The 67,033-nt window shown below is 34.3% G+C and overlaps 2 protein-coding genes across 2 annotated transcripts in view; both read right to left on the bottom strand.

Annotated features, from left to right (window-relative positions):
• LOC148942927 (protein argonaute-2-like) overlaps positions 1-20,882 on the bottom strand; it is a 205,234-nt gene extending 184,352 nt beyond the window's left edge. The window contains exons 1-3 of the mRNA XM_089102272.1: positions 20,746-20,882; positions 12,429-12,796; positions 3,513-3,734 (exon numbers count right to left, since the gene is read on the bottom strand). Of these exons, the coding sequence (XP_088958398.1) occupies positions 3,513-3,734; positions 12,429-12,752 (546 nt within the window). The 5' untranslated portion in view covers positions 12,753-12,796; positions 20,746-20,882. The remainder of the gene's footprint in view (positions 1-3,512; positions 3,735-12,428; positions 12,797-20,745) is intronic.
• Positions 20,883-40,434: 19,552 nt separating this feature from the next.
• Positions 40,435-60,002, bottom strand: LOC148942928 (uncharacterized). Its single transcript, XM_089102273.1, has 2 exons — positions 59,961-60,002; positions 40,435-41,234 (listed from the first exon to the last, which is right to left on the bottom strand). Exons 1-2 carry the CDS (start codon positions 59,995-59,997, stop codon positions 40,714-40,716), a joined length of 558 nt encoding a protein of 185 aa, XP_088958399.1. The 5' UTR covers positions 59,998-60,002; the 3' UTR covers positions 40,435-40,713.
• Between the last annotated feature and the right edge of the window lie 7,031 nt (positions 60,003-67,033).

Raw genomic sequence — 67,033 nt, forward strand, 5'->3', positions numbered from 1 at the left:
AACTTAAAACGAACAGAAATTAAATAACAATCAATGCAAACAAAAATACAATACATATTAATGTAAATGAATAAATAAATCTTAAAACGAGTGAAACTTAAATTGAATATGCAAATCAAGTTTGAATCGAATAAAAATAACTACAAACAAGAGTTTGGGTATCGTCTCACTGCAGAAGCCTAAATTCTACTGCGTCATTGGCGCTTTACTGTAAACGAATTACATTACAAATGTTTTATTTTCTACTTACTATTGAAAATAAATATAAAAATTACAGTAAAATTTTGAACTGATGAGCTTTTAGCAGTTAATATCATTATGCATCAAATATTCAGTTTAATTTATTAGTTCTTTTCAAGATTGGTCAAGACAAATATAGTTTCACTACAAGCAAAGTTTGCATACTGCCCCCTTCTTTAACTGTAAAAACCTAAAGCCTTCTGCGTCATTGGTGCTTCACTGAAAACGAATTTCTCGTATATTACAAATTTATTATTTTCCAGCTCTTACAGCATTGAAAAAGAAAATAAAAATTACAGTGAAAAAAAATCTTGAACTGATGGATCTGTCAACAATTAATATCATTATATATGTAATATTCAATTTGATTTTATTTATACTTTCCAAGACTGTTCAAGACTCATATGGTTTTGCCATTCTTTTTAACTCTGCCATTTTTTGTAACTAATCGTGTTAGTTTGTTATGAAAACATTCTATGGCTTCTAGGCATTTCAATTTGAGCGGAAAATTGCACCTCAAACTTTGTAGAACATGCATTTTCTTGCATGTAACACCAAAATATAATAAAATGTCAAGTTTCGGAGTGTTCCACAACTCGCAAGCAAGTGCCATTGGTATTTTTGAATCCGCATGGTCAATTTAGGGGGTGGAGGGTAGGCTAATTCTCGTAGCAGCCCCATTCCGTCGTGGTATGGTTCACATTTTCAACACCTGGCGTCCGGACTATCATATAATCTACCAAGCATATAACTACCCCAAATCAGTATCAATAAATAAAAACCTAAAACGAACAAAAATTAAAATAAATATTAGAGTCAAACTCGAAACGAGCATAAATTAATGTGAGTAGGGTTCAAAACCCCTATGCTTTCTAAAATTCAGAATACAATTTGTACTTTACTGAAAAAAAATTCAAATGAGTTTAATGAAAAAAAATGTGTATTGTCAATTTGATATACATATGCTGATATCTATTCCCTAAAATATTAATTAATTTTTGATTTCTTGAAGTTATAAAAGTGAAAATATTCCAAAGAATTGTTTTCAGTAAAGCGCCAATGACGCAGTAGGTTTTAGGCTTCCGCAGTGAGACGATACCCAAACTCTTGTTTGTAGTTATTTTTATTCGATTCAAACTTGATTTGCATATTTGTTGGAACCCTTGGTCCCAGTTTTTTTCAGATAAATGTCCCTCCCAGATTCATTTCTTTTGGCCCCTTAATTATTTTCCTTCCCCGAGTAATAAGTATTAACTTTCCTTTTAATTTTGTGACGCCATTTTGGGTTTTCTTAATTGCGTACGTGTTTAATAGACCACGAGGTAAGAAATTGCGCAGTTAAGGAGGTTGGTCAGGAAATTGGTAAGTCCTAGGATTGGCTGGAAAGATTCATTTACCACCCTCGTAACCCCTGTCGCAGCACGCGGCTAGCGGGCTGGGAGAAAGAGTCCTTTTTTAGTTCAGTTCTTTTGTACAACGTGTTGTGAATACAGTAAGGTTTTTTTATGTACTATTTTAACTGTTCAGCTTAGGTCGGAACTAAAGAGATAGTTAGAAAACCTTATCGGTAAACTTTGGCTTTAAATGCGGCCATAGACCATCCGATCACGTTAGTATACGGAACCGTTGGAGTAACCACGGAAATCCCACTAATTTGGAGCCGACGAGGGAACTCCCCCTCCAGTAAATGGCATAGCAACTCTTTGCGCCATTTTTGCCTTTAAAAGTGGTGACCCCCACACGTTAAACGTCCAATAAGTGGAGGCAAAAACCACGAACAAGAAAATTAATATTTATTACTCGGGGAAGGAAAATAATAAAGGGGCCAAAAGAAATGAATCTGGGAGGGACATTTATCTGAAAAACTGGGACCAAGGGTTCCAACACCTCCCTCCTAAGATAAATGGCCCGCATCTCCGGTGGATTGGCTGGAAATGCAGACATAAAATAAATAACATCAAACTCAAAATCACTAAATTTGTATCTTCTCTCTTTTCACCGCTTGGCTCAGGATTCCTCGCCATCCCCACGTCTCCATTGTAGGACCACCATGATCTAGATCGTCTAACATCCACATTTGGTTTTAAAAGTTGACGTCCCTAAGATTCGTAGAAATTCATTGTGCACAGCACAATCAAAAACAAAAATTTTCATGCTCTCACGAATTTACATTTGAGAGGAGCAGAGAATCAGTTCCTGGCACTTAATTTAAGTTTCACTCGTTTTAAGATTTATTTATTCATTTACATTAATAGGTATAGCATGTTTGTTCGCATTGATTGTTTATTTAATTTCTGTTCGTTTTAAGTTTCATTTATACTTTAATATCAAACTATTTTTTTTCGTTTTAAGCTTGATATCTATATTCAATCTAAGCCTTACTTACATTGAAATCTATTTATTCATTTACATTTTTACTTGCTTAACGTTTTGTTCTATGACTATTTATTTAATTTACGCTTGTTTTGGGTTTTATTTATCATTCAGTAGTAATTTCTTATGTTTAGTTTGACTTTTAACAGGTATTTGTATCTCCTGAGCTTAAGTTTAAAATAGCCTTGACTTTTCTTTGAAAACCTTATTTTGTGGAAAGTTTTTTTTAATTAATAATAATAAAACATTGGAGGCGTATGGTCTTTACTATAGGCAACGCTACAGCGTTGCCGCTGATAAAGAAAACCGAATCTGGGAGTCTTAAAACAAAGACAAACTTTAAAATTTTCAAACTTTTTAATAATTATTAATTTTGGAATTTTATATTTTCAACAAGAAAATGCGAAAAGAAAACGGAGCCAAACATCTTGCAAGAAATTCAAGTGCCTAGTTGACTAATAAATGGACACTGAGTTGCCATTGTTGTCTTGTTGTGCTACTTGCAGCAAAGATGTTGTAATTAGTTGCTGTTGTTTTTTTTTGGGGGGGGGGGCAAGATTTCCCACATTGCCAACAAAATCTTGCCTACAAATATTTTGTGCGCAAAAATGACCGAAAACTGTCATGGTTTACTACTGGTCCTTTTTTTAATACAAAAAAAAAGACACCAGCGTATCTTATTACATATACTATTATACTTATATTATTATATCTTTATATTATTATATCTTATTGCATATACTATTATTCTTATATCATTATATTTTGTTGCATATAATATTATTCTTATATTATTATATCTTATTACATATACTATTATTCTTAAATTATATCTTTATATTATTATATCTTACTGCATATACTACTTGTTCGCCTGTGTACCAAATAAAACAACTTACTCTTCCACCATACTGGAACTTTGGAGGGGATATCATGCCATTACTATTATTGGGTTCATACTCTTGAACAGAAGGAGCATTATTGAAATCAGTTTTCCGAATCAAATCATCTATCTTTTGCTCATTATCTGGCGCCGATTGAACTGTAACTTTGATCATGGATGAATTCTGCAAATTTGTCAGCATTTTGATACCACGTTGGCTAGCAACAATGATGCATACCTGGAAGACAATTCGTAAACAATGTTTACAAACGCTAAAATAACCAATTCACAAACAATGAATGTTAAGAAGAATTCACCGACAAAAATTTTCATTTTCACCTGGGTTCTAAAAATAAGTCTTGGGTTCAAAAATTTGTCAGCATTTTGATACCACGTTGGCTAGCAACAATGATGCATACCTGGAAGACAATTCGTAAACAATATTTACAAACGCTAAAATAACGAATTCACAAACAATGAATGTTAAGAAGAATTCACAGACAAAAATTTTCATTTTCACCTGGGTTCTAAAAATAGGTATTGGGTTCAAAAATTTGTCAGAATTTTGATACCACGATGGATAGAAACAATGATACCTGGAAGACAATTCGTAAACAATATTTACAAACGCTAAAATAAAGAATTCAAAAACAATGAATGTTAAGAAGAATTCACCGACAAAAATTTTCATTTTCACCTGGGTTCTAAAAATAAGTCTTGGGTTCAAAAATTTTCTAATATTAAGACACCCACCATCTTCTAATTAAATATTGAAACATTGAATATGGGGTCAAAGGTAGCTAAATACGAAGTTTTAGCTTGTAAAAAAAAAGAAAAAAAAGGCCTACCTATCAGAGATTTTAACCAATCAAAAAGATTAAAATTAGTCATACTTAGGCAATAACTTCAGCTAAACATGTGCTAGGATTGGTCTTTGGCAATGAAGGTAGGACGAATAAGAGTCATGGGAATGGAGGTTTTTCGAAAATGGGAACTAAAAAATACTATTTATAGCTGAATAATGCAGCTAAACTGCATTTAAACCTACACTGTAATTAGTAGGAAAATAAATACTTCAGCCAAATATTTTTATCACAAATCATCTCATTCACCACTTTTATACAGTTCACTGCACTTCCTGGGCGAAGGGCCATGAAATAGAGATCAGGGCATTTGAGACTTTAGATTCTAGTGCAATTCCTTTACCTTTTATACAGTTAAAGCAAAAGATTAAATATAAAATTTATGAAGTATGGAAATTTCCAATATCGTCTCGGTCGCAAAATGCAATATAAAGAGGGCTTAAACCTAATAAAATACAAGAAAATAGACATATATCGCGTTCTGTGATCGTGGTGATATCATTTTTATTCTTAGAATCGAGAATGTGTGTGAATAAAAGCAAAAATTTGTCCCAAGAGCCAAAACTTTCCCAATATGTCTACTTTAAGCTCACAAAAATCATTAGAAAAAGGGGCATGGAATAACTTTTAACTGTGGCTTGGATGGCAAAAAAATCACATGAACAAACAACTGATTGTAACTAGCTTTCAGCAAAACATATATAACATATTTTAACAAGTATATATAACATAACAAAACAAATAGGAAAGCATATATAGCAATTAGCAAAACATACATAAACAGAACATATTTTTCAATTTTCCACCCTCGTATAAAATCGTTCTTTTTTGTCAGAAGTCTTGGAATACAAGCCGATTTCTGCTTCCATGATATAGATGGATGTAATTTGCGAAATCACCACAATGCTTTCCATTGAGGATAAACTTCTTCTGTTGCATCTTCGTCATCAGTCTTACTAGGATATTAGAGAGCAACACCAGTTTTGGAGTCTATCATTTTTATGACAATTTTCAGCTAGTTCAGCAAGACGAAATTAAGGAGTAACAACAGTTTTGAAGTATATAATATTTATGACAATTTTAAGCTAGTTCAGCTATCGCAGTTTAACGAGCAAAACCAATTTTGAAGTATATCATTTTATGATAATTTTCAGCTAGTTCAGCACGAGGAGATTAAGGAGCCAACAGTTTTGAAGTCTATCCTTTTTATGACAATTTTCAGCTAGTTCAGCAAGAGGAGATTAAGGATAAACACCAGTTTTGAAGTATATCATTTTTATGATAATTTTAATCTAGTTCAGCAAGAGGAGATTAATGAGTAACATCAGTTTTGAATTATATCATTATTATGATAATTTTCAGCTAGTTCAGCACGAGGAGATTAAGGAGCAACAACAGTTTTGAAGTATATTATTTTTATGATAATTTTCAGCTAGTTCATCAAGAGGAGAGTAAGGAGAAACAACAAATTTGAAGTATATCATTTTTATGACAATTTTCAGCTAGTTCAGCAAGCGGAGATTAAGGAGCAACAACAGTTTTTGAAGTATATCATTTTTTTTGATAATTTTCAGCTAGTTAAGCAAGAGGAGATTAAGGAGCAACACCAATTTTGAAGCATATCATTTTTATGATCATTTTCAGCTAGTTCAGCAAGAGGAGATTAATGAGCAACACCAGTTTTGAAGTATATCATTTTTATGATCTTTTTCAGCTAGTTCAGCAATAGGAGATTAACGAGCAGCCCCAGTTTTGAAGAACATCATTTTTATGACAATTTTAATCTAGGTCAGCTAGAGGAGATTCTCGAGCAAACACAGCTTTGAAGTATATCCTTTTCAAGACAATTTTCAGCTCGGTCAGCAAAAGCAGATTATAGAGCAACACCAGTTTTGGAGTCTATAATTTTCATTAGAGTTTTAATCTAGTTCAGCTAGAGGAGATAAAAGACAAACAAAATATGTATAGTATATAATTTTTATGATAATTTACAGAGAGTTCCTAACAAGTATATTAATGAGAAACATCACTATAGAAGTATATCATTATTATGATAATTTTCAGCTAGTTCAGCAAGAGGAGATTAACGAGCAACACCAGTTTTGAAGTATATCATTTTTATGATAATTTTCAGCTAGTTCAGCAAGAGGAGATTAACGAGCAACACCAATTTTGGAGTATATCATTTTTATGATAATATTCAGCTAGTTCAGCAAGAGGAGATTAAGGAGCAACACCAGTTTTGAAGTATATCATTTTTATGACAATTTTCAGCTAGTTCAGCAAGAGGAGATTAAGTAGCAACAACAGTTTTGAAGTATATCATTTTTATGACAATTTTCCTATAGTTCAGCAAGAGGAGATTAAGGAGCAACACCAGTTTTGAAGTATATCATTTTTATGATAATTTTCAGATAGTTCAGCTAGTTATTTAATCTAGGTCAGCAAAAGGAGTTTAATTAGCAACCACAGTTTTGAAGTAAATCATTATTATGATAATTTTAAGCTAGTTCAGCAAGAGCAGATAAAGGAGCAACAACAGTTTTGGAGTATATACTTTTTATTATAATTTTCAGCTAGTTCAGCAAGAGGAGATTAAGGAGCAACACCAGTTTTGAAGTATATCATTTTTATGACAATTTTCAGCTAGTTCAGCAAGAGGAGTTTAAGGAGCAACACCAGTTTTGAAGTATATCATTTTTATGAAAATTTTCAGCTAGTTCAGCTCTATGATTAGAACTAGCAAAACCAGTTTGTAAGTCTATCATTTTCATGTTAAATTAAATAGAGTACCGCTATAGGATTTTCTCGCGTGGCAAAAATTTTGATGACCATAATATTTATGACCTTAAAATTAACGTAATGATCGCTGATTTAATGTACCAAACCAAGTTTTGGTTACTATCATTTTTATGACCGTTTACATATATATAAGCACGAGAATATTAAGGAGAAACACCAGTTTTGAAGTATATCATATTTATTAAAATTTTAATCTGGTTCCGCAAGAGGAGATTTATGAGCAACATCAGTTTTGAAGTATATTATTTTTATGATAATTTCAGCTAGTTCAGCAAGAGGAGATTAACGAGCAACAACAGGTTTGTAGAATATCATGTTTATGATAATTTTCAGCTAGTTCAGGAAGAGCAGTTTAACGAGCAACTACAGCTTTTCAGTATATCATATTTATGATAATTTTCAGATACTTAAGCAAGAGCAGTTTAAATATAACCCCGATTATTTTATGCTATAAAATTTATGATAAGTTTAAGAACTAACAGAACGAGGAGTTTAAGTATCCAACAGTTTTGTATTCTTTACTGGTTAGTACACGTTAACTAGAGATCATCTCTAGAATTGTAAGTATCTACCAAATTTTTTTATTATACATAATGAATTTCTAATTTCATATATTTAATCACGATGAGATTAATTATAACATACTGTTTTTAAGAATTTAATTTTAAATTCTCATATTTGAAAGTTCAGAACGTTCAGTAAATGTAGCGAAACCAGATTTGTTGAAACTCAAAGATAGGTCTATTTTATTAGGTTTCAGATAGATTATTGTTAGGATCACAAAAACTTTGGGATTATATCATTTTATGACAAGTTTCAGCAAGTTAAACCCGTGGATAGTAAGGAGCAGCAACAGGTTTGAAGTAAATCATTTTATGACACTTTTAATCTAGTTCAACATGTGTAGAGTAATTAGCAGCAACATTTTTGAAGAATCTAAATTGAATGAAATTTTTAATCTATTTCAGCTAGAGGATATTAGTGAGTAACACCAGTTTTGTATTATATAATAATTATGAAAATTTTAAGATAGGTAAGCAAAATGAGACTAACGAGCAACACCTGTTTTGGAGTCTATCCTTTTTATGATAATTTTCAGCTAGTTCAGCAAGAGGAGATTAAGGAGTAACACCAGTTTTAAAGTATATAATTTTTATGATAATTTTAATCTAGTTCAGCAAGAGGAGATTAATGAGTAACCCCAGTTTTGAAGTATATCATTTTTATTAAAATTTCAGCTAGTTCAGCAAGAGGAGATTAAGGAGCAATAACAGTTTTGAAGTATATCATTTTTATGATCTTTTTAAGATAGTTCATCAAGAGGAGATAAACGAGAAACAACAGTTTTGGAGTATATAATTTTTATGATCATTTTCAGAAAGTTCAGCAAGAGGAGATTAAGGAGTAACACCAGTTTTGAAGTATATCATTTTTATGACAATTTTCAGCTAGTTCAGCAAGATGAGATTAAGGAGCCAACACCAGTTTTGGATTCTATCCTTTTTATGATAATTTTCAGCTAGTTCAGCAAGAGAAGATTAAGGAGTAACACCAGTTTTGAAGTATATCATATTTATGATAATTTTAAGCTAATTCAGCAAGAGGAGATTAAGGAGTAACAACAGTTTTGTAGTTTATCATTTTTATGATTATTTTCATAGATTTCAGCTCTTTGAGCTGAATTATCAACAACAGATTTTTTTTCTATACAATTTAGTATCATATTAAGATAGTTAAGCAATAGGATATTAAGGAGTACTAAAAGTATTGGAGTATATAATTTTTATGATAATTTTAATATAGATAAGAAATAGCAGATTATGGAGCAACACCAGTTTTGGAGTACATCATTTTTATGATATTTTTCATCTAGTTCAGCAATAGGAGATTAAGGAGCAACACCAGTTTTGAAGTATACAGTTTTCAGCTAGTTCAGCAAGAGGAGATAAAAGACCAACACAAGATTTAAAGTATATAATTATAATGATAATTTTAAGATAGTTCAGCAAGAGGAGATTAAGGAGTAACCCCAGTTTTGTAGTATATCATTTTTATGATAATTTTCAGCTAGTTCAGCAAGAGGAGATTAACGAGTAACACCAGTTTTGGAGTATATAATTTTTATGATAATTTTCAGCTAGTTCAGCAAGAGGAGATTAACGAGCAACACCAGTTTATGATTATATAACTTTTATGACAAATTTAAGATAGTTCATCACGAGGATTTTAAGTATTGTAACCAGTGTTGAATGTCCTAATATTTATGACCAATTTAAGCTATAAAATCTATATGTTTGGTTCTAGCGCCACATGTATGTAAGAACATCATTTTATGACAATATAAAGATAGTTATGAACTAGGATTGTAAGGAGCGACCCAAGTGTTGAAGTACATCACTTTTATGACCTTTTTCAGCTAGTTCAGCAAGAGTAGATTAAGGAGAAACAACAGTTTTGGATTATATCATATTTAGTATCATTTTCTGATAGTACAACAATATGAGATGATGGATAAACAACAGATTTGAAGTATATAATTTTCATGAACATTTTCAGATAGTTAAGCACGAGGAGATTAAGGAGCAATAACAGTTTTGAAGTACATAATATTTATGATCATTTTAATATAGTTCAGCAAAAGGAGATTAAGGAGTAACCCCAGTTTTGAAGTATATCATTTTTATGATAATTTTCAGCTAGTTCAGCAAGAGGAGATTAAGGAGTAACACCAGTTTTGAAGTATATCATTTTTGATTATTGTATTCAGCTAGTTTCAGTCCTGCAGCTTAAGAGACGAATGATGACATCAAAAGGGCCTGACCTTTGATGAACTTTGATCAACAGGAGGGACTGCATCTTACAGTGTCTTTAACACCCAACAGTCCTATTGTGTCTCTAAAAGAGGACAGGAAAACTTAAGAACTAAATACATTTTTTCTGGGTTTTAATCAACAAACAATGGAGTAATACCAATATCAATTAAAATTAATTTCTAGTATTAATAAAATCTATTAAGTAGAATTACTACTGACGACGACGTATACCAACTTAGTGATTTCACAGAAAAAAATTAGTTGTATTAAATTTTGAAATGGGTAAAATGGCAGCTCATATGAGAAGCAAACTAAGAGCAAAACAAATAGTTACTATAAAACTCAATACACATTTTGGCCTTTTGGCCAAGAAACTACATTAAAACTTATTTTAAATACACAATTTTAAAGGCCTTTTTGGCCTTTACACTTTGGTCTTCAAGATTAAATGACTTAATTTAGGTTTACTCTAAACCTTGACCTTACTCTTAGGTATAATATCTGCTTGCTTTAAGCTACATTTCTTCATTCAAACTGTGTTGTATACTGATCATAGATTGCGTAGCGCAGTATCGATCTTTCGATTCTCTGCCTTAGGCCGGGAGGGAATACATGGTTGGGGGGCAAATCATACGTGTCTTCCCGACTCGAGGTAATTTCTTCATGCAAGGTAATTTTTATTCCCTATAACTTTTGCTTTTTAAGTGAGTCAGTTCTCAAGTTTAGATCTACTACTACTACTACTACTACTAGCAGCTCACCGCAGCACCAAGCCGCCTGAGGCCAACACAGCTACGCACACTCCTCCTCCACCCCGATCTATTCAAAGCCTCCCTTTTTACACCCACCCACGAAGTTCCCATTTGCTATAAATTTTTCTTTATGACGTCCTTCCACACCAGACGAGGACGACCTGCTTTCCGTTTAGCCCTAGACGGTTGGCCGAAAAGAACAATCTTTGGCAATCTGTCATCCCTCATCCGCACAACGTGCCCTAGCCATCTCAATCTTTCTTTCATTATAGCCCTAGAGAGCGGTATTGAACCCCATTTTTCGTATAGCCTATTGTTTGAAATACCGTCAGTCAGCCGGGTACCCAGAACAATTCTTAAGCAATTTCTCTGGAAAACATCGAGCAAATCTTCATCCGCTTGTCCGAGCGTCCATGCTTCAGAGCCATATTTGACCACTGCCATCCCTGTAGCTTCTAATATTCTAATCTTGGTTTGCAGACTTATCTTCCTATTTTTCAAACTTTTTTTAACTGTGAAAAAACACGCTGAGCCTTGGCTGTTCTACTTTTAACAGCTTCACTGCTCCCACCCTCTTTACCAATAATACTACCAAGATGAGTGAAGCTGCCCACCTGATCAATCTTTCCGTTACCCAACGTCACATTTTCATCTTCGCTTATTCCTAGCCTTAGTGACTTGGTCTTTTTAACATTAATTTTTAAACCTATTCTAGCACCCTGAACTCGCAAAACCTCGAAAACTTCATTCATTTTGCTCACACTTTCATCTAGGATGCTTAAATCATCAGCATAATCTAAGTCTAGGAGACTTTTTCCTCCCCATTTGATTCCCTGGTCTCCCATTGCCTTTCCTGTGCTCCTTAATACAAAGTCCATCAAAATAATCCATATAAAGGGGGAAAGAACACAACCCTGCTTAACTCCTGATTTAATACAAAACCAGCTGTTAACCTCATTTCCTACCTTAACCGCAGCAGTGTTATTCTCGCACATAGCACTAATCACTTTAATGTATTTATCTGGTATACCATACAAGGATAAAACCTTTACTAAAGCTCTTCTATCAACAGAATTGAACGCTTGCTCATAATCTATAAAACTGAGGACCAAAGGTGTTTGAAAAATCAGGCAATTCTCAATTATTAGCCTAAGAGTGAAAAATTGATCGACGCATCCTCTACCTTTTCTAAAACCGCACTGTTCTTCTCTTAAAACTTTGTCTACGGCATCTCAGAGTTTAAAAAGTATCATATTACTAAATAATTTACTACCTACAGAGACCAGACTAATGCCTCGATAAGTTTAGATCTGCTTTTCACTTATTTTAAACTTATTTTTTGTTTTTGTTTGTTTTAACTGAATGACACTCGAGGAACACAAACAAGTTCAATTTCTTTTAGAATTTAATAACTGAAGAAAGATAGTACATCGGTTCAGCACGTTGGTCCAGTCAATCCAATTGATCTGGCACGAAAATCAGACAGAAAAAAACGTTCAACTTTTACCATTTTTAGTCACTTGTCCCCTAATCCTATGGACGGAATAGGATCCAATATTTATCAAATGTTGAGCTATAATAACACTGTTTTTACTTTCTACTTCTGTTTTTATTTTTATTTTCCACTTTTTCTGATCTTTTCCCACACTTCTCACTTACATTTGAAAAATTGATTAAGCAAAAAGGAAAAAAAGGACATTACCTCAAGGGGCAAATAAGTGTAGTTTTGCTCCTGTACAACTTTCAAACAAGGAAGGTGAGGATATCTCAGTTTCATATTGTGTTTGTCTAAAAAATATTTGACAACAGTGCATTCAACTATTTGCCCATCTTCAAGTTGCAACGCGAAACACTGCATCCGAGCTGGCCTCCTAGTAACATTACAAACGCGGTAGTTCCGCCTTTGTCCACAGTGGATACTTTCAATTTTTAATCCTTTGATTTCATTTGCGAATTTGACACGTTGAGAATCAGGTAGCCGTTCACGTTGTTCGTTAATATCACGAATGTCCAAAACTTCGCACATAAATTCAATGACGGGTTATGATTTGCACAAAGCACTGGCTTGTACTGAAAGATGGGAATAAAGTATAATACAAAACGAGGGTGGATATCCATTAAAATAATGAGAATAATGTTAAATATTTAGCATTAACCTCTACGAAAAATAATAAGAAAGAAAAAGCTGGTTTTAATTTTAATAAAGCAGTGAAACAAAATTAAATAAAAACAAATCAACATTTTAACAAGAAAATATTCCGAATATTTCGGCCCTACGTCTGGGAGCCTTTCTCAACGGGAAAAAAACGAAAAAAAATGTTTTTAAAAAATAGCACACATAAATAAACGACAACTAAATACACGAAGATAAATAGAATATATAAGAAACAACTCACATCATAAACAAACTTAGTTGTCGTTTTTTTATGTGTGTTATTTTTCAAAAACATGTCTTTTTTTATTTTTTAATATGCAAACAAAATTTGCACAATAATTTTACTTTTATTTGGTTAAATGGTTTCCTCGAAAGTTGTTTAATTTTATTTACGAACGTTTTTATTAGTAATAAATATACGTAACTTACGAATTAACTTACGTAACGAACTTCTATATTAATATATTTTAAATACGTATATTAGTGGGTTCACCCCTTAGTCAATAGCTCTCTCTTTACGCTGAAGTTCAAATTTTTTTTCGATTCTTTAAAAATGACCCCTTAATCACAAAGGCCGTTAATTATAATAAATAGCTCTTATGAAAGTACTAAAAAATCTTTGGCATAAATAGTAAGGTATTGACTAGGGGGCGAACCCAGATCATGGACGTAATAATTTCTGTTCGTTTTAAGTTTTGATGTTGCTCCTTACTTTCAGTATAAGAACTTCTTGTTTTTTTATATTTAATTTCTGATCGTTTTTTCCTTTCCATGGAGGAAGTTTTCATGGGGGAAGGGACATTGCTATGAAGGGGGCGCCAGATTTTCTAGTATTATTTAATCCTCCCACGTAACCCCCAACCCACCCCCACTACCAGAAAAAATCCCTCCTGGAAACGTCTGTATGCTTCCCAATAACCAATACTATATGTAAACACTGGGTAAAGTTCATAACTTTAAGCCCTTCCCCTGGGGACTGTGGGGGATTAAGCCATCCTAAAAGACATAGCTGTTATATTTTCGACCATGCTGAACTAAATGGCTATCTCAAAATTTTGGTTGGATGACTTTGGGAAAAAATGAGCGTGGGAGGGGGCCTAGTTGCCCTCCCTTTTTTGGTCACTTAAAAAGGGCACTGGAACTTTTAATTTCCGTTCGAATGAGCCCTCGTGCGATATTCCAGGACCACTGGGTCGATACGATCTCCCCTGGAAAAAAAATCAAATAAACAAGCATCCGTGATCTTTCCCCTGGCAAAAAATACAAAATTCCACATTTTTGCAGATAGGACTAGAAAAATTCACGGTAGGATTCTTTGTGATGTCGAAGTTGTGGTGAAATTTTCATTAAGCTTCGATATCTTTTAGGGGGTGTGCCCCCTTTTTTGAAAATCAGGCAAATTTTCTCAGAAGCTTAACTTTTGATGGGTAGAACAAAACTTGATGAAACTTATATATTTGAAATCAGCATAAAAATCTGATTCTTTTGATGTATCTATTGGCTTCAAAATTTCGTTTTTTAGAGTTTCGGTTACTACTGAGCCGGATCGCTCCTTACTTACAGTTCGTTACCACGAACTGTTTGAAAGATAAGTATTTTTTTTTGTATGTCTTTTTACTCTTTTTCATCTCCTATCAATTCCAGTCAATTTCCTTTACTTCACTGATTTTTTTACAACTAATCTGTTCTAATTTATCTATTACTGTTGTTAGCAAAATCCTAACGAGTCTGATCTTTTACAACTCCTTGATGATAAAAAACATTTAATATTATTCCCATACACCCCCACAACTTTACGATTTAACATCCCTTATAATTATATTAATCTGTCAAGCCAATAGCAATTCCTTAATATTTTATCCTATACATGTCAAGCGAATGATAAGAAGGGAATTTAATCAAAATGCATGGAACCCCTCACCTCTAAAAAGAACTCTAAAAAGAACTAGTCACTAGTAACGAACAATGAGGACTTTTTGCAATACGATCAATTATTGTATGTTTTTACATGCGAATTACTAGGTCCTAAAATATTTAACGCTGGACTGACCGTATATTAAACAGTAAGCTTCAGAACAAATGATTCGATGTCATTCGAATAAAGCCATCTTTACCCTCGAAATATAATATAGCCATCTTTTCGAGAGATAAAAGAAGCTAAAGACGGCTAGGCCAAATTTTACAGATGGTAGTTTGTACTTTATGGCTAGTCCCCGCCATAAGTGCCATCAAGTGCAGGCTGTCCCCGAATGGTGTGAGAGGAGGCACCATTCGGGGACAGGCTGCACCTAGATTAAACTATTTTGAAAGAGGATTTATAGGAAACTAGGACTTCGCGACAGGGGTAAAGAATGAAGCTAAGGATTGATTGAGATGGAGGAAGAGCGAGTGCAGCTGTGTTGGTCTGAGGGGGCAGTGGTATTGCAGAGCTGATAGTGGTAGCAGTAAAATATTTGAAGCTTTAGATATGTATTCAAACCATCTTAGAAATACTCCGTTAAATTTAATAGAAACAAATAATTTTCTTATTCTAAAAGAGCTATTGCCAAAAATTAGTACAAAACACTCAAATATTCTTTTATGGCTTAAAACCTCACAAACTTGATGCATCGTCAGGCTCTTTTATTCTCTCAAATTCCACTAGCCTACTGCTCTGGTGGCTTAACAGCTCTTCATTTTATAATTGATTTGTTTTACAAGAATCTATTTTATTTGTTTTATTTTATCTATACATTTCATTTTACTGCAACGAGGCCTTTATTATCAAGTATCAACACACACATAAACACAAAAAAAAATGCTTTAATGATCTTAGTTACATTTTGCAAAGCCAATCAGGTTAATCTATTATCTGTCTCATTTCAGAGGACACTTATTTGAACTTTAAGAATATTCAAATAGCTCTTCATTTCTTAAGTTTCAGGGGAAACACTTGGGGGACAGTTTAATGCAGTTCTCTTTTTTTCCCAAAGAATACGGTCTCGGCAGTTGGGTGACCATCAAGTATCTATGTCGATATAAGACTCATTACCAATTAAATTACTTACAAATTACTCAACTAAATCAACTTCCTATTCAGAAACAGTAAATAAGAATTGAATGAAATGTACATAAGAACGTTATTTAAGTAGTACCAAAAAAAAGGAAAAAAAAGGTTTCCCTTGGATCAATCTTAAACCTATTCATACTTGAAAACTGATATTCATACTTTTAATATTTTGTTTTGGTCCTTTCAAAACAAAGACAGCCTAATGTTTTTTGGCAGCCTAACGTTTTCGTCAGTGTTACCACGTCGAACCATGAAAATAAATTAGCAATGCTTTCCATCCATAGAAATTAAAACAGTAAAAGTTTGTTGATTCTTAAAGTTAAGCATAGTTTTTCGGTTCTTAAGCTGTTTCTGTCATATGTTTTTAGTTTATTTTTTCTGATCTTTTTTTACCAACGTTTCATTTTTTAAATTTGACACCCGCTATTACCAAAAACCCATAACAATACATTTTTCATCAAAAAACAAAATCCCGATTTATCCTACTATAACCATTTTAGACAGACGTATTTAATTGTCATTGTGATAAATAAAAGTTCAAATAGGGATAAAATCCTTTTAATAGACAGTGATAAATTTCACAAAAAATACTAGATATTTTGGTCACATATGCAGTGACCGTCATCAGTAGTAATACTAAACTAAAACAATTACAAACAATAATTTATATATAAAATAAAATAAACTAAATATTGTTTAATCATTTTATTCTTTCCAAAGCAAAAACGGAAGCGAGTCTCCTTGACCTTCCTGGATCCGGTTCGTTAGCATGAATTGAACTAAAACTTGGACAGAGGTTAACCGTATTGGGTGAATTGAACTTCATTCTATCTAACTTTAATAAATTATCGTAAATAGAGTTCAAACCAAATTCACCCGTGTCTCTATTTAAAGCCATATTCATAAATATAATTTTCTTAATTTCAAGAGTTTCGCGAAAATTTTGCTTTAAACCCCGGTCCCTAGAAATCAAAGAAATATTAACGAAAAAAATAAAATGGTCTGGAAAATCTAAAATATGTTCCGAAAGGGCTGAAGTGAAATCTTCAGGCTTAGAATATTGCTTCAAAGCCGATGAAATAGGCTTTAGAGTCTTTATGCTGTATTAATCTCATTTACAAATTCTGGTTAGTACGTCTCACATATGAGCTTCCGCAAGTACATGGCATCGGATAGATCCCACTTTGTTGCTCCAATGAAGTTAGATCCTTCCCAGAATTAAATAAAAAAAACAAGTTTTTTTTAACTGAAAGTAAGGAACGACGTTAAAACTTAAGACGAACAGAAATTATTTCGTATATGAAAGGGGCTGTCCCCTCCTCAACGCCTCGCTCATTACGCTAAAGTTTGACTTTATCACAACTCTATTTTTTTAAAAAATAAAAAACTTTAGCGTAAAGAGCGAGGCGTTGAGGAGGGGACAGCCCCTTTCATATACGAAATAATTTCTGTTCGTCTTAAGTTTGAATGTCGTTCCTTGTTTTCAGTTAAAAAAAAACTTGTTTTTTTTATTTAATTTTTGGACGTTTTTGAATTAATGCAGGTTTTGATTTTGGCTCACCGTACATGAATAATTACAACAACATTTTCACAGTAATTTTACTTTTTTTTGGTTAAATGGCTCTCTCGAAACTTTTTTAATTTTATTTGCGAACGTTTTTATTAGTAATAAATATACGTAACTTACGAATTAACTTACGTAACGAACTTCCATATTCATATATTTTTTATACGTATATTAGGGGGTTCGCCCCCTAGTCAATACCTTGCTCATTAAGCTAAAGTTCGAATTTTGTTCTAATTCTTTAAAAATGACCCCGTAATCACAAAGGCCTTTAATTAGAATAAATAGATCTTACGAAAGTACTAAAAAACTATTTGGCTTAAAGAGCGAGGTATTGACTAGGGGTGAACCGAATCATATACGTAATATTTTCTATTCGTTTTAAGTTTTGACGTTGCTGCTTACTTTCAGTTGAAGAACTTGTTTTTTTTTTTATTTAATTTCTTATCTTTTTTTTTAAATAATGCTGGGAAATCCGGCGCCCCCTTTCATAGCAATGTCCCTTCCCCCATGAAAACTTACTTTATGGAAAGATCCTCCCACATAAAATATGTGGCCCTCCCCCCGGGGACTTCGGGGGATTAAGTCATCCTAAAAGACATAGTTAACATATTTTCGACCCTGCTGAACAAAATGGCTATCTCAAAATTTTGATCGGGTAACTTTGGGAAAAAAATGTGCGTGGGAGGGGGCCTAGTTGCCCTCCATATTTTTGGTCACTTAAAAAGGGCACTAGAACTTTTAACTTCCGCTCGACCTAGTGCTCTTGCGGGTATTTTAGAACCAATGTGTCGATATGATCACCCTAGTGAAAAAAAACAACAACAAATAAACACGCATCCGTAATCTTTCTTCTGGCAAAAAATGCAAAATTCCACATTTATTCAGATAGGAGCTTGAAACGTCTATAGTAGGGTTTTCTGATACGCTGGATATGATGGCGTGATTTTCATTAAGGTTTTATAACTTTTAGGGGGTCTTTCCCGCTTTTTTCAAAAATCAGCCAAATTTTCTCAGGCCCTTAACTTTTGATGAGTAGGATTAAACTTGATGAAACTTATATATTTGAAATCAACATTAAAATCTGATTCTTTTGATGTATCTATTGGTATCAAAATCCCGTTTTCTAGAGTTTAGGTTACCATTGAGCCGGGTCGCTCCTTACTTACAGTTCGTTACCACGAACTGGTTGATTTAGAAAACTACCCAATGTATTACTACTCTTTAAAGCTACCTTTTACCTGCGTCGTAATCGTCATTGTGCTTGGTATATTAATATATTATTTTAGTTCATTTTTTTATTACTCAATTCAGTCACCTATTTGGTTTTCATGCAAAAAAAAGGGTTTTCAGTAGCTTGTATCTTTTTTTGTCGTTTTTCACTTTAATTATAGGAAACCGTCCAAGATTTACCCTTTCAATCCAAGCACAAGCATATATTAAAAAGCAAATCAGGTTAATCTATTCTTTGACTCATTTCCGAGGACATTTATTTGAACTTAGCAATATTCAAAAAGCTCTTCACTTCTTATCCGTGAGAGGAAACGAGTTGGGGGGCAGTTTAATGTAGTTTTCCTTTTTGTCACCAAAGAATATAGCCTCAGTTGTTGGGTGACAACAAAGTGGCCATGACGATATAAGACTCAATTAGCTGTATTTACCAATTCAATTATTTACCAATTACTCATCTAAATCAACTTCCTATTCAGAAGCAATAAATAACCAAGACTAATAAGAATTGACTTGATGTGTACATAATACCATTATTAACAAAGAGATAAAAACAAAAATAAAAAAATATTTCCTTTGGATCCATCTTGTGCCTTCATACTTGAAAGTTCTTTCAAAACTATGAAGTTTTTATGACAGCCCCATATTTCCGTCAGTTGTATCACGTCAAACTATGAAAATAAATCAGCGATGTTATTCATCTATACAAATTAAAACACTGATAACATACCAATTTCTGAAGTCAAGTACACCTTCTTAGTTTTTAAGCTGTTTGTGCCATATATGTTAACTTATTTTGTTGCTGATTTTAACCAACGTTTTTTATCTTTTTTTTTTTAATTTGACACCCGCTGTTACCAAAAAATCCTAACTACAGGTTTTCAATTAAAAATCAAATCCCGATTTATCTAACTTTAACCAATTCAAACAGACAGATTCAATTGTCATTGTACTTGGTACATTAATATATCATTTTAATTGTTTAAATCAAATCCCGATTTATCTAACTTTAACCAATTCAAACAGACAGATTCAATTGTCATTGTACTTGGTACATTAATATATCATTTTAATTGTTTGAATCAAATCCCGATTTATCTAACTTTAACCAATTCAAACAGACAGATTCAATTGTCATTGTACTTGGTACATTAATATATCATTTTAATTGTTTAAATCAAATCCCGATTTATCTAACTTTAACCAATTCAAACAGACAGATTCAATTGTCATTGTACTTGGTACATTAATATATCATTTTAATTGTTTAAATCAAATCCCGATTTATCTAACTTTAACCAATTCAAACAGACAGATTCAATTGTCATTGTACTTGGTACATTAATATATCATTTTAATTGTTTAAATCAAATCCCGATTTATCTAACTTTAACCAATTCAAACAGACAGATTCAATTGTCATTGTACTTGGTACATTAATATATCATTTTAATTGTTTAAATCAAATCCCGATTTATCTAACTTTAACCAATTCAAACAGACAGATTCAATTGTCATTGTACTTGGTACATTAATATATAATTTTAGTGCATCTTTATTTTTTATTACTCAATTCGGTCACCTATTTTGTTTCCATGCAAAAAAAAATAGGGGCTTCTCAGTGTATTTTCTGTGTCGTTTTTTTTTGCTTTAATTATATGAAAACATACAAGATACCATTTAAATCCAAGCACAACGATTTGTTGTGAAAGGTTACGACAATCGTAGCAAATAGTATTTTGTTACAGCAATTTAATTAGGAAAATTTTAATCGAAAATTAATATTCACTTTTTTCCCTGAAATAATTGAAACAGCCAATTGAATTGTCCATGTGATTCAAATTTATTGTTAACAGTTAGATATTAGAAACAATGTAATCCAAGAATAATTCAAGTAGCCGCCTATTGTAGTAATAGTCAAGCCTATTTACAAAAAAAAGTCTAAAAGGCGATTAAAATTGAGTACAATAATACAATTTGCTAAAAAAAAACTGACATACTATGCAAGTTTATTAGCTCACCTGATGCTTGTAATCCACTTGTAGATGGCTCTGAAGCAGAGGATACAGTGAGGCATGCTTGTGGATCTTTATTGCTGTTTAACACATCTTTACTTACTATATGGGTCTCTTTCGTCAAATGCAAACACTCTTGCGTCACCTTTAAAAAGAAAATTTCAAAGGGCAGTCCTTTTCAGAGGATGGAATAGGCTAGAGCCCAGAAATAATTTAATTTTAGGATACGTAACATACGATTCAAAGAGTACGAGAAATTGATATGAGAGGAGTAGCACTTAGAAGTATCAATGACTTAAGAAGCAAAAAATTTCTGCCTCCTGAACCCATGCCTAAAATTCACAATTATCTAAGATTTGTATTTTGATTGTTTCAAGACTATGAAGTTTTAGGATACTGCCACATTTTTGTCAGTGTTGGCACGTTGAAGTGTTCAAACAAACAAGCAAAATTAATCAATTAAATTTGAAAACACCATCCGTCTGTAAAATTTCAAATATTAACTAGTTAATTTAAAAGACAATTGCACCTTCAAAGGAAAGATATAGTTGCATCTTTTCTTTGAAGGTGTAGTTGTCTTTTAAACCAACTAGTTAATATTTGAAATTTTACAGACGGATGGCGTTTTCAAATTTAACTGATTAGTTTTACTTGTTTGTTAGATATATAGAACTTCCAATTTCCAATCAAATGAGCCTCTTCCAAAGTTTATACAGCCACCTGTTCCATAAAAACAAAATATACAACCCTTACAACCTTATAACTTACAACCCTTGACCTTGATCTAAAGTTTTCAATCAAATGTATTTGGGAAAAAGAGGAAAATAGGGGGGGTGCTGTTGCCCTCTGACAATTGTTGCTCTTAAAATGAGGAACTAGAACTTTCAATTTGCAATCAAATGAGCTTCCTCCAAAATTTATACTACTATTCCCATCTATAAGACCTTATATGTCCCCAGGGAATAACTTACAATACTTGCCCCCGGCTCTTGGGGCATGGTGCTATATGTTTTCAGATTATTTTTGGCTGATTTTTCACACATTCCTCTTTTTTTAAACTTGGCTTTGATCAGAGGCACAGCGTTGCCTATAATAGGCTCAGATAAGGCTCAGATGTTTTATTGTTTATAATTCTTTTTTCAGATGCACTTCATATGGAAGAGGTGGTCGTATAAACTTCGGAGGGGACTTATTTAATTGTAAATCAGAAGCTCTAGTCCCATTTTTAAGAGTAAAAAATGATCGGAGGGCAACTAGACCCCCCCCCCCATGCCTTTTCCACAGAATACATCTATTAAAAATTTAAGATAGCCATTTTGTTAAAAAATAGACCAAAGATCAGATAAAAAAAATTAAGGGGTCACCCCCCAGAGCATGGGGGCAAGTTTTGTAAGTAATTCCCTGGCGATAAATATGGTTTTATTGAAGTGGTGATCGTACAAACTTCGGAGGGGGCTCATTCCATTGAAGCCCCTGAAGTTCAAGTGCCCTTTTTAAGAGTCAAAAGTGATTGGAGGGCAACTAGTCCCCCCTCCAGGCCTGTTTTCTCCAAATGTATCCTATAAAAAGTTTTAGATAGCCATTTTGTTAAAATACTTCAAAGATGAGATAACAAAAACTCGGGGGTCGATAAAACTACCCAGAGCCCGGGGGCAAGTGTTGTGAGTTATACCCCGGGGCATATAAGGTTTTAATGTAAGGGATAGTCGTATAAACTTCTGAGGGGACTCATTTGATTGGAAACTGAAATTCTAGTTCCTTTTTTAAGATTCAAAAGCGAACGGAGGACATCTACCAACTTCCTCCTCCACGCCTTCTTTTCCCGAAATGCATCTGATCAAAATTTTGAGATAGTCATTTGTTAGAAACAGTCCAGAGGTCAGATAACAAAAACTTCGGGGTCAACATAACCCCCCAGAGCCCGGGTAAGGGCTGTACTCATACTCCAGGGGTATATAAGGTTTTTATGGAATATGTGGTCGTATAAACTTCAGAGGGGGGCTCAAGTGATTAGAAATTAAGAGTTCTAGTTTCCTTTTTAAGAGTCAAAAGTGGTCGGATGGCAAATAGCCCCCCTCCCACCCTCTTTTCCCCAAATGCATCCAATCGAATTTCTGAGATAGTCACTTTGTTTAAAATAGACCAAAGATCATATAACAAAGCTCTGAGGTTTACACTACCCCCCAGAATCCAGGGACAAGTGTTGTAAGTTATGCCCCGGGGGCATATAAGGCTTTTATAGAAGGGATGGTCACATAAACTCCGCAGTTCACCTGGGGCTAATTTGATTAGAAACTGAAAGTTCTAGTTCCATTTTAAGAGCCAAAAGTGCTATATCCATTTTATAGAGTATAAAGTTATGGAAGGAAAACTCGCACCCCCCCCCCCCCCCGCCTTTTTTCCCCAAATGAATTCGGTAAGTATTTTGAGATCACCATTTTGTTCAAAATAGTCCATGTATCATATAACGACGCCTTTGGGGTTGACACAGCACCGCAAATCCTGGAATCAAGGGTTGTAAGTTGTTCCTCGGGGGCTTATAAGGTTTTATGGAAGGGAATAGTCGTATAAACTTTGCAGGAGGTTCATTTGATTGGAAATTGAAATTTCCGTTCGCCATTTTAAGAACCAAAGTGATCAGGGGGCAACAGCCCTTCCACATGTCCTTTTTTCTCCAAATGCATCCGATTGAAAATTTTAGATAGCCATTGTGTTCAATTTAGTCCAAAGATTATATATAACAATGACCTGGGGCATATTTGGTTTTTATAGAAAAGATGGCCACATAAACTTTGGAGGAGGCTCATTTGATTGGAAATTGGAAGTTCTATATCCCTTTTAAATAGTAGAAAGTAATTGGAGGGCAAATAGCTCCCCCAAGCTCTCTTTTCCCTAAATGCACTCGATCTACCTTTTGAGATAACCATTTTCTTTAAAATAGTCCATAGATAATATAACAATGTCTTCCGGATTGACACAACCCCCAGAGCCCGGTAAAAGGGTAGTAAGCTATGTCTCAGGATCATATCTGGTTTTCATGGAAGTGGTGGTCGTGTAAGCTTTGGAGGAAGCTTGTTTGATTGAAATTGAAAGCTGTCGTTCCAATTTAAGAATCAAAAGCGATCAGAGGGCAACTCACCCCCCTCCCCTGTTAGGGCCTCTTTTCCTTAAATGTATCGGATCGAAATTTTTATATTGCTATTTTGTTCAAAATAGTCCAAAGGACAAATACCTATAGTTCCAGGGTTTACCCCCCCCCCTCCAGCCCTCGGGGAAGGGGTTATAAATAATACAAGTTACCCATCGTTAACATATAAAGTTTTTATGGAAGGCATGGTCATGTAAACTTTGGAGGAGGCTCATTCTATAAGATATCGAAATTTCTTTTGCCCTTGTTACGAGTCAAAAGTGATCAGAGGGTAACTATCCCCCCCCCTCTCACACTTTTCCCCCAAATGCATCCGATTTAAATTTTGGAATGGCAATTTTCTGGAAAATTAGACAAAATTCAAATAACTATAACTTAGGGGCTGAAAAATTCCCCACAGCCCCAGGGGCAAGGTTTGTTACTTTTGCAAATTGCTCATTGCTAACATATAATGGTTTTCGAAAGGGGTGGTCGTATCAACTTTTGAGGGGGCTCATTCGATTGGGAATTGAAACTTCTATTTCTTGTGTCAAGAGTCAAAAATGATCAAAAGGCATCCAGCCCCCCTTCACCCACTTTTCCCTAAAGGTATCCGGTCAAAATTTTGAGATACCCAATTTGTTCAAAATAGCCCAAAGGTCAAATATCTATACTCCCGAGGTTGAACCGCCCTCCCAGCCTCTGGGGAAAGGGTTGTGAGTCATGCAAGTTGCTTATTGTTATTTTGATACCTCGTTTACTTTGATACTTGGATTTACTGATGTACGGGGCAAGGGCTGTAAGTTATGCAAGTTGCTTATTATTGCTTTGATACTTTTTTTACTCTGATGCTGTCTTTAATTTGATGCTTTGCTACTTGGATATTGTCACTTGGTACTAGTTTTGATACTTTGATGAAACTTTGATAATGAAAGAAAAAATTGATTTTGAAATTGAGAATTTTGAAAAACGTGAAACTTTGGCAATAAAAAAAAAAGAACAGAAATTAATTGAAATTAACTTTCCATAACAGAAATTTTTCAAACAAAATTAAAGGCCATATTAAGCTCAAGATCAGCAAAAATAAAAATCTATAACAATTAAAACTTAAAACGACCAAAAATTACTATTAAAGAATAAATGAAACCCAAAATGAACAGAAATTAAATAAACAATCATAACAAACAAATATACAACAGGTACCATATAGATGAATAAATAAATCTTAAAAAGAGTAAAACCCAAATTGCATGTACAAATTAAGCTTAAAACGAACAAAAAATATTTTACCATAAAAGAATAAATAAAGCCCAAAATGAACAAAAATTAAATAAACAATCATAGCAAACAAACATACAACTGGTACTAATATAAATGAATGAATAAATGTTAAAACGGGTAAAACTTAAATTGAATATGCAAATCAAGCTGAAAACGAACAAAGATTACTACAAACAAGAGTTTGGCTAGTGTCCCCTTCCCTAACTGTAAAATTATAAAGCCTATTGCATCATTGGCACTTTACTGAAAACTATATGTGTCTTGAACAGTCTGGAAAGAACTAAAAATTAAACTGGATGTTTGATATATAATTATATATATATAAATAAATGTTGTAAGAAGTACAAAAGAAAACATTTACAACATAATTGGGTGTCAGTAAAGCACCAATGACGCAATAGGCTTTATGCTTTTACCGTTAGTGAAGGAGGCAGTAGCCAAACTCTTGTCTGTAGTGATTTTGTTCGTCTTAAGCTTGATTTACATATTTAATTTAAGTTTTACTCGTTTTATGATTTATTTATTAATTCATTAGTACACGTTGTGTTGTTTTGCTAGGATTGTTTATTTATTTTTTTGTTCGTTTTGATTTTCATTTATTCTTTAATAGTAAAAAAATAGTCCGTTTTAAGGTTGATTTGCACGTTCAATTCAACTTTTACTCGTTTTAAGATTTATTTATTCATTTACATGGTAACTGTCGTATGTCTGTTTGCTAGAATTGTTTAAATAAAAGTTCAAATAGGGATAAAATCCTTTTAATAGACAGTGATAATGATAGTAGTGATAGAAATTCACAAAAAATACCAGATATTTCGGTCACATGTACAGTGACTGTTATCAGTAGTAAAACTAAAATAAAACAATTTAAAAAAAAAGTTTATATACTAAATCAAATAACGCTACATCTTGTTTAAATCTCTAAGTCTTTTCAAAGCAAAGGCGGCAGCTATTCCCTTTGACCTTCTTGGATTCGGCTCATTAGCGTTCAATGGTATAACATTTGGACAAAGGTCAACTACATTGGGTGAATTGAACTTTACTCTGTCAGATTTTAATAAATTATCATAGATAGAGTTCGGCCCATATTCACCTGTATCCCAATTAAAAGCAATATTCTTTAATGAGATTTTCTTTCTTTTAAGAGTTTCACGAATAATTTGCTTTAAATCCCGATCCGTAGAAATTCATGAGAGTTTCTTGAAAGAAATAAAAAGGTCTGGAAAGTTGAAAATATGTTCCGAAAGAACTGAAGTAAAATCTTCAGACTTAGAACCTTGCTTTAGAGCCGAAGAAATAGAATCTTTGTGTTGTAATAATCTCATTTCCAAACCCTGGTTAGTACGTCCCACATATGAGCTTCCACAAGTACATGGGATCTGAGAAACCCCACTTTGTTGCCCCAATGAAGTTAGATCCTTCCCAGAATTTAGAAAACTAACCAGAGTATTATTACTCTTTAAAGCTACCCTAAGACCATTGCTTTGTAAAATTCTTTCAAGTTTTTCACTTAGCCCGGGTACATATGGTAAGGAACAAAAAACATCCTTCTCCCGGGTTGTCTCCAAGACTTCCTTAGAAATCTCTAGAAACCTTTTCTTCTTTTGAAAAAGTCTGGTTAATTAACCATTCTGGATACATGTTGCTTATTAGTATTTTCCTTGTTGAGGAGGAGACAACTCCTCCTCAACAAATTTTGGAGAGCAAATACTAAAGATCCGATCCGTTAAAGAAATGATCAAACCAATTTTTACTTGGCGAGCGTGACCGGAACTATAAGACAAAAATCTATCGTTATTTGTCGGTTTTCTGTAAATTTTAAAATCCAGACTATTTTGATTTTTCAAAAGAAGAACATCTAGGAAAGGAAGTTTTCCATTCTCTTCCAATTCAACAGTAAACTTTAAATCCTCTCCCAAAAAATTAAGATGTTCCAAAAATCCCTTTAATTCCTCGTCCCCATAATTCCATACTGAAATAATGTCATCCATATACCAGCCCCAGAAAACATGTTTTAAGAAATATGAATCTAACGCAAATTGTTTCAATATTCTCCAGAAAAATATTAGCTAATAAAGGGGATAAAGGGGCCCCCATAGGTAAACCATTTATTTGTTCGAAATACTCCCCTCTAAATTGAAAACAATAAGAGAACTTATTGCACAACCTTACAAAATACATAATTACAGAAACTTCCAAGTCTGTTTTGCCACTAATCAAATCCAAATTTCTTAACAGCTTTCCTTCTAAAAGAGTTTCGGCTGCTTCTACATTAATATTTGTGTACATTGATACAATGTCGAAGCTTGAAAGCAAAGAATTCGAAGAAATTTCTACTTTTTTCAGTTTTTCAACCAAATTCGAAGAATTCTTAGTATACGAAATTTGTGTAGACAAAAGTGGTTTACAGATTGACACCAACCATTTGCTCAAAACACTTGTTGGTGACCTTGTATTTGACACAATTTGTCGTAATGGTAGGTTAGGCTTATGAATTTTGGGAAGTCCATTTAATTTAGGGCACAAGGAACTGCGTGGCAGGCATTTGTAATAGAGTTGAGGCGTAATTTTTCCTTCATCCTTTAAGCAGTTCAGTTCGTTATTAAACTTATTTGTAAAAGAGTCTGTTGGATTATAGAATAGCTTCTTGTTTGTTTTTTCGTCATTTAGTAAACTTCTTAATTTTGATCCTTATCCCTCAGTATTCATCACAACTAAAGTGTTACCTTCGTCTGCTTTTGTAATAGTAATTTAACTATTCTTTTTTAATCTTTTGGGACTCCTTAAGTCTTTGAAGATTGTACTAGAAAGTTCCGGTTTGAACACAAATTAGATAGGTTTTTCATAACAGAAGCTCTTACTAGAAAAATATATGTTATTAGCCTTATGGTTTTATGCAAAGATATTTCTATTGAAGAGATAATATCCTCCAGGGGGCCATTATCTGGTTTAAGACAAAATTTCGCACCCTTTTCAAGCACAGATTGTTCTTATATCGTTAAAGTTCTTGATGAAAAATTAACCACACCTGCTCTAAGAATTGACGAAGGTATTACCGCATTATTTTTTGATAATTTCAAAAACTTTTTTTTAGCAGTCTTTCTCTGGAAAGGCGAAAATCATGATTACAATGATTTTTTCCTGCTTGTTGAATAAAAAAAAAGTCACTTACACTAACCTTTTTTGATATAAGATTTTCCAGAGAAATTATTATTTTAGATTATTAGAATTATTTTAGATTTTTATTTCTGGTGATATTTAAGTCTAATATCGCCTTTAATTTTCTTTGAAAAACCTCTTTTTCTGATTTTTTTTTTAAATTAATTGCAAGCTGTACACGGAGGTCTTCTTCATCAAAAATCGAACTGTCAATTTTACCAAAATTTAAATATACACTTTCTTGTGTAAGTTATCAGTTAATCAGCTCAAGCGGTTCAATTTCACTTTCACTGTATTTGATACTTTTAAACAATATACCTGGTATTTTAAACATTAAACCATATGTTCATTTCCAAAAACAACAAAATTTTCAAAGAAAAAAAAACTACCTTTTTAAGCTGTTCAGTGTCAAATGTTTTAAGCTTGTTTTTTTGGCTAATTTTTTACTAGCAAACTCTTTTCTAATTTGGCACCCAACACGACCAAAAACAGTAAATCACACACGGAGGCCTTTTTCAATAAAATTGAACCACTGGTTTTCCCCCAATTGTTTAATATATATATTCTTGTGTCAGTTTTCACTTAACCATAGGTTCAACAGGAGTCACTGACGCCACTTACGGTGCAGCATTACCCAGTAAAATGAAACACCCAAAAAAGTATGAACATAGTATGGAGATATAAAAACTTTTCGCTTTTTTGTTGGGGGGGGGGGGTCCGGAGTAGCTAAAGCGTTCATTAACAAAAATAAATTTAATTGTGCATAAATAGAAGAATTACACCACACTCTATTTAACGCCCCCCCCCCCTATTCAGCCCCTCAAGAACTAACGTCATGACAGTGCAATCAGGTTTATTTGACTTCCTTCTCCACTAAAAACCCTCTAATCTTCATTCATTCCTCCAAACCTATGGGTCAGAGCTACCTGCATCTTTTCTATGAAACGCAAGAAATATCTAACCAACGAAGAATTTACCTTTGCTAATTTTGATGAAGGTTCTTCTAATGATACTTGATCGTAGTCGGCATAAGCAAGGCGTTTTTTGTTGCTGAGTTGCAAGAATCTGATTGCAGATTCTACAGCAGTTTGTGGCGATTTTACAGCAGTTTGTGGCAGTTTGTGGCCGTGTGTGGCGTCCTGAACTCCTGCCTAAAAACGAATATGATTTGATAAAAAGAATATACACGAGTCCAAAACTAGACATTTATATGTAAAAATTAATTATACTGCACAACTTTTTTCTTTAGTTAAGCGCTCTCTAGTACAAATACACCATGGGCTTAGCAGTGTCAGGCACGTAAAATCCGTCAAACGTCGACAGTCATAACATCGATACGTCATAACATCTAAAAAATTTTTTGATAACAAAAATCCATCAGAACTACTAACCGTCAGAGCGTCGACAGTCATAAAATCGACATGTCATAACATTTAATTTTTTTTAGATGTTATGACGTGTCGATGTTATGACTGTCGACGTTCTGACTGGTAGCGATTGTGACTGTCGATGAACTAATGTGTCGATGTTATGACTGTCGACATTCTGACGGCTCGCGCGCCCCCCCCCCACCTAGCGTAGTCTAAAGTAGTGTAATTTACTTAATTAACCCAAGTTTGCGTTAAATAAACTTGCTCCTAACGCAAGTTTATCGGATCAACCTATTTTGCGCCCCCTAAAAAAATTTTTTATCGGATCAACCTATTTTACGCCCCCCCCCTAAAGAAAATCCTGGATCCGCCCCTGCAATGAACCTCACTGCTTTTTTTTTGCTGAATCTGCACTCGATTAAAATTACACGTAAAATTACTAGCCCAAATCATACATTCATAATTTATATACGGCGCAATCAAAGAGTAATATAAAAGAACTAAAATATGAGAAGGTAAAAAATGTTGAAAGCGTCTTAAAATACCAAGGCCACGCGCTACCTTACACACAACCACATCAGCGTGGTTGTGCCTTCAAACTCACTCAACCCCTGCAGAGCTCTGTTTGCTTACTGGACCAATTCTTCAAGAGTCTTCACTGCCACAACAAGTGCTGTAACGTCGGTGAAAGATGTCACAGACGCACCAGGAATGTAGAACCGTATACTATCGACATACACTAAATACAACAGGAGTCCTAAAACAGAACCCTGAGGGACTCCACATGAAACAGGACAAAAATCAAGAAAACTACTCTCCTAGATTTACCCTCACTGACCTACCATTTAAATACGAACTAAACCAATACAAACATCTCCCTTTTACACCTAAATCTCTAAATCTATTCAACAGAATACTGAAATCAACGATATCAAGCGATTTTTTAAAATCTACAAAAATACTAATTCACCCTTTTCTAAAGCTAAATTAACTTTTTCTAAAAGATGCTGTACAGCATGCGAAGTCGAAAGGCCCTTTCAGAATCCGAAGTGACCATCATACAATGCATGCAGGCTCGTGATGCGATCATAAAGTCTTCCATGGATAACCTTTTCATAAACTTTCAAAAACACTGGCAAAATAGAAATAGGCCTCCAATTCGATATATCCATTTGAGTGCCCCCTTTGTAGAGAGGGAAAATCTCTGCTGTTTTCAATAATTTAGGAAAAACTCCCTTCTCCATTGATAAATTTATTAGGTGCACTAGCATAGGAAGAATGTACACCAGAATTGATCGAATAGTCTTCAGGTTAACGCCATCCAACCCAGCACTGTTGGATCCAATCGAGCTGATGATCTTTGTTAATTCAGCTGAATCACAGGGACGAAATTTCTTTTCCATTCCCACGCCCCGCTCACCAGCAAACGACTTGTCGTTCACAAGAGCTTGGGAATTTCTAATTTCCGCTTGTATCTTCGTTCTAATATTGGTAAGATAATCACCAAACTTGTCACATAACTCTTGTCTATCCTCTACAACCACTCCTTCGATTTCAGTTCGAGGGTCTTGAGTTATCCGAGGCCAGCTAACCAGTTATCCGAGGCCCGGATCAAGTTCAAGTTCTGCTTTATCTTCCTAAAAAAGTATCTAGTAATGCTGTTTCTTTTTTTCCTTTTCAGTGAGTCCGTATTATCCAAATCTGTTTAAAATGAGCCTTATCTTCCTCCTTTTAAGATCTCAGATTTTCTTGAAACGCACTGTCCCGCAGTTCAAATAAGTTCACTAGCTGTTCATCAGCCCATGATTTTCTCGGCATAAAAGTTATTTATTTAGACAAACAAAAAAATAATTCCAGTTATTTATACAGTAAAAAAAAAAAAAAAAAAACAGGAACAAAAACGTTGCATATGTGAACGAAATATCTGGACTTTTGTACCTGTTTGTTTTACTGTCTAAATAAATGGAATTATCCAAATTTGAAAATGTGTTCGTCATAGAACGGTAGTGTGGTCTAAGAAAAGAATACCTTATTAGCCTTTGTTCATAAGTATTCACAGAGGGGTTTGGTGAGGTGGCTTCCTCAGGGAGACAATACTAAATGGATGTAGCACCCTAATCACAGCTGTTTCCCGAGTATATGGTCATACGCACTCCTTATTGTAAGTGTTGTATGAACATGCTGTGTCATTACAGGTGTTTCTTATCAAAGTCACCAATTAAGGTCTTAGGAAGGAAAACTTCATGCCCGGAGGCACAATCTAAAACATAGAAAAAATTGCTTTTAGTGGCTTTTGATATGACATGTCAAGAATGATTGTTTTTTTAAATTTACTTTCAAAGCAATACTTCCAGGTTTATCCAGCTTAACTTAGCTGATGGGTCAGCTTAATAATTGATGCACTTAGCATATTTTGCTTTATTTTGTTGTTTTTAAGGTTCCTAACCATTCTAAAATGAGAGTGTTTTAGCGTGACTTGGACTAAAAATTATATCAACTAAACAGCGTTATTATATATTGCATAACCACATTATCGCTTATATTATTTGAAAAATACATCGTGTCAAAACTTCATGTGTATATATTTTTATATATCACATTTGACATTTATATCAATGTTTCTGTTAATTTTACAAGCCAAAGAACCACTCTTTATTTTTCAAATCAAAAGTCCAAAGGAAGGCGACTCCCCATTGAATTAGTAGGCATTCAAAACAGGTAGAAAAAATCTTCTGGTATAGGCTTATTCAAGAAGGAGTAAATACATACACAATCCTAATTATATATCCATGCAAATTAAGCATAACATACAAAGAAAATATTAATAATATAAAAATAATTTTATTACGGAATATTTCAGTGAACTCTATAAAACTATTTGGAAAAATACCTCGGATCCTTATAAAGCAATGATGTAGGACTACACTAAATGCATTTAAAAATTAAGCTTATTGAATGTCCCATGGGGATATTCCATCCCTCCAGGACACTTCTATTGCTGTGTTTTGATCAGCCTTTGACAGTAGAAGCCTTTGACTTGGCCAGGAAGAATATCCATAAGTGTTTTTCTAGTGTAAACTTTGTGAAATTGATTTTTAAAACTGTAGTTTAGGGATTTACGCGGAAAAGAAACATTAAATATATCAAATTCCAATAGACCGATAACGAAGGGTTCTATAGCTGGTCAGCTATTTGAATCGTGTATAAAGGATCTTTTCAAAGATTTGGATGTTGGATGTTAAATATTGTTTATAGCAACTACAAACTATTTTAAACTAAACAACTGATTCCAGCTTAAAGAAGTTTAGATTGGCTTCCATGTGATCATTCTTTGTGTGATGCTGGTTTAATTTCTGAAATACTTTATAGCTTTATTCTATGAATCGTCCATTATTCAAACATAAAATCAGTAGGCCTATTGAGCTGAAATTAGACCCACATTCGAATTCCAGATGGTCATTTCTGAAGAAAAAAAAGTTATGATTTTGCTTTTAAAGAAATCCTGTTTGTAGTATTCTTCCATAAACTGCCAAATATTTTACAACTTCTTAAAGCCTAAATAAGTGTAATTTCGCTTACTTTTTGATGAGGATAGGTACTTAGTATTGTCAAGGTCTACATTCCTCAAAGGATTTATAGCATGCACATATGAATTTCTCAGAATATTAACAAAAAAATCAGCTTGAAGCCAAAAGGATTGTAATTTAGACTCTTGGTGCTCTTTTCCGAGGATACAAAAAAACTTTTTGATCAGCGACATGTACTTCCAAGCTGAATGGCCATGAAACGAGGATCAGCACCGTCAGAGTAGAATGTGACCTTCTACTTTGGGTACTTTACGTTCCTTGGCACCTTTCCGGGGCACTTGTCAAGGCCATCCCCCTAGGGTACTCTTGAGGTTGAACGAAGTTTATCAAGGCCATCCCCTGGGGCACCCTTGAGGTTGAACGAACTTTATCAAGGCTATTCCCTAAGGCACTCATTACATAGTGGAAATCTAAAGCACATGCACTTTTGAGATCTGAAAAAACCCGGTACCAACGATTTCCTATGGCGCTTTTGAGGAGAAATGAACCCTGAACAAACCCGGGCAAGGTGATTTTCCTTTCTTGATACTATTACGAAACAGATTGCGTAATGATCTAAGATGTTCGCTTAAAATTTTCTGATGATTTCAGAAATATTAGACAGGTTTAGTCTTGATGCTATTGCGAAACATATCATTAAGTGAATATAATGGGATTTTAAATGTTTTATATTAAAAGGCACCGAGAATATAATTTTAATATAGAAATCCAGAAAAATCTTAGAAATGTAGAATAATCCCTAGAAATCAAGTAGTGAGGGGAGCTATGGATTAGACGACGCCCATAGGGGGTATTCTATACTATTGGAGGTACTACAAATTCTTCTTACAAAATACAAAATACGTTTCGTGCTCTGTTTTACACAAAAAGTTCGATGAAAAGAAATCCAGTGGTGAAGGGGTTATGGATGTGACGATGCCCATAGTGGGTATACTATTTGAGCAACAACAAAAAGTCGTATAGATTTTAGATGATGATACGACATCCCTTAGTCATCAACGACTCAACCTCCAAAGCCCCCAATGCCCCTCACCCTCAAACTTTTTACCCCCCCCAAAAAAAAAAAAAATTACCAACACCCCCACCCCCAAGTTTTAACCACCACCCATTTTTTATACTTTCTTTCTTTTTTTAACTTTCATTATTTTATTTTTTTTATTTAACATAGGATTTTTTTCAACTTTTTTTTACATACCTTAAAAAGACATGAAATATACTTAACAAAAAAAATCACATTTAATACATTCGAAATACAAAATGAGAATGATATAGATATCTTAGTCGTGATTTTTACTATTAATCAAAGAAACTTTTTCCACAAAATAAGTTTTTCAAAGAAAAGTAAAGAACTCCATTAAACATCAGCATCGACAAATAAATGAAACCCAAAACGAACAGAAATTACAATAAATAACCGAGTGAAACTTAAAACGAGCAGAAATTAACATAAGTTGGGCGCAAAACCCCTATGCCTTCCCAAGGCCAGAACGAAATTTGCACTTTACTGAAAAAAATATAAATGTTTTTACTTTTATAACTTTAATAAATCCGATAATTTTAACATTTTGAAATTATTATTTCACTCCCCATTGAATTAGTAGGCATTCAAAACAGGTAGAAAAAATCTTCTGGTATAGGCTTATTCAAGAAGGAGTAAATACATACACAATCCTAATTATATATCCATGCAAATTTAGCATAACATACAAAGAAAATATTAATAATATAAAAATAATTTTATTACGGAATATTTCAGTGAAGTCAATAAAACTATTTGGAAAAATACCTCGGATCCTTATAAAGCCATGATGTAGGACTACACTAAATGCATTTAAAAATTAAGCTTATTGAATGTCCCATGGGGAGATTCCATCCCTCCAGGACACTTCTATTGCTGTGTTTTGATCAGCCTTTGACAGTAGAAGCCTTTGACTTGGCCAGGAAGAATATCCATAAGTGTTTTTCTAGTGTAAACTTTGTGAAATTGATTTTTAAAACTGTAGTTTAGGGATTTACGCGGAAAAGAAACATTAAATATATCAAAGTCCAATAGACCGATAACGAAGGGTTCTATAGTTGGTCAGCTATTTGAATCGTGTATAAAGGATCTTTTCAAAGATTTGGATGTTGGATGTTAAATATTGTTTATAGCAACTACAAACTATTTTAAACTAAACAACTGATTCCAGCTTAAAGAAGTTTAGATTGGCTTCCATGTGATCATTCTTTGTGTGATGCTGGTTTAATTTCTGAAATACTTTATAGCTTTATTCTATGAATCGTCCATTATTCAAACATAAAATCAGTAGGCCTATTGAGCTGAAATTAGACCCACATTCGAATTCCAGATGGTCGTTTCTGAAGAAAAAAAAGTTATGATCTTGCTTTTAAAGAAATCCTGTTTGTAGTATTCTTCAATAAACTGCCAAATATTTTACAACTTCTTAAAGCCTAAATAAGTGTAATTTCGCTTACTTTTTGATGAGGATAGGTACTTAGTATTGTCAAGGTCTACATTCCTCAAAGGATTTATAGCATGCACATATGAATTTCTCAGAATATTAACAAAAAAATCAGCTTGAAGCTAAAAGGATTGTAATTTAGACTCTTGGTGCTCTTTTCCGAGGATGCAAAAAAACTTTTTGATCAGCGACATGTACTTCCAAGCTGAATGGCCATGAAACGAGGATCAGCACCGTCGGAGTAGAATGTGACCTTCTACTTTGGGTACTTTACGTTCCTTGGCACCTTTCCGGGGCACTTGTCAAGGCCATCCCCCTAGGGTACTCTTGAGGTTGAACGAAGTTTATCAAGGCCATCCCCTGGGGCACCCTTGAGGTTGAACGAACTTTATCAAGGCTATTCCCTAAGGCACTCATTACATAGTGGAAATCTAAAGCATATGCACTTTTGAGATCTGAAAAAAACCGGTACCAACGATTTCCTATGGCGCTTTTGAGGAGAAATGAACCCTGAACAAACCCGGGCAAGGTGATTTTCCTTTATTGATACTATTACGAAACAGATTGCGTAATGATCTAAGATGTTCGCTTAAGATTTTCTGATGATTTCAGAAATATTTGACTGGTTTACTCTTGATGCTATTGCGAAACAGATCATTAAGTGAATATAATGGGATTTTAAATGTTTTATATTAAAAGGCACCAAGAATAGAATTTTAGTATAGAAATTCAGAACAATCTTAGAAATGTAGAATAATCCCTAGAAATCAAGTAGTGAGGGGAGCTATGGATTTGACGACGCCCATAGGGGGTATTCTATACTATTGGAGGTGCTACAAATTCTTCTTACAAAATACAAAATATGTTTCGTGCTCTGTTTTACACAAAAAGTTCGATGAAAAGAAATCCAGTGGTGAAGGGGTTATGGATGTGACGATGCCCATAGTGGGTATACTATTTGAGTAACAACAAAAAGTCGTATAGATTTTAGGTGATGATACGACATCCCTTAGTCATCAACGACTCAACCTCCAAAGCCCCCAATGCCCCTCACCCTCAAACTTTTTACCCCCCCCCCCAAAAAAAAAAATTACCAACACCCCCACCCCCAAGTTTTAACCACCACCCATTTTTTATACTTTGTTTCTTTTTTTAACTTTCATTATTTTATTTTTTTTTATTTAACATAGGATTTTTTTCAACTTTTTTTTACATGCCTTAAAATGACATGGAATATACTTAAAACAAAAAAAAAATCACATTTAATACATTCGAAATACAAAATGAGAATGATATAGATATCTTAGTCGTGATTTTTACTATTAATCAAAGCAACTTTTTCCACAAAATAAGTTTTTCAAAGAAAAGTAAAGAACTCCATTAAACATCAGCATCGACAAATAAATGAAACCCAAAACGAACAGAAATTACAATAAATAACCTAGTCAAACTCAAAACGAGCAGAAACTAAGATAAGTTGGGCGCAAAACCCCTATGCCTTCCCAAGGCCAGAACAAAATTTGCACTTTACTGAAAAAAATAAAAGTGTTTTTACTTTTATAACTTTAATAAATCCGATAATTTTAACATTTTGATTCCTAAATATCAGTATATTTATATTAAACTGACAATGCACATTCATGTGTATTTTTTCAGTAAAGTTTGGGTGAATGATGGCCGTGGGGGGGGCTAGTTGCCCTACAATCACTTTCGACTATAAAAAAGTGCACTAGGCCTTTGTATTTCCAAACAGATGAGCCCCTCTTGAAGTTTCTATGACAACGCCTTCTATAAAAACCTTATATACCCCAGGACATAACTTAAAACCCTTGCCCTGAGAGTTGTTGGGGAGTGTCCTCCACAAAAACATATTTTCTATCTGGAAATCAACTACGCTTAACAAAATGGCTATCTCAAAATTTTGATTGGATTTGTGTGGGAGATTGAGGGACGTGGGGGAGGGGCTAGTTCCCCTCAAATCACATTCGACTATTAGGAAGGGAACTAGCCCTTTGAATTTCCAATCGAATGAGCCTGTTTTGAAGTTTCTATGACATCACTTTCTTATAAATCCTTATATGCCCCCAGGGCATAACTTAAAACCCTTGCCCAGAGGGTTGTGGGGGAGTGTCCTCTGGGGGAGCGTCCTCCTAAAAAACATATTGTCAATCCGGAAATCAACTAGCCTACGCTGAACAAAATGGCTATCCCAAATTCTGTTTGGATGTGTTTGGGGGAATGATGTGGGTAGGGGGCTAGTTGCCCTCCAATCACTTTCAACTATTAAAAAGGGCACTAGCCCTTTGAAGTCCCAATCGAATGAGCCTGTTTTGAAGTTTCTACGACATCGCCTTCTATAAAAACCTTATATGCCCCCAGGGCATAACTTAAAACCTTTGCCCTGAGGGCTGTGGGGGAGTGTCCTCCTCAAAAACATATTTTATATCTTGAAATCAACTACACAGAACAAAATGGCTATCTCAAAATTTTGATGGGATGTGTTTGGGGGACTTATGGGCGTGAGGGGGGCTATTTGCCCACCAATCCCTTTCGACTATTAAAAAGGGCATTAGCCCTTTGAATTTCCAATCGAATGAGACTGTTTTGTACTTTCTAAGACAACGCCTTCTATAAAACCTCATATGCCCCAAGGGCATAACTTAAAACCTTTGCCCTGAAGGTTGTAGGGGAGTGTCCTCCTCAAAAACATATTTTCTATCTAAAAATCTACTACGCTGAACAAAATGACTATCTCACAATTTTGATTGGATGTTTTTGGGGGAATGATGGGCGTGGGGGGGTTAGTTGCCCTCCAATCACTTTCGACTATTAAAAAGGGAAAACACCCTTTGAATTTCCAATCGAATATGCCTATTTTGAAGTTTCTACGACAAAGCCTTCTATAAAAACCTGATATGCCCCCAGGGCATAACTTAATACCCTTGCCCCGAGGGTTGTGGGGCAAGGGTGTACGCTGAACAAAATGGCTATCTAAAAATTTTGATTAGATATGTTTGGGGGAATGATGGGCGTGTGGGGGGCGGGGGGCCGAGTGGTCCTCTAATACTGGTCAACTATCAACTTGGGTAATAGTCCTTTGAGTACCCAAATGAATGATTATTTTCTAAATGTTCCATATCACCACCTTCTATTAAAACTATACTAGCTGCTATCATAACGTTGACAATCCATGTTCTAAGGGTTATGGGGGAATAACCTGTTCAAAACATATTTTCTATCTGGAAATCAACTACGCTGAACAAAATGGCTATCTCACAATTTTGATTGGATGTGATTGGGGGAATGATGAGCGTGGGGGGGGCTAGTTGCCCTCCAATCACTTTCGACTATTAAAAAGGCCACTAGCCCTTTGAGTTTCCAATCGAATGAGCCTGTTTTGAAGTTTCTACGACAACGCCTTCTATAAAAACCTTATATGCCCCGAGGGCATAACTTAAAACCCTTGCCCTGAGGGTTGTTGGGGAGTGTCCTCCTCAAAAACATATTTTCTATCTCAAAATCAACTCCGCTGAACAAAATGGTTATCTCAAAATTTCGATTGGATGTGTTTGGGGGAATGATTGGCGTGAGAGGGGGGGGGGCTGGTTGCCCTCCAATCACTTTCGACTATTAAAAAGGGCACTAGAACTCTCGATTTCTAATCGAATGAGCCACTTTTGAAGTCTCTACGACGACTCCTTCTATATGAAGTGCCCTGCTTTAAAGAAAAGAAAATAATAAACTGTACACAAAGCGTTTTTGCGACAGTTGAAAAAAGTTTGGAAGAATAGAGACATAATCAAATTCAAATCAAATCAAATTAATTTATTTAACATACAAAATACAAACAAATTTACAGCAGCCATCTACAAAAACCCAAAGGTTTGTTTACGATGGCTGCAAATCCATTTTTATAAAGCTCTACATCCATATAACAACTATCTCTTTGCAGGAAAAAATCAGCATTTGAATTAAATCAATACAAAGAGCATCTCCTACTCTAAAAGGATAAGCCACATCAACAAGATTAGAATATTACAAGCTACAGAGATGACAGTGAACAGTTAGGGTTCTGAAGCATGGGTGATCCAAAACAAGCAGAAAGATTTGCGACATGTTTTCCACAGAAATTGCCAACAAATTGCTCTGGGTACCCAACTGACTGACGGTAACTCAAACAGTAGCCTAAGCTGTACAAAAAGTATGGGTTAATCCCATTTTCTATGGCTATAATGAACGAAATGTTTAGATGGCTAGGGCACGTTCTGCAGAGAAGGATAAGAGATTGTCCAAGGTTGTTCTTATACCGTCAAGGGCCAAACGAAAATCAGGTCACCCCCTAATGGGTTTAGAGGATGCTGAAAGGACGAATTTAAAGGAAATGGGAACTTCTTAAGAGGGTTTAAAGAGGGAGGCTTTGAATAAATTGGGACGGAGGAGAAGCATGCATAGTTGTTGGCCTCAGGCGGCTTGGTGCTGCATTGAGTTGTCAGTAGTAGGAGTAGTAGTCTAGTTTGGACTCCAAGAGCTCATTCTCTAAGGGAGTTAAAAAAAAATACCTTTTGATCAGTAGCAAGTACTTTTTTGGGCGCTGGGTTACATTTCTGAAACATTGTATACCATTCTTCTTCAAACATTGACCAATCTGGGAGACATTCATCACCTACTTCCTGGACTCGTGAATTTTTATTATAACACATATTCTCCTTTGATACCCCATCTTTCTTTTCGCTTCGTGTTTTGGACTTGTCACTTTTATAATCTCTTACACCACTTTTACTATCAAGTTCCCTATCTTTTGAACGTCTTTTTTCCTTTGGTCCTCTTTCTTGTAATTTGTGTTCTTTATGCCTAGATTCTTGATCTGAATCTTTATATTTTTGTCTTCTATCTTGGGATGACTTTCTTTCTCTATCTTTAGATGATTTTCTGTGTATGTCCTTCGACCGTTTCTTATGTTTTTTTACGGATGATTCTCTTTCTTCATCTTAATCTTCATCTTTCTTCATCTTGTGTTCTTTATGCCTAGATTCTTGATCTGGATCTTTATATTTTTTTCTTCTATCTTGGGATGACTTTCTTTCTCTATCTTTAGATGATTTTCTGTGTATGTCCTTCGACCGTTTCTTATATTTTTTTACGGATGATTCTCTTTCTTCATCTGTGGATAACCTTCTATCAATATTTTTAGATAATTTCCTTTCTCTGTCTTTTGAAGATCCTGGTTCTTTATCTTTCTTTGAGTCGCTTACTATTAGACGTTTCTTTTCATATTTAGATCCACTATTTCTCTCTTCACTTTTAGATTTATCACATCTTTTTTTAAGTTTGCTTGATGCTCTCTTTTCTTTGCGAGGCCTTTTTTCTCGACTGCTTGATCTTGACTGTTTCCTTTTCTTTGAAATCTTACCCTCCCTTTTTTCTTCATTGGATACACTTCTCTCTCGCTTCCTATTTTTCTCTCTAAACTTCTTTTTTGATCTTTCTTCATCTTCTTTAGTTTGAAGCTCTGAAATATCCAAAAACTAATTAAAAATGGGGCTACACCTTAAAAATAAAAAGAGGGCTAGAAAAAAGTCTTTTTACAAAATAATACAGTTTCTTAGGTACCTTGATTTTGTAATTATCTTAATAAAAGAACAAGAAATAGTGAAAACTTAGGTAAAACAGAGGTTTTTTCTGACTATAAAATTAACTCCCATTGCTGTTTCCTCTAGTATTTCATTTTTCTAAGTTTAAAGTCTAACTAAAAATTAAAGTTCCTCATTGGGTTGTGTTTACTTTAAAAAGAAGATTTCCAGTTCACTTTTCAGAAGGCCTATCATTATATAAAACACTTCCAATTCCCAGATCCCTATATTTGTTCCATTTCAATAATGATTCCAGGAAAGCACAAGTCAGACTTTAGTGAGAAAACTAGCAAGTTGGGGGCCAGAAAAGTAGTTTCTTTTTTGTGTCTACCCTTTGCTTTTGTCCTAGCCGAGTAGATTGTCGTCCTAGCCGAGTGGATTGGTGTGGATTTAGGATTCTTTGTTCGAAAGGGGAAAGGGTTCGAATCCTAGTGTACCAATTATTTGGTTCGGGATGAGGGTCAGTGGTGTCACTCTGTAAGCTCAGCCAAAGTCGACCCAGCTCTAAGTGGGTACCTGGAGAAATTTGGGGAAGGTAAGGAGGAAAAAGATTGTAAAGTCCAATGCCGTATTCCTTACCTTTACCTTTGCTTTTGTTGGATTCTTTTTCCTTTCGAAAAGAATATGTATTTCACTCTTAACTAATGGAGTTAAAGTTAAATAATGTTGATTTGTTAATAATACTAACATGAACATGACTCTTGAAAACAGACCAAAGTGATGAGCCCACTACAAAAGATGGGAGAGTTCCAAGTCATATGGAACACATTAACCCTAGACACAACTAGATGGATATATTATACTTTTAGCATGAATAATAGCACTTCTACATACCATAGTATATTGCATCTTTGGTTTCTTCTATATACCTTATACTTCTAACACTTCTATATAGCTCTTATACTCTTCTATATAGCTCTTATGCTCTTCTATATACCCTAGTATCCTGCTAGTCTTTGGTTTACAATAAAGTAATCAATAAGGTTAGCTGTCTTACCATCACGTGAATACCATATTAAACTATGGGCCATTTTATTTATTTTTGTGGTACATTTAGCACTGAATGAAGCACTGAATGAATGTTTTTTTTCTTTGGTTATCAAAATGAAATAACAAATCTTATTTACTCCTTGTATCTCCTAATTTTACACCTAAAAAGAGCAGACTTTAAACTTTCAAATCTAATAGTTATTTAATACGGCAATGGGTCAAGAGTTTGTGAAGAACAAAGGGGGGAAGCTTAATCATTTTCATTTAGTTGTTTGTTTTTGCTATATATTTTATCAAATCTTGAAGGGAGTTTTGGCCCCCTCCCTCCTTTTCCCAATGAAATCTGTACTCTCTTTATACATCACCTACGTAACCATTTGTACCACTAACATTTCTAGTGAAATTTGCACTAATAAGAAATCAGACACAACCTAATCAAAGCTTACTGACTTCTAGAGTGAATGAATTTCATTGGCGTCAATTCAGGGAAATTTACAATTGCCACAAAAGTGTATTTGATAATGGATACAATTTTTAATAAGACAATGAATTTTAAAAAAATTACACAAAATCAGACTTTTATTAATAAAAGTCCGAATAGTTCGGCTTCGTATTTGGAAGCCTTTATCCACAGGAAAAAATAGCCTAAACAAAACATATAAAGGAAAAAACACAATCCAAAATCTTTTGTTTTTGGATTTCAAGGAGGCACACTTGTGCCTCTATAACGAGGCGACCCACCACAATGTTAAGCGATTTCAGGTCCTAGAGGTCGCAGAGAGACGGCGGTAATCGCATTTTGTAGCCCAAGCTCAAACTAAGAAACTTGCAAAATTTCATCCTCCTCCGACTTTATCTTCATGGGGTAAACTGGGCCGGAAGTTTGGACCCTCACACCACAGCCCCCCTTTAACGTTGTCCGATTGGGCTGAAATTTAGAGGTTAAGCTTTCCTAGGGCCCGGGAGCTTATCCTCGAAATTTCAGCTCAATCCAATCACTCCTTCCCTGTTTTCCAAAAACCAAATATAGCCACTTAAAATTCATTTTTTTTTTTTTCTTAGCCACGCCTACAGGCCACAGTTGGCAACGGATCCGGTTGAATGAGGACTCATTCGAAGCAGAATTCGACCTGTTAGGGCCTTTTGATATTTTCAGACCTAAAAAATGACCCCCAGAATTTACATGTCCGATACTCCTCGGTGGCCTATCATTCCCCAGTTTATATTTTCCCCCCCCAACCCCCCCCCTTTAACGGGGGTCGAGCGGTGTGAAATTTATAGGAAATGTGGTCCGGGGGGCTGGGAACGGTTATTCGAAACTTCCAGGACCAATTTTAACACCTTCACTGGTTTCCCAAAACCCAAAATCAAGATTTTTTGGAATTTGCTTGCGTCGAAAATAGCTTCAAATTGCTAAACAAAAATAACTATTGTGTTTGTATAGTCCAGCGGCTGTTAGTACAGATTTTCAGGCAGAAAACCCGGGTTCGATTCACCATTAGATCAACTTTTTTATATACTTTGAAAAGAAACTCAGTTTCTTTTTTAAATTTTTTGAAAAAAATTACGTTTTCTAAAGAGTTAAAGAGGCTGAGTTACAAGGTCGACCCTTAAAACGTACAGGGATTAGGAGGCACAGTTGGGGGGCTGTTAAAGAGGCTGAGTCACAAGTTCGAACCTTAAAACGTACAGGGATTAGGAGGCACCCTGTACGACGTGATTTGAGTATTCAGGAATTAAAAGCCTTAACACAAGAATGTTCAAGAGCGGGGGTTTGGGGGGCGGCAGCCCCCCAACTTTAACTCCTGACACGATCAGCTAACAGTTAGTCAAGCAATAATAAGTAATAAACTGTACAAAAACGTGCAGAAATTATTTGAAAAAAACTACGTTTTCTAAAGAGTTAAAGAGGCTGAGTTACAAGGTCGAACCTTAAAACGTACAGGGATTAGGAGGCACAGTTGAGGGGCTACCACCCCCAAACCCCCCGCTTTCGCAGCCTTTAAATATAAAAAAAAATTTCTTTAAACTGAAAGTAAGGAGCGACATTAAAACTTAAAACGAACAGAACTTATTCCGTACATGAAAGAGGCTGTGCCCTCCTCAACGCCTCGCTCTTTACGCTAAAGTTTTTATTGTTTAAAAAAAGAGTTGTCAGAAAGTCAAACTTTAGCGTAAAGAGCGAGGTGTTGAGGAGGGCACAGCCTCTTTCATATACAGAATAATTTCTGTTCGTTTTAAGTTTCAATGTTGCTCCTTACTTTCAGTTTAAAGAAATTTTTTTTTATATTTAAAGGCTTCGAAAGCGGGGGGTTTGGGGGGTGGTACCCCCCCAACTGTGCCTCCTAATCCCTGTACGTGTTAAGGTTAGACCTTGTAACTCAGCCTCTTTATCTCTTTAGAAAACGTAGTTTTTTTCAAAAAATTATTCACAAAGGCTACGTGTCTTCTTTCATATTTTTTTGTTTCGTTTTTTTTGTTTATCGTTTGATATTTTTTTTATTTTTTTTAGGCTTTTTTTTACAAAGGCTTCAGAATGGGAAGCTGAAAGTTTCAGGTTTCTATTATTTTTTTCTATTAAATACTTTTTTTTTAATTTTAACCATTATTAATATATTTTAGCTTCACTTGTAAATGAAAAGGCAGTGAGTTCTTAAGAAAATATTATGGAAGTTAAAGGGGAATGTATTGTTCTATATCTAGGGGGCAATTATTTTTTTATTTTTCTAATGACAATACAGAAAAAAATTATTTTTCGATGAAAAATGCCAGGTATTTTTCGAAATATGGGGGGGGAGGTGAAGGGGCAAGAAATCTTGGGAAGAACTTTACAGAATCTTCTCTAAACCTAATATCAGCTTTTCACCCTCATGTATCCCAAACCATACCACAAAAAGAGGCGCAATACAACCCTATTTAACTCCTGATTAGTGTGCAAGATGTAAGTTACCACACGGTAAGTTACCACTGGGTAAATTACCCAGTAATGGTAAGTTTTAGGCCAAACTTACTGGTAAGTTTCATAAATTGTAAGTTTGAGTTTTTGATGAAAAAAAATGTTCTCAATTGAAACAAATCCATCCCTAAGAGAGCTGCCACTCCACTAAAATCTATTGTACAAATATTTTTATTCATCAGATTCAATGCATGAGTCATACACCTTTGAGCTTATGCTCATATCGCTCTGTTGGTCTACCTCTTTGTAATTTCCTGCCTGAGTTAAAAAAAAAAAAAAAGAAAGGGAATATGTAAAGAGTCAGTCAGTCTGAATAAATAAGACGTTCACAGCAGAGGTCAATTTAATTTGGTGAGTTTTTGACTTTTTACTCGAATTTTTTGACTGGCTATCTTTAACTATAGAATAAATAATCAGTGAATTATATATCAGGCTATAATGCGGGTAGTAGGGCCTATTAATAAAAAATATTCCGTCAAATCTCTTCTAATCTAGCACTGTGATGGTGACAGAGCAGCAACTACTGCCCAAACATAAATCTTTCCCATCATCCCAGAAGCGCATGAAGAAGGAGTCACGTGAAAGAGGCAATGGTGCAGTATCTGAAGATGTCGGCAGAGATTCCAACAGTTCTGACAAAGGTGGCTCTAATCAAGTTCAAGTACTTTAAACACTTTGACTGGAACATCGCTTCCCAGTACTTATTGGTCTTCTGTTCCGACTCCCCTTGTTCGTTCAAGTTCCCTTCCTCTGCTTTATGTAACCAAAGTGGAGCAGCAACCAAAACATACCTGTATCCAAAAACTGACCATAGAACAACAGGAAGCCTGCGACGAAGCTTTGGCTCGTACATTTTATGCATGCAATATACCATTCGCTGTGGTCAAAAGTGAATATTTTGTAGAGGCAATAAGACTCTTATCAGAAGATCTACAAATCCAGCTATGAAGAAAATTTCGGATCACGAAGTGCAAATCAAGTACCTGGATGAATGCTTTGCTGACAGCATGTTGACATTAAACTGGAAATTCAGAACTGTAAAATAGCCAAAACTCGTTGTTCCTGGATGAAAGAATCAATTTAAAGCTCAGTCAAATCCTGATTAGGAAATTTTAAATTAATTATCCCATTTTGGCTGCATTTATCTATTACATATTTTCTTATATTGAAAGCCCAAATCATATTTTAAACTCGTTGGATGGACGCAGTTTGTACCTGATGAACTGGAACGAGTTGCTATGACAGAAGATAGGAATTCAATGATAGGGATTGACGTCATTTGCCTTGATAGTCCTTGTATAAATAAACTTGCTACCTCGTTATTGAAGCAAACATATCCCCACCTTCAAACCATTGGAGGCATCCCTTACATTTTGATACTATGAAAAGCTTAGACCAGTGTGTCAAAAATATCTTTAAGGCCATCACATTTGTCAGGTCTCGTCACATGGCTCAAGTTGTGCTTAACAAAAAGCAGATTGCACTTCTTGGCAAAACTATCAGTCCAGAACTACCAGTCAAAACTCGCTGGGAATCTATCAACCGATCTATGCGCTTCATGAAAGAGTCATGAGAACCTTTAGGGTTTATGTCAATCGATAGAAGATATGATATAAATGAGGGTGTTCAGGATATCAGAAAAGTACTTTTCAATGATGTGAAACTGAATCAATAGCCTGTCTGAAATTCTTGAAGCCAATTTTACTTGGCTGCCACTTCTTTGAAGGAGAGGAAGATCATTCGTGTGTCATCCCGTACTTTAAATTGCTACAGCGATATTTCTTGGAGACTGCACCGTTTTTGCCAGTCTCAAAGAATGGGGAAAGGAAAATCCACAAGTACCTAGAAAATAGGAGGATATTTGCAAATGATCCCGCCCTCGCTGCAGCTACTCTACTTGATCCGCTTTTTGGCTGAACTCTATAGCTACATCTCCAAAAGTGGCCTTTTTTCCAAATCATTGTACTTTGAGACTGCAAAAGCTGTCGAATCGGCAGCCTGTTGGTGGGCTGTTTTTTTGTTTTTTTTGCGAAGTTGGTACTTACGGGATCGGCTGTAAAAATATCAACAATTCGTGTTACCGCAGCCTCCTGCGACAGACTCTGGTCAGGTTATGGACTAGTATAGACCCAACATAGAAACCCCATCAAGCATGAAACAGTAAACAAAATTATAATGGTCCGTCAGTCACTCAATAGCAAAAAAAAAATAAGCATCGCCGTGCAGCTTCAAAAATGCCTGGAAATCGAACTGAAAGGCTGGAATGGATGTTCACACTGTCATCATGTCTTTCTATCAGTATTTCACTGCCACATGATAGTGGGGATGGTCTGGTGGAAGATGATCTGCCAGACATAGTGTTTGAAGATGCACCAGATGAGGAGGGGGATCAGCAGCTGCAGAAGCTCTAGCTTATCCCTTAAAAAGAATTATCTAAAGCCTAAAGTGCAATTTTTATAGTTTTTCCCCCATGTACACGAAGTGGGAAATATATAAAATGATGCAAAAATAATATTTTTTCTTATCAATCTGTCAGAGAAGAGAGAATATTTTCTTTTAAATTCATGAGTATTTGAAACTTACCACTTATGTGGTAACTTACCAAAGTTACCCGTAACTTATTTGGTAAAAGTGAGTTTCGAAACTTACCGGTTAATCTTGCACACTACTCCTGATCAAACAGTTCGTGGTAACGAACTGTAAGTAAGGAGCGACCCGGCTCAATGGCAACCGAAACTCTAGAAAACGAACTCTAGAAATTTTTTGATACCAATAGATATATCAAAATAATCAAATTTCAATGCTTATTTCAAATATATAATGTTCATAAAGTTTAGTGGTAATCATCAAAAGTTACGCGACTGAGAAAATTTGGCTGATTTTTGATAAAAGAGGGATATCCCCTGTAAAAGTTATAGAACATTAATGAAAATCACACCATCATATTCAGCGTATCAGAGAACCCTACTATATAAGTTTCAAACTCCTATCTGCAAAAATGTGGAATTTTACATTTTTTGCCAGAAGAAAGATCACGGATGCATGTTTATTTGTATGTTTTTTTTTGTTTTTTTTTCCAGGGGTGATCGGATCGATCCAGTTGTCCTAGAATATCATGGGAGGGTTCATTCGAACGGAAATTAAAAGTTCTAGTTCCCTTTTTAAGTGACCAAAAAAAACGGAGGGCAACTAGGGCCCCTCCCACGCTCATTTTTGTCCCAAAGTCACCCGATCAAAATTTTGAGATAGCCATTTTGTTCAGCATGGTCAAAAATATGATAAATATGTCTTTTAGGATGACTTAATCCCCGAAGTTCCCAGAGGGAGGGCTAAAAGTTATGAACTTTACCCAATGTTAACATAGTATTGGTTATTGGGAAGTATACAGAAGTTTTCAGGAGGTTTTTTTCTGGTAGTGGGAGGGAAGGGTGGGTCGGTGGTTATGTTGGAGGATCTGTTCATGAAGGAAGTTTTCATGGGGGAAGGGAAATTGCCATGAAGGGGGCGCCGGACTTGCCAGCATTATTTATTGGTTATTGGGAAGTATACAACCATTTTTAGGAAGGATTTTTTCTGGAGGGGGGGGCTAGAGGAGGGGGTTACTCTGGAGAATAGTGACGTAGAGGATGTTTCTTTGGGGTAAGGGACATTTCTAGGAAGGGGGCGCCGGATTTCCAAGCATTATTTAAAAAACGAGCAGAAATTAAATAAAAAAACAAGTTTTTTCAACTGAAATGTAAGAAGGAATATTAGAACTTAAAACGAACAGAAATTTTAACGTATGTGAGGGGGTTCTCCCCCCAGTCAATACCACGCTCTTTACGCTACAGTTTTTTTTAGTGCTTTAAAAAGAGCTATCTATTCTAATTAAACGGCCATTGTGATTCAGGGGTTTGTGAATCAAAATTTTTTAATTTACTTTTAATGTAAAGAGCGTGGTATTGACTAAGGGGAGAACCCCCTCATATACGTAATAACATATACGTAATAAAAAAAACAATAAAAAAACAAGCGATACGGCTCAATAGTAATCGAAACTTTTAAAAACGGAATTTTGATGTCAATAAATATATCAAAAGAAAGTTTTTATAATGCTGATTCTAGATATATAAATTTTATTAAGTTTAGTATTACTCATCAAAGGCTACCAACCTGAGAAAATTTACTCGATTTTTTAAAGAGGGGGGAAACATCCCCTACAAGTTGAAGAATTTTAATGAAAATCACACCGTCAGATTCAGCGTATCAGAAAACCCTATTAAATAGGCTTCAAGCTCATATCTGGAAAAATCTGCAACTTTGTATTTTTTGCCAGAAGATAAATATAAGAATATAGAAGTTAGTTACGTACGTTAATTTGTAAAGACATCCATTTAGCAAAAGAAAAGTAAAATTTTTATGAAAATAAAAGCTGCATTAACTAAAAAACGATCAGAAATAAAAAAAACAAACAAGTTTTTTAAACTGAAAGTAAGGAGCGACATTAAAACTTAAAACGAACAGAAATTATTCCGTATATGAAAGGGGCTGTCCCCTCCTCAACGCCTCGCTCTTTACGCTAAAGTTTAACTCTGTCTCACATCTTTATTTTTTTTTTTAAATAAAAAACTTTAGCGTAAAGAGCGAGGCGTTGAGAAGGGGACAGCCCCTTTCATATACAGAATAATTACATTTCAACTGATATGTAAGAAGGAATATTAGAACTTAAAACGAACAGAAATTATAACGTATGTGAGGGGGTTCTCCCCCAAGTCAATACCTCGCTCTTTACGCTACAGTTTTTTTTAGTGCTTTCAAAAGAGCTATCTATTCTAATGAAACGGCCTTTGTGATTCAGGGTTTGGGGCTGTCCCCGCCACAACGCCTCGCTCTTTACGCTAAAGTTTGACTCTGTCTCACAAATTTATTTTTTAAAACAATAAAAAACTTTAGCGTAAAAAGCGAGGCGTTGAGGAGTGGACAGCCCCTTTCATATACGGAATAATTACATTTCAACTGAAATGTAAGAATGAATTTTAGAACTTAAAACGAACAGAAATTATAACGTATGTGAGGGGGTTCTCCCCCAAGTCAATACCTCGCTCTTTACGCTACAGTTTTTTTAGTGCTTTCAAAAGAGCTATCTATTCTAATTAAACGGCCTTTGTGATTCAGAGGTTTGTGAATCAAAATTTTTTTAAATTTTAACGTAGAGAGTGTGCTATTGACTAGGGGGAGAACCCCCTCATATGCGTAATAACATATAAGTACTAAAAAAAAAACAGTAAAAAAACAAGCGATACGGCTCAATAGTAATAGAAACTTTTAAAAAAGGAATTTTTATATAAATAAATATATCAAAAGAATGTTTTTATAATGCTGATCCTAAATATATAAATTTTATTAAGTTTAGTATTACTCATCAAAGGCCACGAGCCTGTGAAAATTTACTCGATTTTTAAAAAGGGGGGGAACATCCCCCACAAGTAAATGAATTTTAATGCAAATCACACCGTCAGATTCAGCTTTTCAGAAAACCCTTCTACATACGTTTCAAGCTCATATCTGCAAAAATCTGCAACTTTGTATTTTTTGCCAGAAGAAAAATATACGAATATAGAAGTTAGTTACGTAAGTTAATTTGTTAAGACATCTATTTAGCGAAAGAAAAGTAAAATTTTTATGCAAATAAAAGCTGCATTAACTAAAAAACGATCAGAAATTAAATAAAAAAAACAAGTTTTTTAAACTGAAATTAAGGAGCGACATTAAAAATTAAAACGAATAGAAATTATTCTGTATTTGAAAGGGGCTGTGCCCTCCTCAACGTCTCGCTCTTCACGTTAAAGTTTGACTCTGTCTCACAACTTTATTTTTGTAAAAAATAAAAAACTTTAGCGTAAAGAGCGAGGCGTCGAGGAGGGGATATCTCCTTTCATATACGGAATAATTTCTGTTCGTTTTAAGTTTTAATGTCGCTCCTTACTTTCAGTTTAAAAAACTTGTTTTTTTTTATTTAATACAATACAGAACCAATAGCTAACCTGGCTTTGCACCTTAACTAAAACATTAGCATTTTTGTACATAGAACTAATCTTTTTTAATGCACTTACAGGTATGAAAGACAGGGATAGGGCCTTCACTGAAGCTTTTCTTCTCGCCAAATAAAATGCTTCTTCAAAATCTACACAACTGAATTCAAAAGGAGTTACACGATTAAGACAGTTCCTAATTATTCATCTGAACAGGAAAAAATTTTGCCGTGCAAGTTCCCCCTTTCCTTAAATCATGCTTTTTGTTGAACCCAACCATAAGCATCTCTTAATCAATTTATTATACAACTAGATTCACTCTGATCCCATTTCTTATAAAAAGGCTTATTTAAAATTTTCCCAAAATCATTTGGCACTTCAGTTGCATCAAAAGTATACTCTAGCCATAATCTTCAGAGTATTGTCTCTAACTCTGAAACTATCATATTTCAGAATCTTATGCATCATAATATCAAAAGGGCTATAATTTTAACAGATTTCAAATTTGCTGCCCATCTTTTGTTAACACTTTTGACTCAGAGCTGCTTTACAGCTCTGTCTGCACTTTCATTACCATCCATCCCAAAATGAGCTGGTACCCATTGTAGAATTACTTTAGCATAGCATGTAGAATTACTGAGCATATAACTATATAAGGATAGTTCTGAAGATTGGTTCCTGTATATTCAAAGGCCTTATTAATAGCAATAACTTCAGCTTAGAATAGGCTACAGATGTTTTAGTTGGTAACTTGAATTGATTTGTAATTTGCAGCTTTGGGATCACAAATGCACCCCAAACTGGTGTGTCATCTCTTATTTTCGTTTATAAATTCTTTGAGTTGACCATTCTTTAAAATAATTTCTTGCAATTTTAATTTTCCACTTTTTAAATACAAGCGTGATGCAGAAATCAAAAAAAATGTCATGTCTTTCATGGATTTTTTCTTAATGACAGATGTGAGTATGATGTGGCTCAGGCATAAAACTAATTGCAAGATTATACCAGGGCATTTCACCAACTTAATTTATTAATTTTAAAAAAACAAAGTTTTTCCAAGGGAAGTAAAGAGCAAAGTTGAAACTTAAAACAAACAAAAATCATTACTTCACAGCCTATCTAACATATATCAATAAAACTAGTGCAAATAAATCAACTGGTGATATTTCCCTATGTTTGTATGATTACAGAAAACTAGCACTCTACTGAAAACACAAAAGCAAAGTATAAATAACAAGAATATTGATTTAGGAGTCAAAAGTAAATACATAGCCTCACAACAACAAACTAATCTATAATGCTTTAATAGTCCTACAGGAGCTGTGATGTCAGTAACTTTCAGTATGCAATTAAAATTATCTTAAAAACGTAGGCATAAAAAAATAAGTTTACAGTTAATAAATAGGATACAAATAATGGATTGATTTATTTGGTAACATCTTGGTCTCACCTATTACTCGAAATGAAGAACATATCAACCATAATATCGACTCTGTGGAGATCCAGTTATTTCTCTCTATAAAACAGAGAATTTCTATAAAGTTGTGATACAAATTTTAAAGCGAGTTTGTAGTCTTAATGCTAATAAGATTCCTTCACTCCAAACTTGCCTACAAAATAATCATGAAATGTCTTTTTCAGATCCAAAATGACAGTCAATCATTGGACTGAGCTCATTGTGCAGAAGTGATGCCATATTAAACGAAAAAAAAAAAAAACAAAGCCTCAATCTAACAATGCTTTACTTTTATACTGTTAAAAGTGCCCTTAAATGTACCAAAACTCCTGTTTTCCTTCAAGTTTCCAGTAAAGCGCTAGTTCTCTGTAATCTTAATAACATAGGAAAATGTCACCAGTTGATTTATTTGCACTAGTTTTATTCATATATGTTAGATAGGATGGGAAGTAATAATTTTTGTTTGTTTTAACTTTCAATTTCGCTCTTTACTTCCCTCGGAAAAACTTTGTTTTTGAAGTTAATCTCTGCTCGTTTTGACTCAAATTTAGTTTAGAAACAACACTGTCATGATCTTTTTGTTTTACAGAATAACTTCTGTTTGTTTTAAGTTTTAATGTTGTTCCTGAGTTTCAGTTCAAAACTTCTTTTTTTTTATATGGTTTCTAATCACCTCCTATCTAGGGAAAAATAGTGTCGTGTGTTTTTGCTTTTTGGTTTTTTAATAAGAAATATACCTTTAATTCTTTGTTTTGAAAAATTATATTTAGTAGCACTTAAGAAAGTAGTTCCAGGCGAGTAGCTTCAACACAAAAGGTTAATAAATAAGCAGACAGGTTTATATATCGACATGCTTCTGGGAAATTTTGCTAGCTCAACAGAAATGTTCCTTTAGGCTTAGGGAGTTACTTGACCTACCCCTAAATAGAAAAGCCATTCATTACTTACAAATGAATCAAAATTTCTAAAAAGATCATTTCTTGTGTAGGTACAATACATGGTATTATAAACTAGGTTTGTTTTCATTTCAAAATTTTGAGAAGAATTACCAGAATTCTCCTACAGAACTGTTTTCATTTGTTTTTTTTTCCTCTTTGGATGAACAATCTTGCGCATGGAGAGAAAATTACAGCGGAATTGTCAAGTAAATAATTTGAATAAGTAAGTATAACTATTAGTAATCCTTCTTTTAATATATAAATTTTGAGTGGTTCCAGAACCACATGCCTATGGTTCTCCAACCACAAGTGGCAAGGGGTTGTGGTCAGGAGCGTAATTTCCTATGGGAGAGAGGGAACAACTGCCTCTCCCAGACCACAGTTTTCCCCCAGACCCCAGTCTCCCCCCCCCTCAGGTGAAATTTAGTTTCTCCAAAAATGTTGTCAAAACTAAGATACGCCTGCATAATTCAAGTATCCACTGAAACAGGTCAGCTTTCTTTAGTATATCTTTACCTTTTTTTTATTACTATATGGCTTGTTGTTAAGTTTTCTCTGTTATTTTCACTTGATTTGGTAAAACTGCCTGCAGATTTTTACCCCCCCCCCCCACACACACACACAGACACCGGATTTTGACAAAAATACGCCATACATCGGGGTATGGATTTAGTGATCTACTAAGAATGTCATTGAAAACCATGAACTGGATGAACTCTATTCCCTTTTGAATCAAAACGCTTGACAAAATACCTTCCTAGTACATGCTTTAAAAATGAATGCGTCACATTTATAAAACAGTGAAATTATCTGAAAATGATCATACAGAAGGTGACAATACCGTGACTGAAAAAAAAATATTAGGAATTGAACCTAAGACACTATAATTTGAATCCCAGCACTGTACTAACAGAACCACGCTTCTAATAATCTGATTTCGTATATTGGTTTTTGTACTTTAATTGCATAGCGTATTAAGGGGGCTTGGAGGAGAAACATATGGTAGGTGTTCAGGCAAATCCCCAGTTAAGGGTTTTAGACAATAATTATTACAATGATGATATCATTTTATATTTCCAAGCTTTTCAAACAGTTTGCAGTAGCAAACTGTAAGTAAGAGGCGACCTGGCTTAATAGTAACCAAAACTCTAAGAAAAGGAATTTTGATATCAATAGATACATAAGAAAATCGGATTTCTATACTGATTTTAGATATATGTTTCATCAAGTTTAGTCCTACCCATCAACAGCTACAAGCCTGAGAAAATTTGCCTTATTTTCGAAAAAAGGGCGAAACAGCCCCTAAATTCATATAATCTTAATGGAAATCACACCATCAGATTCAGTGTATCAAAGAACCTTACTGTAGAGGTTTCAAGCTCCTATCTGCAAAAATGTGGAATTTTGTATATTTTGCCCAAAGAAAGATCACAGATGCATGTTTATTTGTTTTTCCTTTTTCCCACAGGTGATCATATCAACCTAGTGGTCCTATAATGTCGCGAGAGGGCTCAATCAAACGGAAATTATAAGTTATACAGCCCTTTTTAAGTAACCAACAAAATTGGGGGGCAACTAGTATCACTTTTAACAAAAAATACTGCGTTTTCATGTACAAACTATGCTCACCATTCTACCATCAGAGACTCTTGATGATTCTACAGTAGCCACAGTAAAAAGTGCAACTTCATTTCTAAAGGGTGTAACAAACAATTAACAAGAACCACTTCATTATTATATTTTGGTTTTTCTTTTTTCTGCAGCTAATTAAAGTAAAGAACGAATAGTAAAGCTTCAATTAACTGAATATTACTAAGAGACAAAAAGTTGGTAATAAAACCTTACTTTCCTAGAAACCAGCCAAATTTGGCCCTGATGAGGTTCAAACTCGACGCCTTGGGATTACAAGACCTATGCTCTACTGACTGAGCCACCAATGCTTGTATATTGTGAAACAATATACAGTTTGAGACAATATTGAAAAAGAGTTACATAAATGACCAATACAGTTCATTATAAATGGGACCTATGCTAGTTTCATCAGATGTAGCTGAAAACCTAGTAAAGAACAAAACACATTACATAGTAACTAAAAGTTAAGGTCATTACATAAAAGATCAATGTAAAATCATTTTGATGAATTCATTTGTAGATTTCATTTATATGTTCACAATATTTGCATTATCTACTTAAGAAGTGACATCAAAAGCATTGTTTTTTGTAAGGGTGGAATTTTTTATGGGATAGGGGGCAACTGCCCCCTCTGGAACCCAGTTTTCCCACCCCCCAAGCTTAAATTCAGTTTTGGTACTTGTGTAGAATCCAGTAGTCATGCAATAAGTGAAGTTTTGTTAATGCTGATGAAATAAAACAAAATAGTATTAAAATACAATAGTTCAGAAAAAAATTTGGGCCATATATTTGCACATTAGGGGGTGGGGGTAAAGCATAGCATGTCTTAAATACATAACCTAACCTAAACAACCCAACTTAGGTACCTTTTAGTCCCAATAAACCCCAAAAAACTAAAGTTTAAATATAGTTCCCAGAGTGAGAAACCATTTGTTTATACAGCGTCTAGGCATTACCTGGTAAAATGCCTATCTGATCTTCAATACAATTCTTGCATGACTACTGGATTCTACACAAGTACCTTAGTTTCTTCAAAAATATTGTCAAAACTAAGATATACCTGCATAATTCAGAGAAACGGGCCAGTTTTCTTTAGCAATTCTTTGCATTTATGGTTCTATAAGGCTTATTTTTTATTTCTCACTGACATTTTCCCTTGACCTGGGAAAGTTTGGTCCACCTTTGCCCCACCCCCCAGGGTTTTGACGAAATTACGCCCCTGTTTTTTGTGATACACCAAGTTTTTTGTGAACTTGCTGGTGGTGGAATTTAAGTAGTATTGTATTAATATAAGGAAGTGGCCCTATGGAGCTACTCTTTTCTTCCTTATTGGTTTAAGATCATTAAGAAGGATTAACAGCAATTCCCCCACTGTTGCCACTTACATATTCAAAGTCATAGATGGTGTTGTTAATTGCAGTTATAGATGGCAACATGTTTTCTTTTCTATCAATACATACTGTATGTACTTCTCCAGGCCTGTCCCCCCTGGATCCCTCTATACACTCTGAAAAGGCAGTAACCCCTTATTGTGTATGCAGAATGATGGGGCAATACCCCCTAATTGTGTATGCAGAATGACAGGGCAATACCCCCTTATTGTGTATGCACTCTGATGGGGCAGTACCCCCTTATTGTGTATGCAGAATGAGAGGGAAGTACCCCCTAGATCCCTGTATGCAGAATGAGCAGGCAGTACCCTCTTTTTATAGTAATATCTCCAAGCAGTGCCCTATCCCTCCATACAAGTGGCCTATGATTCCAAGTGGTGCCCTATCCTACCTTACAACAAGACACATAACCATCCCTACATCAATACACATAACCAACCATACATCAATACACATTCCCCACCATACAAACAGACAGTCCCCACCACCATACAACAGACATAATCAACCATACATCAATACACAACACCATCAATACAATAACATCTATACATCCATACACATAAACATCCAAATAAACACCATACATCAATACACATAACCAACCATACATCAATACACAACATCATCAACACAATAACATCCATTCACATAATCCAAAGACATGATTTTTTAGCTTCTAAGCAACTTCTCATTAATTTTATGAAATTTGTGTTTGATGTAGGAATTGAAAGTCAGACCCATGATATCCTAAGGTAAAAGAACAACATATTACTTGACTGAGCCAACAAGCCATTGAAAATATTATGATTTTAGAAATAAATTCAATGTATTGTTTCCAGGACACTGGCCAACTGATGTTAAGCATCACAATATTGTAACAAGTTATTTGCAAATTTGATTTATCAATTGGATTATTGGTAGGTGGTAACAGTGATATGTTTTGGGGCATCATTTATGGCAACCTTCTGAGAATATGCATATCATGATGATTTGAGATGCAAACTAGACAGACAATTGTCCCCACTCCAGGGTCCCCCCCAAAACCAGGGACCTCAACTCTTCCCCTTCAGGCTGCCCCCCCCCCACCCCACCCAATTTTTTTTCCATGTCTTAAAATCACATCAAAGATAGATATAGCAAAAAAAAAATTACCCATGATATTTTAAAGGAACAAAATGAGCATGATATAAATGTGCAGGAACTGGAAGTTGATTCTAGTAATGAGACTATACAAAAGCATCTCCACACAAACCAAAACAAGAAGAAATAGACAAAGATCTTATTGTGAGTGTTGCATTCTGTTGATATATAAAGCTAAGAAAGGAAAGGAAATAATAAAAGAAAAAGAAAATAAAAAAGGTGAAAAAAAAGGATTTTGTCAGCCAGTGGCAAAACATGAAGACAAAGAACAAGCAAAAATTTTGACAAGGACCTCTGCCAAGTCATCCTCAGTGCTAAACAAAAAGAAAAAACAGCAAAAATCTAACCTTTTAGAGTTTACTCAACAAGATGCAAACAGAGACTCAGAGACTTTGATTCTCTGTTCACATCTTATTGAGTAAAACCCACATGGTTAGATTTTTGATGTTTTTCTTTTTTGTTTAGCACTGAGGACAACTTGGCAGAGGTCCTTGTCAAAATAGCTGGATTCTGGATAGAATCAAGTCTTTTAAGAGTTCATTGTGGAGCTGATTGACAAATTACTGCAGCACATTTAAGCTTTGTACTGAAGTGTTTTTTTTTTTTATTCTATCTAGAATTGGTAAATTTTGTGCAGTTCATATTATTGAATTATGAATAAAATGAACATATCACTTGATGCCTTTTTTTATGCTCTTTATAAATATAATAACTGCTTCTACTGCAAATTCAAATTTACCCACCCTTGCCCCCTAATGTGCAAATATATACCCTGAAATGTAACCACACACAGAAGTTGTCAATACTAGTTAATTTATTGAAAAGTGGTTAAAAACATATCACTAGGCCTAGTTTATGAATAAGTTGTTCAAGAATAACATATTCCACACATATTCATTACTTATTTATAACAATTCAAACCTCATTTATTAGGCAACTCAAATATAAAACATGTTCCTACCATTTCAAGTTTTTCAAATTGCTGTCAACAAAAAAAGCACTGAATTTTGCTAGGCTATTCAAAACTTTGCTATTGACAATTAATGGAATAATCCAATCCAGGGTATATATTTGCACATTAGGAGGGTCGGGGGTAAAATTCTACTTTAGCTACTTTTGACTATCTTGGAAAGGGGTTAGGTTAAGAAAATGAAACTTTCAGGGATAGGTCTACAGGCTAAAGTATGTCCTGGGAAGATATTTTGAAGTACCCACCTCCATTCCTTCTCCCTCTAGACGGTCCTGACCTTTGATGACCTTTAAAAATCTGTGTGTTATAGAAGTGAAACCTTGCAAAAATTAATCTTCTGCTTAACTGAAGTACAACAAAATTATTTTCAGCTTCATAACTTTGCTTAATCCTAATTTATAAGGTTTTAAAGATATGCAAATAAATTTCCTTAATTTTGGAAATAAACTATTTATATCTCTTAAAATTCTGATCAAATATTTGAAATTGCATTTTCAGAGCTAAAGCCAGAGAAAAAGAAACTGATAACTGAAAATTAAGGTAAAATTTTGTTTTGTCAAAATTTCAATGGGTATAGACCTGTCATGTAGGCAAATTTCATGACCCTTTAGAGGGAGAAGGAGTGGAGGTAGGTACTTCAAAATACCTTCCCGGGACATACTTTAGCCTGTAGACCCATCCCTGAAAGTCTCATTTTCTTAACCTAACCCCTTCCCAAGATAGCCAAAAGTAGCTAAAGTAGAATTTTACCGGGTCGGGTGGGTAAATTTAAATTTGCAATAGAAGTGATTATTATATTTGTAAAGAGCAAAAACAAAGGCATCAAGTGGTAGGCTACATTGACTTTTTTTTGTAAGTCAATAATATTAACTGTGAAAAATTTACCCTATAATTTGGCTCTGCTACCCCAAGTGGTCTTTGTTAGTGATTTTATGACATTTAATCTTCTGATAGGCCTAACTTCTGCTTTAGAGTATTGCAGGTGGGGGTTCCAATATTGATTCCTAGGCTATCAATAATACAGCCAAACAAGTTCATTTGATAGATATTGCCAATTTTGTTGCCACCTAAATTCATTGTTTGAGCAATGATAGAAGTTTTTTTGGTTATAAGCATACCTTTGGTTTTGAGGGCCAGCTGTGTAGCAGGAAACATTTCTAGATTTCGAATTTTTCCGACAAATTCAATTTATTTTCGTGACTTTGATGTAGATGTCGTCGAAATTCAAAGAGAGGCACGCTTGAAACAGAGGCTTTTGTGTTTTGGGTCACACTCAAAGACCAGTCAAAGGTATATAATAAATTCCTTTTGTCTATGGTAATACCATTCATTTTTGCCATAAAGTTTTGTATCACAAGTAAGGTCATCTGAATCAAAATGTTTACATTTGGTGAGTTAAAATTCTAAACATCTTTTTGCCTTTTGTGTTTTAGTGATTGTTAATTGTATGTTCAGCGGTTGCTATTGCACTTGAGGCTTTTAGTGTGTTTCGTAGCTCGTGTCTTGGGGATTATAATGCTAATAATTATGCAATTTTATTTTTACTTTTATTGTAAATTTGCTATACTTTTTCATCTGTCACGAGTTAGCCGTTAAAAAAGGAAAAAATCTACTTTGCTTCATGAGCTTTGATCTTATTTTTTGTGCGTTTAATTATATTTTGAATTGTTCATGGTAGTAAAAAATATTTCAAATGTTACAAAAATCACTAGGAGCCCCTAGAAGATCGAGAAGCTCAGACCGAGCTTCAAAAATTGTGGACCAATATATTATCATAAATTAAATAGGAATTTTGCAACATCAGATTGCTCGGTAAGTCAGAAGGAAGAGGAATTTGGCGGAAAAGGGGTGGGCGCAGAAGTGTTAACCTAAAGGGGCTTGGTGTTTGGTGATTTTTTATTAGTAGTAATAGTAAATTGCAAGGCATAGATTATAATATCGGTTCCAAACAATGGATAGGAACTGTGCAAGTTTTTCCATATATACATATGCTAAAGTAGATAATGCCAATTCACAGCCTGTATAAGTTCTTTGCTTAAGTAACCAGTAATAAGAATTTTAGGGCCCGATATAGCTCAAGTGCAGTTTATTATAGGTCTGATGTATACGAAGTATGCCAGTTTTAGTTGAAATACTGAAAAAACAGCTCAGCGAATTAAAGTAAGAGTGATGGTTTCACAGATTTTGCATATTTAGTGATTTATCAACATGAACAGTAAAATAGGAACAAACGCTGAATATGAAACCAACAATTATAGCCAAAGATACACATCATGACTTGGAAGTGAAACTACCCTATTCTGTAAGAAGTCAAAATTTTGGATATCTTCAGCCAACTACCAAAGTTTTTCCTCTCTTTTGAACGCTGCGTGTGACAGCTTTCTATGCCCCCTATTCTATTGTATAGCGGCTGAAAATATAGTTTTAACCTTATCAACACGTCACCGCTTTTCCTGAGAGAAAAATTATTCAATCCCGCTTAGTTTTTTTCATATTCAAAATATTTAAAGGTTTTACGAGTAGTAAGGAAATTTCACTGTCAGCTATGGTAAGGTCATGCTTGACGTGACATATCAGGTAAGATCTAGGTATTGCGAAAGAGGGTACTCGAAATATCTTCTCTAAGGACTAAAACGAAGCATTTTGTTTTTAATTTATTTGAAGACTGTAAATAGCATATTACCTGTGTAATGATGCATTTGGTGCTTCGCACTTGCTCGCTTTAGTACTATTTTGGATTCTTTTCACGGCTTCAGTTATTAAGGATACACAGAAATGTTTTTATAAGCATACAAAACATTTGCTACGACTGCCTCTCTAGACTAGCAACAACTACCTATCTTTGCGGTACGGAGCTGCTAGTCCAGCGTCTGTGGTGCAGAATAGAAATAGAAGGTATCTTAAGTATATAATTGGTTAAACTAACGTTGAAATTGTCCTTCGCAGATCATTTGTTTATTCCAATGTAAGATTGTCCATATTTGTATATTTTTTTTTTCTTGTCAGTTCTTTTTTGTTTTGGCTTTGTTTGTACTTGTTAGAAGTTATTCGTTTGTTTTTTTTTTTATTTTATTTATGTCTTACTCCATTAGTGTTGTATTTTTACAGTTATGATTGGCAATAAATTTATAAATACATACAGATTGACTTTTAAAGTTGTTAATGATGGCCCAACTGAATTGGGGGACTGATTGGATGTATTCAATGATATATTGTAAAAGAACTGACAGGGCTAGACCTTGCATAAATGAAAACCATGTTACCATGTAGAATTATTCCACAGACGATTGGGGATGCAAAATAAAAGGAATAATTGGGAAAACATGACTGTAGGGATGCAAAAGGTATCTAGACTTTCAGATATCATGAAGCTAAGTCAGCTTTTTAAAGAGCCAACTGGGAAAAGGTGAAAGAATTTAGCCGCTATTAGAGAGGAACAGGCTATTACCATTACAAATAGACATAAAACTATAGACAGACGGAAGGATCACTTTCAGACCTTATTAAATCCCCAAATACAATTACTGTGACTTCAGGCCATATCTCCAAATTTTGGCCGAAAATATCCCTAAATCATCCGGCCGTTCCACCGTCTTGTATCTCTACAATTTCTCAGCCTCCCTTAGCACATATTTCCTGGACAGGAAACTACAATTAATAAAGAAAAAACAATAATTATTTATGCTTACGTTTGTAATAATGGCACTTGCTCTTTTTAAATCCAAGCATTGCTATTTTAGAAAATAATTACCTTGATACTTTAAGCAAAGAATCATAATCATATAAAAGGTACATTGGGCCTTTAACTATTGGACCTTTTAACTATGCTGAAAAAGATGGTTATCTAAAAATTTTGATTGGATGACTTTAGTGGAAGGGGGATGTCAGGGGAGGGGGCTAGCTGTCTTCTATTCGCTTTGGTCAATTAAAAAGGACATTAGCAATTCTAATTTCCGTTTGAATGAGCCATCGCTCTTTACTAGGCTGCAATAACTGCAGCAACCATGAAGACACTTTGATTTAAAATAATCTGTCAACTACTTTAAACTTCCTTATTTATCTCTGACGCCACTTTCGATGGATTTTAGGTTGTTTTTTTAAATCACGATAAATATGTTTTCGCAATAATCTTTTACTTTAATATTAACCGATATAATAGTTGTCATTCCTGACTCAGTGTCACATAGAATATTTTCTGAGTAGGAAGCTTTTTTCAAAACGCGTTATTCCACTTCTGGTAACAGAAGGTAGAAATTATGAAAAGTACATAGACATGAGCGGTGGCTCTTTAATGAGCCATTAAACATCCCTCTACGATGGTGTGGTAGATTGATAGCCCTGCTAATGTGGCAGTAGTCTGTTGGTGAGTAGACAATTTATGAAAGTTACTTAAGGGGTCCTGGGAGGGGGAGTATACGGGTGGAGTTTCTATAAACGTCCAGTTAAGCGTTTGGACCATAATGATTACAATAGTACCATTTTATACGTCGTAGCTTTTCCACTTAAGAAGCGGCACCAAAAATGCCGCTTCTTGTACCATATGGCATTTAGGGATGGTAGAATAGAGGTTACCCCGACAACTTACGTTTCAACATCTGACGGCAGCAGAGGGTTAAGCCGTAGACCAGTAGCAAATTTCTGTTGGCATAGCTCAGGTAAGCTAAGAACTTTCGAAGATCTTTTCGGGGTTTGAATGACAGAGAATTTATTTTAAAAAACACAAAAAAAATTCAAAAAACGAAAATTCTTCCAAAAAGCCTCATGGCTTGTGCAGCCAGTCTCGAAACTAAAAAACACATCACTTATCTGAAAATTCCCCTGAAAAACAAAAAATAAACAAAAAACAAGCAAAAAATTACCAATTGAGACCCTCTTCTATTCTAATCTAATATAACACACTATTATATACTATTTCCCTACTTTAAGTAGGGAATAAAAAAAAAATATAAATAATAAATAACAAAACAATGGTCCCTACGTAACCCATGAAAAGTCGGCCTATCAGTCTCTTGAACTATATCATAAAGGTGGAGTTGTAGTAGGACTACTTCGAGCAAGTAATACTGGGGGCCCATCCGGTAGAGCAGGAGGACTAGCAGCGACCAATTTTGGAGAGGATATTTAGGACTAAGAAATGACGGTCCGGTTAAGATTTTCCTCTGCTCTCGGACTTCTGAATCAACTCAATTTTACTGGTTTATGCACCCAAGTTCCAAGTTTATTCTCTCTAGAAGCCTCCTCTAGAGTAGCCTTGCATTTCTGATAATACGTTGAAAGTTTTTAGTGGCAGAATAAAGGCGAGCTTTTTGCAATTTTTCTGACATGTAGGCCGTAAAATTCCTCTTTATTGGTTTGGACTTTTTAAACAGCGACGCTTTTGAACGCTTAGAGATTCCCCCCAAACATGAGCTTTCCTGATTATCCATTTATTTAGTCAGGAGCTACCCAACCTTTTGTCCGAGCCAGGGATGCTTTTGGTGTTATCTTCAAATTCAAGTGATTTGACAACGATGGTTGTAATAAATAGGGTTGATTGCATCTGTACACTTCAGGAGGTGATTTTATATCAGACACAAATCAGTAGTATAGATAACACGGGCTCTGGACCACATCATTTATTAATCCAATCTACCCCATTTCCAATTGAATTCACACCATTTTAAATGAAACGTTCCAACATTTTTACAATTTCCCATCATGAGCTTCAAGCTCAAAACAGGTCCTTTGAAATATGCATTTAATAAATTTGTGAAATAAGAGTTTAAATTAATCCATTTTTCCTATACTACTGATAAAATAGTAGTCTGCTTTCGTTACTTGTATACTTCCTATGTTTACTTCCTAAGCTTCCGAACTTATTCATTTAGAATACCCAAATTTTATAAAGTGAATATCTAAGTTCTTTCTGTACCTGAGAGATTCATCATTTGGTTTCAAATGAATTAGTAAAAATCCAATTCTTTGTTGTCTGATTAAAGTAGTAGATACGTTTTTCTTTCTTCAAGTCATAAATATGGTTTTGTCTGATTGTATCAATTTCTTTTGGATTAAAAGACTTGAAAAATTCAAAATAGGTATAGTTTAATTGTATAATTCTAGGTATATCAAAATAGCTCTGAGAAATATAGATTATTGATTTATTTTGTTTTCTACCTCTCAAGAATAAATCTTCAATTTTTTTTCTTTTTCTGTTACAAAACCGTCAAAAATAACTCAATGGTGAAACTTGGGATATAGATAATCTATAACAATGATATCGCCTTTATTACTACTCGAAAGCAAAAGACCTATGTCAGTTTTTTCATCCAAGACATTCATGTTAAGCATTAAATCTTTACATTTATCTTCTTCAAGATCTTCAGCGTACAGATAAATTTTTTGAAAGTATAAGTAATCATAAATCAAGTTTAAGAGTAAATTGGTTTTACCACATCCAGAGTTTGCAATAATCAATAATCGAGAAGGCCATTAATGTGCTAGCAGATGTTTATTTTTAAAACAATTTTTATTTTTTTCCCATTCTTGTACTTAAATAGGTACTTTTCCATCCATTTACTTGGTAAAAATTTTTGTTAAGCAAAAGTGAACTATGAAGCCTATAACTTTGAAGCTTATTCAGGCTTATAGCTTTGAAACTTACCTTTAATAACTAAGTAGCTTAACTGTAATACCTTAATTAGCTTAATAATACTTTAACTAGTTTAAAGCTTCAAGGGATTAAATCGCCAGGGTACCGTGTTTACTGTATTTTCCAATACTTTCCTTTTAGTTTCATCAGGGTTTATAGCTTTTTATTTTGTTTTTATAAGAATCTGTTTTTTATTTTCTATGTTTGTTTGCTCTTAAAGTATACTGAGTTTCAAATAAGCTTTCCAATTTTCCGAATAATATGTTATTATAATTATGTAATGCTATTTTATATTTAACAATATTCGTTTTGATACCTTTCAATTTTTACTTTGCTATGGTTTCATCGTCACCCTCTTTTAAATTAGCGTATACTTTTGATCTTAAGCCTACAAACTCAGACATTATTGTTGCAGATAATTCATCCTTCATCATACCTATCACTTTTTTTATTGATTGCAGGGAAGTTATAAGGGTTATCATTTTTATAATCCGAAGTATCGAATTGTTCTTGGAGGTCACCTTTAATATCTTCTTAAAAATTGTCTGTTCGAATATCATAAATAAAACTATCCATATCCATGTAGCATAAATCAATGTTCTCATTATATTTTGGTTTCATGTATTCATAATGATATTCATACAGCAGTAATTTAGATAGCTCTAATACAGCGAATCCGATATATATAATTTTATCTAGATTTATGTTCGACTTGGCCATTCTGGCTACAAATAAATTCTCGGTAAAGATTATTTCCGATCTGAAGTTGTGTTTTTAAATTATTTTTTGTCTTTTTTCATCACTAGTGATTATTTCAATACTTGATCTTTTTCTAAAATTATCCATGGTTTTCCCAAAACAAGCATTATTCATGAGTTTAAAAAAATCTTCCTCGAAATCGTTCGTTCCCTGTTGTCGTAATTTAGTCTTATGATTTATATATTCTTATAAACAGAGTGACTCAGTAAAATCTAGTTTTACATGTTCTTTTTTCAATGCTAAGCCGTGTTTAAGATAACATTCTAAATTCTTATAATGCACAACATATTTTATTTTATTATTTAAATTTATACCTAATTTATATTGAAAAGGTTCAGGTCCTAGTGGTAAATCTTTGTGTAAATTGTGTAACTCTCTTGGATATTCTAAATCAACTTCGTAAATTGCTCCTACATTACCTTTATTCATTTCTGATTGAAGGTAATCTTTCAATTGTTGGTAATAGTCTGAGTTGTTGTTTTCTTTTAAATTGTCGGGTATATTTAAAATATAATAAATTTAAAATCTTTTTCTGGTGACGCTTTCTAATTAAGTCAAATTTGGAATTTAGAAAAAAACTTTAAGACGTAAATAAAAAGTTTCGAAATACTACTTTTTTATTAAAATAAAGATACACATTCTGGAATGTGTAAGCTTGAAAGGAACTTGCTCACTAACCAATTTCCTGGCTAAGTACGTCAATGAGCCGGATCGATGTGGTTCGTTTTTCATATATACATACTCAGATTTTTGAGAATGAGGACACACTCTTTGACTTGCAGGGTCAACCTCTGCCCTTTTGTT

This window comes from Artemia sp. Qi Xiang Cuo, chromosome 16 (genome assembly GCF_049724085.1).
Source record: "Artemia sp. Qi Xiang Cuo chromosome 16, ASM4972408v1, whole genome shotgun sequence".
NCBI classification, from domain to species: domain Eukaryota; kingdom Metazoa; phylum Arthropoda; class Branchiopoda; order Anostraca; family Artemiidae; genus Artemia; species Artemia sp. Qi Xiang Cuo.

Excerpts from the sequence above, each read along its gene's own strand:
- LOC148942928 (XM_089102273.1), bottom strand. The coding sequence starts at position 59,997 with ATGTTTCCTGCTACACAGCTGGCCCTCAAAACCAAAG. Across the intron at positions 41,235-59,960 it reads GCTGGCCCTCAAAACCAAAG|AGCTTCAAACTAAAGAAGAT; the intron begins GTATGCTTATAA and ends TGGATATTTCAG.